At 48.8% G+C, this 68,918-nt stretch overlaps 3 protein-coding genes across 4 annotated transcripts; all 3 read left to right on the top strand.

Moving 5' to 3' along the window:
* The first annotated feature begins 16,597 nt into the window (after positions 1-16,597).
* Positions 16,598-20,948, top strand: Tmed4 (transmembrane p24 trafficking protein 4). Of its 2 annotated transcripts, none has more exons than XM_028870572.2 (5): positions 16,598-16,797; positions 16,973-17,073; positions 17,244-17,369; positions 17,590-17,736; positions 19,424-20,948. In XM_028870572.2, the coding sequence occupies exons 1-5, from the start codon at positions 16,638-16,640 to the stop codon at positions 19,571-19,573; spliced, it is 684 nt and encodes a 227-aa protein (XP_028726405.1). In that variant the 5' UTR covers positions 16,598-16,637; the 3' UTR covers positions 19,574-20,948. The 2 variants fall into 2 exon arrangements, with proteins under 2 accessions (XP_028726405.1, XP_028726406.1); XM_028870573.2 differs by having other exon boundaries at positions 16,620-16,673.
* Positions 20,949-23,911: 2,963 nt separating this feature from the next.
* Positions 23,912-31,435, top strand: Ddx56 (DEAD-box helicase 56). The gene is made up of 14 exons (XM_028870574.2): positions 23,912-24,021; positions 24,102-24,263; positions 24,893-25,053; positions 25,196-25,366; positions 25,474-25,564; positions 26,119-26,363; positions 27,281-27,400; positions 27,841-27,954; positions 28,051-28,145; positions 28,690-28,763; positions 28,874-28,963; positions 29,684-29,789; positions 30,350-30,423; positions 30,718-31,435. The coding sequence occupies exons 1-14, from the start codon at positions 23,962-23,964 to the stop codon at positions 30,793-30,795; spliced, it is 1,641 nt and encodes a 546-aa protein (XP_028726407.1). The 5' UTR covers positions 23,912-23,961; the 3' UTR covers positions 30,796-31,435.
* Positions 31,436-48,472: 17,037 nt separating this feature from the next.
* Npc1l1 (NPC1 like intracellular cholesterol transporter 1) lies at positions 48,473-66,651 on the top strand. The gene is made up of 19 exons (XM_028870863.2): positions 48,473-48,702; positions 49,417-50,945; positions 52,880-52,980; positions 53,480-53,652; positions 53,892-54,020; positions 54,502-54,684; positions 55,209-55,323; positions 55,476-55,603; positions 56,011-56,148; positions 56,362-56,451; positions 59,158-59,348; positions 59,513-59,640; positions 60,081-60,207; positions 60,365-60,420; positions 62,428-62,578; positions 62,829-63,060; positions 63,234-63,347; positions 63,445-63,607; positions 66,082-66,651. The coding sequence occupies exons 1-19, from the start codon at positions 48,652-48,654 to the stop codon at positions 66,264-66,266; spliced, it is 3,984 nt and encodes a 1,327-aa protein (XP_028726696.1). The 5' UTR covers positions 48,473-48,651; the 3' UTR covers positions 66,267-66,651.
* The last annotated feature ends 2,267 nt before the right edge of the window (positions 66,652-68,918 follow it).

Genomic DNA, 68,918 nt, shown 5'->3' on the forward strand with positions numbered 1-68,918 from the left:
TACTGGAGCCAGGCGGTGGTGGTGCACACCTTTAATCCCAACACTCGGGTGGCAGAGGCAGGTGGATCTTTGTGAGTTTGAGCCCAGCCTGGTCTACAGAGTGAGATCCAGGAAAGGCGCAAAGCTATACAGAGAAACCCTGTCTCGAAAAAACAAAACAAAGCAAACAAACAAGCAAACAAAAGAAATACTGGTACTGCACTGCCCAAAAACTCTGGGTTTTTTTTTTTTTTTCAGCTCAAAATGCTATTTTTTCCCACAAGCTTTGTTAGTTTGCCTCTCAAGAACTAGAAACAGGTGAACAGCTTGCCTGTCAGGAGGCAATTAAAATGCTAATACCATTTGTAAACAAGCCACTTTGAAACACTCATGATAATCTTAAAAAGAAGCTTTAAAAAATTAAGAAAAGAGAATTTTACCCTCAGTCAAGCTTAGAGCCACTGATGAATTAGGCTCTGGCTTCAAATTATCAAGAAAACTTTCAGAATGGTATCAAAGCTGACTATGAACTCCGGACTTTAGAAATGATTTGCATATTTCCTGTCTTGGTGAAAGAAAATATAATAATAGTTCAGTTAAGAAATCTCTTCTAGTTGTTTGTTAAAGTTTGTAAAATAGTCCTATAGAATTTGCTTTTAGGGGGCTGGAGAGATGGCTCAGAGGTTAAGAGCACTGGCTGTTCTTCCAGAGGTCCTGAGTTCAGTTCCCAGCAACCACATGGTGGCTCACAACCATCTGTAATGAGATCTGGTGTCCTCTTCTGACCTGAAGGGATACACACAAGCAGAACACTGTATACGTAAGTAAATAAATCTTTAAAAAAAATCTATTAAAAAAAAAGAATTTGCTTTTAAATGTAAGTTTATTCTGTAAAGAGATTCTTCTAGATATTTGCTAAAATTTGAAAAATACTTCTATAGCATTTCCTTTTGAATGTAAGTTTGTAAAAAGTGTAAATATGTATAGTGATATTCATGCTGCTTGCAATTATGTAAAAAGTGTAAACAGAGTTTCCTTTTGAATATAAGTTTGTAAAAAGTATAAAAATTGAATGTAAAAATGTAAATATTGAATGTAAAAAGTGTAAATGTTGAATGTAAGTTTTTAAAAAGTGTATAGTGATATTCATACTAAAATTGTTTTTATTACTCTTTTACCTTCAGATACTTAAGTGAAGGTGTCATAATTAGGGGAACTTTTCTGTCTTCTTCCTAAAAGTTTCTGTTTAGAAATGGGTAGGCCTTGCACAATTAAATTAGTTTGTATAGATGAACTACTTAACAGCTAAAAGTGTCTTTATAATTAGCATGGGTTTTGTTTACTTGAGTGAATATTTTAAAGTGTTTGAAATGACTGTTTCTGCTGGGAATCAAAATAGTCTCTTGAATATTTTATTGAAAATCTGTTAGGAGAGAGTTTTGAAAAGGACTTAGGGCAGCTAAGATTGCTATAGTCACCTTAGACCCATTCCAAAAAAGATATGCCATCTTTATTATCCTCTAGTCCTTTACTGAGAGGTGTGGCAGCTATGGAGATCACTGTGGATGTTTGCAAGCTCTTAGTAGGGACTTGGACCAGAGCTGAGTTAAGTTCTGTACCCCCCAAATGGGCAATTTTCTTCTTGATAATTTCCTGAATGTATGTATGTAAGATTAATCAAGAAGAATGATTTAAGACAGGTACAGTCTATCTGAGGGGCCAGAGGGGCCCTTTATTATATTAAGAAGGCAGAGTTGTGGAGGCCTACAAATGTTTCCTAGTGAGATCTGTGCTTGCTTCATCCAGCAGGATTGCTTGACCATGTGCATGGTCACAAAGTGATTGGAAGGGTCTACACTTGGCTGTGCTAGGGGAGGTCTTTTGCTCCACCCCTTGGTATTCCTATAAATAGCACTTTAGAAGAGACAGAAAGGGCCAGTGGATAATGATCCAGGCCCTCCTGAGGCTATCCTGTGTTTCTATCTGTTTCTCTCCACTCTATTCTTCTATCTAATATCTCTATTCCTCTCTCCTTAAGAGTACCTTGTCGTAAAATGTGGGAGCCAGTCACCCAGCTGGGCTCCCACACTTGCCCTCCACCCATACCTTCTGTTGTCTTCTGCTGCTTTATATAATTTCTTTGTGCCAGTGTTTGGGCTTTACTGAGTTCAGGCAAGAAGCAACTATGCAGTCCAGGCTTCCCTAGGCCACTAAGCTATACAGGTAGCCTACCTTTAGAAGCCATCTTCTTGGAAGAAATGACATGGACCCTGAGTTGACTTTTGCTATAATTACGCTTTCCTGTGCACCAGGGATTGTATTACACTAGGACGCTTTCCCCCAAAATTGTACTGTGTTTAAATTTGTTGGTAATAAACAGCCTGGCATCAGACTCCCCAAAGTTTGATCCACATTGGCAAATCAATCTGAACTGAGTTTTCATTCTCACCTCCTCTCCGGTTGCTTCCCTGCCTGCCATGACCACCTCCAGGACCCCCTCAGTGTCCTTTCATCCCAATGTGAAGAATTTAAGAAATATTGATAGTTTCTTTGATAAATGTTTGGTGGAAGTCACTGGGGAAGTTGCTGTGCATGGATGTGGTTTGTCTTCCAGTGTTTTGTGTCTTGGAAGTTTGATCCTCTATGTGTCCTCCATGCATCCATCCTAATATGCAGCTATGTTAGCAAGTGGGACTTTAAGTATAAGTTTTTCTGGGTGTGGCAGGACATGCCTGTGATTCCAGCATTTGGGAGGCGGAGTCAGAAAGATAATCAGTTCAAGGTCATCCTCCTACATGTAGTCAGTTCCAGACTAGCCTGAACAATATGAGATCCTGTCTCAAACAAAACAAAGCAAAATAGTTAGAGTTTAGTGGGAGATTCATAAACCAATTAAGAGTGTAGGCAATCCCCAGTTCCTCTTTCTGCTTTGAGATATAATCTTTCTTTTTTTGTTGTTTTGTTTTGTTTTGAGACAGGGTTTTTCTGTGTAGCCCTGGATGTCCTGGAACCAGCTCTGTAGACCAGGCTGGCCTCAAACTCAGAGATCCCCCTGCTTCTGACTGTGGATTAAAGTGTGTGGGATTAAAGGTGTGCGCCACGACTGCCTGTTGAGTACCAAGTTCTCTTAACCACTATGCCATCTCTCCAGCCCCTCTTTTGCCCTTTTAAATCTAGACATTTGCTAAGTGTCTCGAGTCTATAATCCAAGCATCTTAGAGGCTGTGGTGCAAGGATTGATGTGAATTTGTTTTATGTATATAAGTGTTTTGATTGCATGTGGAGGCCAGTAGAAGGCATCAGATCCCATGCACTCAGTGTTATATATGGTTGTGAGCCACCATACATGGAAGAGCAGACTGTACTGTTAAATGGGCCCTCTCTTCCGTGGGCCCCTCCCCCACATTGCATTTCTTTTGACAGAATCTCACTGTGCAGGCGAATATATATATATAAATTTTAAAAAAGTAATAGTAATATTTGGGCAGGGGGGATGGATCATCTTGGCATTTGACTATAAGCCTGATGGCCTGAGTTTTGTTCCTGGATCCCACAGGACAGGCAAGAACTGATTCTCAAAAGTTGTCATCTGACCTCTGTGTACACAAGTGTATATGAGTGCGCGCGCGTGCGCGCGCGCACACACACACACACACACACACACACACACACTGGAAATAATGTTTGAGGGACTCATACGTGGGTGTATATTCTGTTAGTCACTATATAATATAATGTACTCTGTTTCCTTCCCTGTGCCTTATTTTGTTTCTTGACAGTTATCTGCTATATATTTACTTATTTTTCTTATATATCAGCAGATAAGAATTGAGATAAAGGCATAGGCAGGGGATATTTGTGTCTTGGTCACCATTGTTTTCCTTTAACAGTTAAAGACTACACGTGGCTTTTCCCTTCAATTTGGCTGGATGAGGAAAGGAAAGGGCCAGCCGAGACAAAGAACCTTGATAAACATTGACCAAAATTGCTCTAGTCTTTGAAGAAAAAAATAATTAGAAATCTGGGTGGTGGTGGCTCACACCTTTAATCCCAGCACTTGGGAGACAGAGGCAAGCAGATCTCTGTGACTTTGAGGCCAACCTGGTCCACAGAGTGAGTTCCAGGACAGGCTCCAAAACTACACAGAGAAACCCTGTCTCAACCCCCCCCCCAAATAATAATTAGATTGCCTAAGGTAAAATTTCCTATTTGTGTGTATGAGTATATATCTATGTACATGTGTGTGCATGTGCACGTGTGCACACATATGTGGAAGTCAAATACCAAATGCTGTTCCTTAGGACTAGTATCCACTTTGTTTCACCTTTTAATTTTGTTTTTGCTTTTGCTCTTTCAAGACAGGGTTTCTTTTTGTTGCCCTGTCTTGGAGCTCTCTCTGTAGATCAGGCTGACCTTGAACTCAGAGATCCAACTGCCTCTGCCTCCTAAGTGCTGAGGTTAAAGATGTGTGCCAGCAATGCCCAGCTTTTTTCATCTTTTTTTTTTTTCAAGACAGGGTTTCTCTGTGTAGTTTTGGTGCCTGTCTTGGATCTCACTTTGTAGATAAGGCTAGCCTTGAACTCACAGAGATCCACCTGGCTCTGCCTCCCAAGTGCTGGGATTAAAGACGTGCATCACCACAGCCCAGCTAATTTTTAAATTATATTTTATCTATTTAGTATTTGTGTGTGTGTGTGTGTGTGTGTGTGTGTGTGTGTGTGTGTGTGTGTACTCACTCAAAAGCTTGTAGCTAGAGTTTTCCTGCCTTGCCCACAGTCACGACAAATCTTTGTCACCCACCAGTCCCACAGCGGCTCAGACCCAACCAAGTAAACACAGAGACTTATATTGCTTACAAACTGTATGGCCGTGGCAGGCTTCTTGCTAACTGTTCTTATAGCTTAAATTAATCCATTTCCATAAATCTATACCCTGCCACGCGGCTCGTGGCTTACTGGCATCTTCACATGCTGCTTGTCCTGGCAGTGGCTGGCAGTGACTCCTTCTGCCTTCCTGTTCTTTTATTTCTCCTCTCTATTAGTCCCACTTATACTTCCTGCCTCGCCACGGCCAATCAGGTTTTATTTATTGACCAATCAGAGCAACTTGACATACAGACCATCCCCCAGCACAGCCAAGTGCAGACCATCTCAGACACCTGTACTCAGGCCCGTGGTCCTAATCATCCTCTATGCAGACCTGCTGGGTAAAGCCACGAGGAACCTGAGAACGGGCTCCCACAGGACATACAGAACATCCCACAGCAAAAGCTCATGTGTGATATGGATTCAAAACATGCCCCCATGGTTGGACATGGTTGCTCATGCCTGGCGGAACCTAGTCACCTCCGCCTACTTATTTCCAGGGTCAAAACATCTAGCATGACCAGGACCCCATGACTTTGCGTGGTTGTGTAAAGCATGCAGTACAACCATATGATCTACGTGCATGCGTGGAATAGCCACATGGGCCTGTGTGCGCAGGCGTGGCCCAGCCTTTATAAGCCAGTACCATGATTCCCGGCTCCATCATTACTCATGTGTCCTTTCCACAGGTCTGTGCACATCTGTCTCTCTCCCTTATCTTAATAAAACTCTTTTTTTTTTAAGATTTATTTATTTATTATGTATACAGCATATGTGACTGCAGGCCAGAAGAGGGCACCAGATCTCATCACAGATGGCTGTGAACCACCATGTGGTCGCTGGGAATTGAACTCAGGATCTCTGGAAGAGCAGCCGGTGCTCTCAACCTCTGAGCCATCTCTCCAGCCCCTTATTTTATCTTTTTTTTTTTTTTTTTTTTTTTTTTTTTTAGTTTTTCAAGACAGGGTTTCTCTGTGTAGCTTTGTGCCTTTTCCTGGAACTCACTCTGTAGACCAAGCTGGCCTCGTACTCACAGAGATCCAACTGCCTCTGCCTCCTGAGTGCTGGGATTAAAGGCGTGCGCCACCACTGCCCAGCTCTAAGAAAACTCTTGTTAGTGGATTCTGTCATGTTTCATGATGTTTCCTCGCAAGGTTAGAGCACCACAAATAACCAACAATGTGTATCTATGTATGTGCCATGGCTCATAAGTTCCAGAACAATACTCAGGAGTTGGCTCCCTCCTCTTATCCTATGGGTACTGGAGCCTGAACCCAGAGCCTCTGGCTTGGCAACAGGTGCATTAACCTGCTGACCTCCTGACAGTCTCTACCTTCTTTCTGAGAAGGGATCTCTGAGGTCTAGGCTTGCAAATTAGTCTAGACTGTCGGGTTGGAGCCCCAGAGATCTTCCTGTTCCTGCTTCCACAGAAATAGGATTACAGTCACATGCCACCACACTTAACTGCCTCTTAAGTGAGGGTAGTGAAGGCATACACCAGCATGTATAACTTTACTTAAAATTTTTTTGAGATTTGTTTTTATTTTGGTATATAGGTGTTTTAGCTGCATGTATGTTTGTGCACCACATACACGTGGCACTTGAGGAGGGCAGAAGAAAACGTCAGATCCTCTTGGAACTGTTCTCTACTGGAGTTTGACAGAGATCACAGGTGGTGTACCTGATTGCTTTATTTTATTTAAATTTTATTTATTATTATCATGATCATCATCATCATCATTGCTACTATCATTTATTGCCGGAGTATGTGCACATGGCATGGGTACCACAGGATACATGAGGAGGTCAGAAGACAACTCTTTTTTTTTTTTTTTTTTTCTGAGACAGGGTTTCTCTGTAGCTTTGGAGCCTGTCCTGGACTAGCTCTGTATACCAAGCTTGTCTCGAACTCACAGAGATCCACCTGCCTCTACCTCCTGAGTGCTGGGATTACAGGCGTGCGCCACCAACGCCCGGCAGAAGACAACTTTTTGAGGTTAACAGAATTTTCCCTTGGGCCAGCCCTGAGAAAATTCCTCCCAGAGTCCTGGGAAGATGCTACATCTGGTGTGGGATTATCTAAGGGAAAAGAATCTATGTACACCATGCTCTTTGTCTGTTTACTTTATTCCTCTATGACAAAAATTCTATCTACACAGCTTCAGTTCCATCCTGACATTCAGATCCTCTCTGTACCTACTTTTCCTGTCCTCTCATTGTCCTAACTAAGCTCTTATGCTTTTGACCTTGTCTTTGTCCTCTGGTTCTTTGTCCTCCATCTCTCCTTCCTAGCTCCTTACTCCTGGCTCTGAGAAAACTCTATAAGAGATCTGCCTTACCCTCTACAGAATCTCTGTCTTCTTTTCTCTCTGGTCATCTGTTTCTGTCTTGCCAGGAATCCTGTCCCATCTTTCACTCCACCTGGATATGCAGAAACCTCCTTTGTTCTGAGTTAATTGCTCTAGAAAGCCACTGGGCCTGAAGGCAAGGGATGGCCTGAGCTTCACTTGCCCAAGAAACAAAGCTATGCATCTCCTGCCTGCCTGTCTCCTAGGCCTTGTAGGGGTGTTAGCACCCAGTGGATCAGCTTCTGAGAAGCTTAGCTGTTTGCCAAAATGGTCTAGTCGTATGTGGGCCCACAAGAATTTCATAGCAGAAGACAGCTGAAATATTAAAAGCTAAATAACACCAAGTATTCCATGATAAATGGCTTCCTCTAGAAAAATGCCTTGAAATTTCTAGGTATAGCTGTAAGGATTCAGTCCTTAATTATGTCATCAACCTTCCACGGCATCCCAGCCTAAAAAGCGGATGGGTCCTCTGTGTGCCCTTCCTCTTCCCTCTTCCCTTTCCGCTCCTTCCTTCCGCACGGTCTCTCTCTCTTCTTCTCTCCCTCTCTCCCCACTCCCAATAAAGCTCTAAAAAGGTAACCATGGCCTGTGATTCCTCCTCCAGCACTCTCCTCCATCAGCATGGCCGCCGTGGGCGGCAGCCAGCCACGAGGAGCAGCAGCGCCAATTTAACCAACATTGGTGCGGAAACCCGGGATAGACCCACCGAAGACCTGCTGACTGCTGCCACTTGCCACCTCTTTCTCCATCCAGTGAGACCACAAGAGTGCGCGTCCCTCTCCTCCACTGGACCCCCACACAGCTGCCACTACTGCTATCGCCATGATTCTTCACAGTGAGTGAGTCCGCCGTTCTCGCGGCTGTCGTCTGAGCTATATTCTTTGCGACGGACACCCCGGGGGTTGTCCTCGGGCTGTACTGGCAACAGGAGGCACATTTTCGCTCCTGACGAGGTGGTCAATGCTGTCTAGGGTCCAACAGTGGACCAACTGCAGTGCAGCGGCAGCCCTCCCCATCCCTTGAGGAAGAGGATGGCGAACTTGAGCTGATTCTTAGATCTCTCTTCACTCCTCGGGGACGCCTGAGATTGGAATCTGATCCCGGTTTGTTATTTTAATTTTTTATTTTAATCTCGGCTACAGCCATGAGACAAAGGGGCAGATACGATACATTTACCACTTACATTGGCAGATAGGGGCGGGCACCGGTAAACCTGGCCACATAACAGTGTCAACCTGGCCGCATAACAGTGTCGCGGGAACTTCTGCTAGCGAACGGGCAAATAAGAGTTACTTTATCTCCAAGCTTTCTGCTAAAGTTCTAAACCCTTCTCCCTCCCCACTTCTGCATCTGCTACATGCAACCTTTTCTGTCTGACTTCCGCCAGCAGTGGGCCGGCTCAAATGGGCGGGCTTGGGCGGTTTCTACCACTTGCCCTAACTCACCTTAACTCCACCCACTCATTACAAGCTTTTCTCTTCCCAGTTCCCTGTTCTAACTCACTGTTCAGCTAATGGTACAGGACCACCACAGAACCGGAGTCCAGAGATCATCAACATCTTGTCAAACAGAAAGTTCCCAGCCACAGCCAAGAGGGATACATGTCTCCAGAGCAAACGGACAGCAGATAGTTTCCCACAACGCCTGTCTACCTCGGAAAACTCCCCTTCTCCATTCCCCCCCAGAGCCAACCAACATCCAAAAGTCAGCTGGAAGCAGTTTTTGAGAGGAACGACGCCCCTAGTCCCATCTACCTGCTTTTTTATAATAAGGGAAAGTCTGGGATGTAAGGATTCAGTCCTTAATTACGTTATCAGCCTTCAAAGGCGTCCCAGCCTGAAAAGCAGGTGGGCCCTCTGTATGCCCTTCCTCTTCCCTCTTTCCTTTCCGCTCCTTCCTTCTGTGAGGTCTCTCTCTCTCCCTCTCCCCTCTCTCCTTCTCTCTCTCCCTCTCTCCCTTTCTCCTCCCCTCTCTCCCAATAAAGCTCTAAAAAGGTAACCATGGCCTGTGATTCCTCCCCCAGCACTCTCCTCCGTCAGCATGGCCGCCGTGGGTGGCAGCCAGCCAGGAGGAGCAGCAGCAGTGCCGATTTAACCAGCAATAGCTTTAATATACAGCTGAATCTCTATTATATTGCAGCCTGCCAGAGGAGGTTGGGTCTCTCTCTTCACCGTAGATTCTGGGGAGGTAGACAGGGTGTATGTTGTCCTGGAACTGCTTATGTAGATCAGGCTGACCTCAAAATCACAGAAGTCTGCCTGCTTCTGCCCCACAAGTACTAGAATTGACTATATATGCCACCATACCCAGCCTACCAGATTGCTTTTTATGTTGGCTACATTGTTTTTTTATTGTTCAGTCCAGCAGACAAGGGTTGAGTTAGATACTTAGATCTAAAATTCAAAGGATTTTAAGCCCAAGTCCAAATTGCCAGTTGCTTTCCCCCCTCTTTTTCTTTTTCTTTTTTTTTAAACATAACTTTTTAAATTGAATTTTTGAATATTTCATATCATGTATCCCAATCCCATTCATTTCCTGGTCCTTCAATATCTGCCCTCCACCCTTTTAGCCTCCCCCTCAAAAGTTAAAAAACAAAACAAATCTCATTGACCGCTCTGGTCAACAATTTGCTGCTCTATCAACTGCAGTACTCGGTGCACGTACCATTCCATTCCTCTGTCTTCCCCACATCTCCATCATATATTCGTTTGTTGTAGTGGCATTGGAAGTTTTGGTGTGTCATGCAGTATACCCTTTTGCCCAGTCAGTCCAAACAGCTTTACTTGTGAATGTTCATTGTAACGAGTCCTTAGGGTAGTTCAAGGCCTCTGGCTTCTGCTACAACATCAATACTGGACCCTCATACAGACTCTTAGATATCCTGCTCTTTTCCTGAATGTGTGTATGTGGTGGAGGGGGTTGGGCAGATCCTGTAGTTATGGAGCCCCAGGGCCAACCCCTTCACACCGTCCAGCTAGTCCTAGATTGGGAAGATGTTAGGGTGGACAATTCGAAGGCCTGGATCAGGGCCTGGGTGGTGGTTGAGTTGGTCAGTCTACCAGCTTTCCTGCACCCAGGCCACCATAGCTGGTTACCCCTAGGGCCAGGTGAGAGGTAGGGCCAGCTACCCCACTCTCCCATGTCCACACCTCTGGGGCCAGCTCTCCCGCACCACCTGGGCAAGGGAAAGGGCCATGCCGTCATGTCTGGCTCTTCTGCACTCATGCCTCCAGGGCCAGCTTTCCTACTAGGCCCAGGCGAGGGGCGGGGCCACTCTCCCAAGTGTGTCAGCAGGCAAGGGGCCGGGCTGGTTCTCCCAAGTCCACTTCACCACTGGTGCCATGTGGTGGCTGGTGAGGTAGGGGGAGTGGAGCCAGCTCAGGGGGCCCTTCAGACATCTATATGGCTTCTGGTTGCAGTTCAGACCCTAGACATCCTCATAGTCTTCAGTGATAGTACAGGCTACTGACATCAACACAGACCCCAGCTTCACCAGGACAAACCAGACATGGCCCTCAACTGCAGCAGGGGCCCAGACATCACCAGGTCTCGGGTGCCTGTGTCGAGATCTCACATCAGGGTGTTTCTCACTGCTGAAGTACTTCCAGTTCCACCCTCTCTTCATAGTGCTGAGGAGCAGCAGGTGGTAACTGATTTCAGGGGATCTGCCCACCAGCATGCAAGGCACCGATGACAGGCAAAGCCCTGAGGGCTCCAGCCCCAGAATGTCCCTTGCTACTGCTGTGTCTTCACATGTTTGCCGCTGCCCTTTTTCTCTGGTATCTGGCATGGTGTGAATGGGTGTGGGGAGATCCCTACGGCCCGCAATGTAGTGCGATGAGCTCATGGAAATATCCTGTTCTACTGGGCATTTTTACCCGTGGTTTATTATGAAGATTATATCCTCCTAAGCTGTACTGTTTAACGGAAGCAATGATTTTATACAATAATAGTGTTAGTTTAAATAGGATTTTGATGATCGAGGGTCTTTAATAAACATAGTAATTGATTATGGTAGACGTTAGCTTAGTAGAAAAACTAATATAGGTCAAAGCAAGATACGCTGTTGCTCCCGCCCCTGATAAAGCAGGGCCTGCAGAGGACAGAAAATAAGAACAAGGAAATGTCACACAGCTAGTTTCTCTTGAGGAGCCATATAGACTGTGGTTTAGGTTAATGATTAAGAAAAACAGCTGAGTCCCAGAAGCCCAGCTAGTTCAAGTTCTTTTAATCTTAATATTGAGAGGTATGTTCACAGGTTTCAGTGTGCATCATAGCTGAAACAAAGCTTTAAAAAAATAACTTAAGGTTAGATTAAGACGTTTTTGTGAATAGCTTTGAGGTGAAAAACCCGAGGAAACCATCCAAAGTTTAGAAAGGCTGAGTGAGGAACTCGGTGAGGTCAAGGAACAAGAACAAAGCAACCCAACTATTATTAGCTGACGTGCCTTTCTTGATAGGATTGGTTGGTGATCAAAGATGATGATTAATTCCTTGTACCCATTTCTGTCCTCAGCTTCCTGATATAAAAAAACTGTTGACGAATGGGTATGCACCCCGAGGGTTTGAAGTATAGGTGACTGATTGTTTTTCATACATAAAAGTTTAGGTGTGTGAATCTTCTAAGATTCCTTATAAGATTACCTTTTGAGATAAGTTATAAAGTGATTGATCCTTTCTTTGTAACAAAAAAAAAAAAAAAAAAAAATGCAGCCTGCCAGTAAAAGAACTGGCTGTGAAAAAATACCTTGCTTGCGTATACTCTGTTAATCTATAACAAGTTGCTTGGGTATGAATATATGTGGGTTCTTGGGATGATTTGTTTTTCATCTATAGTATGTGGGATGTTCAATTATGTAAGGGAAATGGGAAACATGTTTTTTTAGCTGTATTTATTATAATCACTCACTTAAAATAGAATACAATCACATATTTTTTATAGTGCTTGAAAGATTTGCTGGGATATATAAGGTGTAAGAAAAAAAATAGTTAGCTAGAAGGATGATACCAAGAGAGAAAGAAGGGAAACACCAAGGTAGAAGAACAGAAAAGAAGTGGAGTAGAACAAGCAACAGTAAGGGTGATAAAATGAAGAACCAAGCCTTGGCCCTCAGAAAAGTCCTCATGTGTCTGTTTGTCTGTCCAGTTGGTCGCCTGCTTTGCATCTCCTCTTCAGTTTCTCTGACCTGCTGAAGGCTTGCCATTCATCAACACCCTAGGTGAGATCCTGACATGTTGAAGATGTGTGTGTGTGCACACACACACACACACACACAGGGGCTATCTATTATTCAGGGTCAGAGAATCTGAGCTTGCTTTTCCCAGCAGGGCTGCATAATGGATGATTTGGCCACAGGCATGTTTACCAGGTGTTTGGAAAGATCTACACTTGGCTGTATGGTGTGCTTTGACCTTGCAAGGGGGAGGTCTTTTGCCTCTCCCCTTGGCATACCATAAAAAAACCCTTTTCTTTTTCTTTCTTTCTTCCTTTCTTCCTTCCTTCCTTCCTTCCTTTCTTTCTTTCTTTCTTTCCTTCTTTCTTTCTTTTTTGTGTGTGTATGGGGGAGTGTTTTCGAGATAGGGTTTCTCTGGATAGTTTTGGTGCCTGTCCTGGATCTTGCGCTGTAGACCAGGCTGGCCTTGAACTCACAGAGATCCACCTGGGTCTGTCTCCCGAGTGCTGGGATTATAAGGTGTGCCCCACTACCGCCTGGCTAAAAAACCCTTTTCAACAAAGGACGAAGCTGTTGGATGTTGACCCAGGCCCTCCCGAAGCTATCCTGTGTTTCTTTCTTCTCCTTGGCTAGGTCTCTCTTTCTATCTATCTATCATTTCTTAATTCCTCACTCTTCTACCTAAGAACCCTTCAAAAGGTGGGAGCAGGCTCCCACGGTGTGTACGTGTGTGTTTCCCTTTTTCGCTGGCCCCAGAGAATTAAGTTTTACTCCCTCAGATAGAAAAGTCAAGTTGAGCTGGTCAGTGGTGGTGCATGCCTTTAATCCCAGCACTCAGGTGGCAGAGCCAGGTGGATCTCTGTGAGTTTGAGGCCAGCCTGGGCTACCAAGTGAGTTCCAGGAAAGGCGCAAAGCTACACAAAGAAACCCTGTCTCGAAAAAACCAAAAAGAAAAAAAAGAAAGAAAAGTCAAGTTGAATGAGTAGTTCCCGGACTCCATGGAGTCCCCTCAATCCAGAGCTGCTGGAGGCTGGTCCTCACAGCAGCAACCCTCTTTCTTCCCCATCTCTCCATGACATTATTTCCTTGCTTCTTTCTCTGCCATCTCTCCCCCTCATACTTGCTCGCTTCCTTCCACCGTGCCCAGCCTAGCTGGTGTCTTGTTTTGTTTTAAATATTTTATTATTTATTATGTATACAGTGTTCTGCCTGCATCTCTGCAGGCCAGCAGATCTCATTACAGATGGTTGTAAACCATTATGTCGTTGCTGGGAACTGAACTCAGGACCTCTGGAAGAACAGCCAGTACTCTTAACCTCTGAGCCATCTCTCCAGCCCCTGTTTCTGAGACAGGATCTTTCTATATAGACCTGATTGTCCTGGAGCCCAATATGTGGACCAGGCTGGCTTCAACTCACAGAGATCCTCCTGCTTCTGCCTTGAGAGTTCTGAGATTGAAGGTGTGTGCTACCACATCTGGCTCTAATTGCTAGTTTCCTTCCTTCCTTCCTTCCTTCTTTCTTTCTTTCTTTCTTTCTTTCTTTCTTTCTTTCTTTCTTTCTTTCTTTCTTTCTTTCTTTCTTTCTTTCTTTCTTTCTTTTTCTTTCTTTCCTTTCTCGCTGTCTCTCTCTCTTTCTTTTCTTTCACAGTGTTCTGCCTGCATGTATGTCTGCTCACCAGAAGAGGGCACCAGATCTCATAGATGGTTGTGAGGTACCATGTCATTGCTGGGAATTGAACTCAGGTCCTCTGGAAGAGCTGCCAGTGCTCTTAACCTCTGAGCCATCTCTCCAGCCTTCAGATTGCTAGTTTCTTATGAAGGGATCCTAAACTGGAGCTATCTTGGACCTTAGAGAGATTTTGGAGGCACTAACAGAGCAGACTGTGCCCTGCTCTAAGTTACTCCATATTGAGTAAAACTGTGGATTCTGGACTGTAACTTGCCCCAAGACACCCCATTTTACAGATGTTTGGCCCTGTCTTGAATGTAACTGCAGAAATAATAATGACTCTGTACCTCACTGTGCACGTAAACACCACCACCTGCCTAGTGCTACCCATGAAACAGACCAATAAACACTTATAAAGTACTATCTATAAACATCCCAAAGTAGATTGGGATCATATGAATGTACTGGTGTGTTAAGACAGTATCAGAAAACAAGGCCTAAGAACTTACCAAATATATCAGACTGAGCCAGGGTCCAATATCCTCGACTGAACCCCATAAAGAGGAACACTCCTGGCCTGCCATCTTGTTATAGAAGTGTAGTTCAAGGGATTGCAGTCAAGGGGCTTCTCAGTGTTCCCCAGGGTTCAGCTCAACTAGGTCTCTGCCAATAGTTCATTTTCTTGGTCCATCTGGACCTGGTCCTGAACTTTGTCTCTATGGTCCTGTGATCCCACATTTCACTTTTGCCTGGCTCAACTCTATGACTCCCAGCTCTAAAGAGCTCCAACAGCTCTGTGCCTGGTTCAGTTAACCTAACAGAACCACTCAGTAGCTCTGTATTGGTGTGGGCTCCATGCTTCTGCCTTCCACTAAGAAGACCTCTTTGAACTCCTTGGCTTCTGATGCATCCTTTTTTACTTTTTCTTCTTCTTCCTCCTCCTCCTCTTTCTCCTCCTCCCCCTTTTTTTTTTTTTTTTTTTTTTTTTTTTTCATTTTTTGAGACAGGGTTTCTTTGTGTAACAGCTTTAGCTGTCCTGGGACTTGCTCTGTAGACCAGGCTGGCCTCAAACTCACAGAGATCCACCTGCTTCTGCCTCCTGTGTGCTAAGATTAAAGGTGTGTGCCACCACGCTCAGCTTATAGCCCTTCTTTAACACACACACACACACACACACACACACACACACACACACACACACACACTGTTCTAATTTGCTTTCTGTTGCTGTGGTAAACACCATGACCCAAAGCAACTTGGGAGGAAAGGGTTTATTTGGTTTATGGGTTACGGTCCATCACCAAGGGAGCGTAGGGCAAGTGTCTAAGGCAGAAACTTGGAAGCAGAAACTGAGGCAGAAACCATGGAAAAGTGCTGCTTTCTGGCTTTATTCCTCTGGCTTGATCAGCTGCCTTCCTGATACAACCCAGGACCACCTGCCCAGGGATGCTACCACCTACAGTGGGCCAGGCTCTCCTTCACCAACTAACTGATAACCAAGAAAATGCCCCATAGACAGACCCATAAGCCAGTTCAATCCTCAGTTGATGTTCCCTTTCCCAGATGTGTCAAGTTGACAACTGATGTTATGACATATACATAGACATAATCACTGTTATGATGTATATATAATGTGTGACCTGAGAGATAGAATTAGTAATTAAGATTGGACTAAAAGAAACTGTTTGTGTTGGGGGCACCTGGGGGGGGGGGGTAGCATGCAGGAAGTTCATCTTCAGCTGCTTAGCTGCACCAGGTGTGGTGACGCGCTGCTCAGAAGGTGGCGGCAGGAGGATCACAGCTTCTAAGCTAAGTAGCCAAGTCTAGGCCAACCTCAGATACTTGGGACCCTGTTCAAACAAAAAACTCAAGCGCTTGCCAAATTGATACTAAGGGAATTGTAGTCAATGAAGGTGACTAACTTGTGAATTTATTGTCACTCAACAAGTCCTGCAATTGTGAGACGACCCAAATGTGTTTCTTCTGTAGGATCCTCAGGAGAATGGTTTACTTTGCTTCCGGCACTGAGGACAAGAAGAACTCAGGCTGTTCAGGCCTCGGCTAGGGGATAACCATCTCACTACTGGCGAGTCTAAATTCACAAGGTCGCCTAGCACCCTACATGGAAACAGCTCGTATGCCTTCTTGCACGGTGCGCAGGTGCAGAGCGGTGCACAGCATGGGCACTTAGCTCAACGACGAGGGACCGTAGCCTTGGGCAGCAAACACGCGCAGGCGCTTTACCTCTGTGTCCAAATTCACAAGGTCGCCTAGCACCCTACTTGGAAACAGCTCTTACGCCCCCGTGTACGGTGCGCAGGCGCAGAGCGGTGCATAGCAAGGGCACTTAGCTCACCGACTAGGGACCGTAGCCTTGGGCAGCATCCACGCACTGGCATTTTACTTCTGGGTGGTTACACTAGGAGGTGCGCAGGCGCAGAGCTCTGCAAAACTGGGGTTTGGCATTGCGCGGGATAGACAGAGCCGGGTAAGGGAGCGGAGGACTCGCAACCCCGCGCAGGCGCACTTCCCCCTTTCGTACCGGCGCGCAAGCGTTGAGCAGTACGCAGACCTGCGCATGCGCGGAGTTGAGGCGCGATGGCAGGTGTCGGGGTCGAGCGTCTACAGGCGATGGTGCGATTTGCGCTGCTGGTGCTTACTGTGTGTGCCGCGGGTGCCCATGGGCTCTATTTCCACATCGGCGAGACTGAGAAACGTTGCTTCATCGAGGAAATACCCGACGAGACCATGGTCATCGGTCAGGGGGCTGAGGGTGGAGAGGCCCTTTGTTTTCGCCTGGCCCTCGGAAGCGCCCCTGCTCCCCTGTCAGCTCGCCCCCAGGCTGAGGGTGCCTTGAGGGCGCCAGGTCCCCAGTCCAGCGCCCCGGGGCCGCTTGTTGGGGGCCCGGTCGTGACTGTGTATCTGCCCCGCAGGCAACTATCGAACCCAGATGTGGGACAAGCAGAAGGAGGTCTTCCTGCCCTCCACCCCTGGCTTGGGCATGCATGTCGAAGTGAAGGACCCGGACAGCAAGGTAAGTCCCCCCGCCCCCGCCCCCGGAAGGCTCTAGCGGGTGTCAGCTGCCCATTCACGTCCTCATGGGATGTAAAGTACCTCCTGGGTCCTGAGAAAAGGTCCCTAGGTATGATCAGGTCTTGCGTTTTGAGAGGTCGTTGTAAAGTTGGGACCTGATGCGCGTTGCAGGTGGTACTGTCCCGGCAATATGGCTCCGAGGGCCGCTTCACATTCACTTCCCACACACCCGGTGACCATCAGATCTGTTTGCACTCCAACTCCACCAGGATGGCTCTCTTCGCTGGAGGCAAACTGGTAAGAGACTCAGGCTTAGGTGTTTTCACTTTATTCCAAAGTTGATGTATTGCCAACTTTCTTTTTCTTTTAATTTTGCCCTTTTGGCGGAGTGGGTGGGCACAGTCACAACTGGGGAAAACCAGGCTTGCCCTGCTGCCTCAGCCAGAGCCAAGAACGGACTCCATAACAGTACCAGACGGTGGGCGGCACCCAGTCGTTCATTCCTCTTTCCTTGTAGCGTGTCCACCTGGACATCCAGGTTGGGGAGCATGCCAACAACTACCCTGAGATTGCTGCTAAGGATAAGCTGACAGAGCTGCAGCTTCGAGCTCGCCAGTTGCTTGATCAGGTGGAACAGATCCAGAAGGAGCAGGATTATCAGAGGGTAAGGGCGTGGATCTCTTTGCACTTGGAGGTTGCGATTGACCTTTGAACCCACCGTTTAGTGTTTCTGCTTGGGGCCTTCCCTACCTGCGAGTTAAGCTTCGCAGAGAATGAATTGGGAGGTATCAGGCAACGAAGGTGAGGTTTGGTTTCTGTTTTTGTGGTTTTTGGCACTTTATGGGTATGTCTGCAGTGCCGAGGGTTGAACCCAGGGCCTCACCTGAATGCTAGTCAAGATCTCTACCACTGAGCCACACTTTCACTCTATCATACGTTTATATGTGTGTGCGTGTGCACATATATATATATACATATATATATATATATATACACACAATGTATTATGTATTGATCATACACACACACACACACACACACACTTCACCATCCAGAATTTTCCATCCAGGCCTGGCCCTGCTTAGCTTCTGAGATCAGATCTCAAGGGTTCAGGGTAATGTGGCTGTGGACCCTTTAGTTCTGTTTTTGTTTTTTATTGTTATGAAATACATATAAAACTTAGCACATAATACTGTGGCATTAAGTAGATTCATATTGTGTTGCAACCATATCTACCTTCTATCTGCCTAACTTTCGCCTTCCCAGAGACCCTGACCCCGTCAAGCACTCCACTTCCCTAGTTGCAGTTTGGTGTTTTGTCTGTGATCCTGATTGGTGTTAAACACTGACTCCCCACTTTCTTCCCATGCTGCTGCTCTACTTTCTTGCCTATGGTCTTGACCACTGTAACTCAACTAAGTGGAATCCTTTTGCAACTGTCTTAGTTCATTTATCACAGTGTGTCCAGGGTTCATCTGTCTCGTGGTGTGTCAGAATTCTGTTTTTCACATTTATTTATTTTTGCAGTGATAGAAATTGAATATCATATAGGCTAGATAAGGGCTCTGAACTCTATCATGCCCCCCACTTAAAGATTTGTTTTCTTATCAATTGTGTGTGTGTGTGTGTGTGTGTGTGTGTGTGTATGGTTTATGTATGTGTAGTACAGGTGTCCCCTGAGTTCAGAAGAGGGTATCAGATCCTCTGGAGCTAGAGCTACAGGTGGTTGTGACCAAGCTGAGATGGGTCCTCTACAAGAAGAGCATGAGCAGTGTGAGCTCTTAACCACCGGTCATCTCTCTAGCCTATAGAGCTATCCGAGCACCCCTGCCCCTCTTTAAGACAGGGTTTCTCTGTGTAGTCCTGGCTGTTCTGGATCTCGCTCTATAGACCAGGCTGGCCTCGAACTCAGATCCGCCTGCCTCTGCCTCCCGAGTGATGAGATTAAAGTTGTGCACCACCACATCCAGCTGCAGAGCTCTCCTTTTAGGGTTGAATAATAGTCTGTTGTATATAGAGACCCCATCTTGCTTTGGATAGTTATTTCTAAATTGTATGAACTGATCTAGAGAGGACAGTGTACAATCTAATAATTCCAATTGCTTGCTTGTTTTCCACTGGCTCTTATTGTAGAAGCATTATTTTAGTCCTAGCAGAGATGGTTGTAGAGGGACATCACTCTCCTTAGGGGCAGTCTCAGTGGTGGGGGACTAGCCACCTAATGGACTAATTCCAGGTGGTATTCCGAGACATTTGGTCTGGGAGTCTGCAGTCATACACATAGAGGGACCTTGTAATAGCAGACTGTGTTTTCCTGTCCATTCTAATCCCTTGTTCACTGTCCCATGCAGTATCGTGAAGAACGCTTCCGTCTGACCAGTGAGAGCACCAACCAGAGGGTCCTGTGGTGGTCGATCGCCCAGACTGTCATCCTTATCCTCACCGGAATCTGGCAGATGCGTCACCTCAAGAGCTTTTTTGAGGCCAAGAAGCTGGTGTAGGGCTCTTGCCGTATAACCTTTCCCTTTTACCTCAATTATTTGATAATCTCCCCATCTAGTCCCTGTCCACCTGGCTTTTGAGGAGGAAAAATGAAAAAACAATGTGTCACATTGGTCTCGTGGCAGTAAGCCATTGAGATCAGCTACCTTTTGACCCTCCAAGAAACAGGCATTGGCCCGAGCTTTCCAAATCTGCCTTAGGGTTTGGGAGATGTTGGAATTAACCCAAGATCAAGTCATTTCTTTTGCCTCTGGTGTTCTTCTGTTTTTGAAGACAAAATGTCCAAATGCTCTTCTGTTTGTCTGCTTGTGTAGTAGGCAACTGGCATGCCCCGTGGAGGAGACCCTGCCTCAGTGTTCCTGGGTCAGTCCTGAGTTCTCTCAAATCTTTGTGAATGTAAATAAGGGGCAGTTCTTGGCCCTGAAGGATTGAGATGTTTTTCTATATTTTAGAACTATTTTTGGATAAATTATATATTTTCCTTTCTGGTTGAATCATCGCTGCCTGTAACAAGCCAAAAACACTAATCCAGACCTTACGCGTTGTACTTATTCACACATTTTGAATAACCTCCCTGCAGTGCTCAGACTTTCAGCAGTCTGGGGCCAGAAAGCAGATACGGTAGTTACTCTCAAGTCCGTCTTAGAAGGCCAAGAAGAGCTCTCTTGAGCGCGTGTGAGTCCAATCCCACAGGGTCACAGAGTCGGGAAAGAGAGTGACAGTGACCCGCAGCAGACACTCTCAGTCAGCTTTCAAGGAAGCAATGGAAAGGGTTTCGTGGGCTCTTTTTTTGTTTTTGAGACAGTCTCGCTCTGTTGCTCTGGCTGGCCTGGAACTCCTTATGTGGACTAGACTAGCCTCAGATCCACCCATGTCTGCCTACCAACTGCTGTGATTAAAAAGGCATGTGCCACCACACCTGACATAAATATTTTCTTCAAGGGAACCAGATTTTGGTTCTGGATACAGATTTTTTTTTTCCAATGAAATAAAACATAGTATATATAAAATAATAGGTTGTGGGCAGAGGTGAAGCAAAAAAAAAAAAAAAAAGTAAGGTTACTGGCCTAGACTGCTTGCCTTTATAGAAGAGATGGGGTAGACTTCAGTGGGCCCTCAGGCTGCGGCTTGGCCTGGGAGCGGATGGGTTGATGGCTTACCCATTCTGAAAGGTCACCCTAGTAGAGAAGAGGGCATCGTGGAACTGACAGCAAAGACATTGGCTTCTTAGCCCCTGAATCATAAACAGCACTTTCCCTACCCGCTTCCGTAGAAACCTCATGCCAGTGCTGCCCGTTCTTGATATTTTACTTCACAGTTTTATTATATATTTATTTGGAATATTTATTAAATTCCTTTTTCTGACTTATAGAACCAAACTCTCCCCTTATTTCTGTGTACTCTACTATATATGAACCTGTTCCCCTCCCCCCCAGACGGGTTTCTCTGTGTAGTTTTGGAGCCTTTCTGGAACTCACTCTGTAGACCAACCTGGCCTCGAACTCACAGAGATCTGCCTCCCGAGTGCTGGGATTAAAGGCGTGTGCCACCACTGCCCGGCTTATGAACCTGTTTTACACTTAGAATATATGCATTTTTTTTTTTTAGTTTGCAAAGAGGAAGGCAAAAAAAAAAAAAAGGAAAAGTTCTACATATCCCTTCTATTTCCTATTTCTAATTCTGGATGACCACTTAACCACCAGAAAAATTCCTCTGGTACTCAAAATAGTTTTGCAGTTTTCTTCAGTTTAGGATCAGTATGAGAAGCCGGGTGGTGGTGGCGCACGCCTTTGATCCCAGCACTTGGGAGGCAGAGGCAGGTGGATCTCTGAGTTCAGACCTGGTCTACAGAGTGAGTTCCAAGACAGCCAAGGCTACACAGAGAAACCCTATCTTGAAAAACAAAATTAGTATGAGAAATTAGATATTAAGAGAGTTGTTTAGTTTTAGAGACAGAGTATATGTAGCCTTGGTATACACCAGAGTGGCCTTGAACTCACAGAAATCCACCTGCTTCTGCCACTGGAGTGCTGGGATTAAAGGCCTGTGCCACCATGCACAGAAAGAGAATGCCTTCATTTGTTTTTGGGACAGCCTTGAGGTAGCACTTGTGTTGGTCTTTAAGTCAAGATCCTCTTGGCCCTGCCTTCCAACTGTTGGGATTGTAAGTGTGTGTCAACATGCCCAGAAATAAGATGTCTTTTAAATGACTTAGATGTTTGGACTCGTAGTGTGAGGCTCTTGAGAAGAGATAGGTATCTGCTGTGTTGATGTCTCAAGAATTGTAGCCAGCAGAGCAGACACTGGACCTGAGAGAGTAAGAGGCTAGAAAAGGCCAGGCGTTGGTGGGCTTGTCCAACAGTGAACACACTAGAGCACGCACACACACACACACCCATGCACAAGCAGGGTTTCTCCTGCTGATTCATTTCAACTCCACCTTGGAGACTTAACAGATTTCTGGCAGCACTCAAGTACTGCCAGATGCAGGCTTGTATATGAGAAGTATGGTGGGCAGGAGAATGACTGCCCCCAAATCTCTATTCTAATCCCTGAAAGGCATGAATGCCATCCTCGATCCCTTTACGGGTGTAGCCTAAGACCATCAGAAAAAGATATATACATTACAGGGCTGGAGAGATGGCTCAGAGGTTAAGAGCACTGACTGCTCTTCCAGAGGTCCTGAGTTCAATTCCCAGCAACCACATGGTGGCTCACAAACATCTGTAATGAGATCTGGTGCCCTCTTCTGGCCTGTAATCATACATGCTGTATACAAAATAAATAAATAAATAAATCTTAAAAAAAAAAAAAAAGATGTACATTACAATTTGTAAGAGAAGCAGAATTACAGTTATGACATAGCAACGAAAATAATTTCATGGTTGGGGTCATCACTACATGAGTATTAAAGGGTCCAGCATTAGGAAGGGTGAGAACCACTGGTGTAGTTCATCAGGATGAGCCCACTGTAATCACAGGTGCCAGAGACGAGCTTTGCAGTTAGGCTTCTAGACCTATCTGAAGTGTCCCTTCGGCTTAGCCTTCCACTTTTCCTCTCCTTTGCTGCTGGTTGAGAACTGAACTTAAGGCACCATGCATTCTAGGGAGGAGTTCTACACTGAGCCGGTTTCCCGCTTTTTAAAGACCCTCCGTTGGTCTTCCCTTCAGCTCAGCCCACTCCTGTTAGGAGGAGTGCTTTTTCTTTCTTAATAGACAGTCACTATACTAAAACACCAACAATCTCTTCTATTATTGCCCTAACGATAATTACCAGATGGCTTAAAACAATAAACTGTTAGGTTTGAGACCAGACTAGGTGACCTCCGGGCAAGCAGTTTATTACAGAGCCAGACAGTGGCAGGGTGAAGGAACGGCTTTTAATCCGCTGGGGAGGGAGCAGAGTTCTCTTAAGTTCCCTTGTGATGGAAGTGGTAGCAGGGGAGGTGCTCAGACCTGGGCTGACATCACCCAACTAGACTTGGAGACGCAGTTTATTGTATTTTCGGCTTTAGAAAGTGTTTAAGAGGTTCCAATGGTGTCGGGCGTGGCGGTGCAGCTTTAATCCCACCCAGCCTGGTCTACCTGCCAAATTCCAGGCCAGCCACAGCTAAACAGTGAGAACCTGTGTCAGAAAAACAGAATAAAAAAGTCCCAAGAACATCCCAGGGAAAGGGATTCTGGAAGAATGGGCCTAGCTGGCATGTGGTAACACCTGACTGCAGCCCAGAAGGTTTTGGTTTTCTGGGAAAGTCGGGTCCCAGGAAGGGGTCGGGTCAACTTAGCACTTCAGCGAGCTGCAAAAGACAGCAGGACGTGTGGCAGGGTCCGCCAGAGTCTTCATAGCAGCTGGTTTTGGTTTTTTGAGAGTTTTTCTGTGTAGCTCTGCCTGTCCTGGCACTCTGTAGACCAAGGCTGGCTTCGAACTCAGCGATGCGCCTGCCTCTGCCTCCCAACTGCTGGATTAAAAGGCGTGCTGGCTGGGCGTAACATTTATCTTAATAGGTGAACACTGTGTGTCGTGATTTCAGCCGGGTCAGAGTCTCTCACACTGGTTACCCACAGACCTATAACTCCCCTGCGCATATGCCGATGTGGCGGCCTTGCTCCTCCTCCTCCTCAGCCCCAAAGCGGTCGGATCCTAACCATAATTTAGCAGGCCAAGTCCTGCCCCGCCACTCTGCCACTCTGTGCGTCAGGGAAGGTTGGGGCGCCAGGGGACACCTACCCAAGGCTCTCAGAGACCGCCTCTGAGCCTGCGCACGGTTTGCTACAACCCCGATTCCCACACGGAAAAACTTCCCGGAAGTGACGGCTCCCCCGGAACTGATTAGTTGTTAGTTTGTCCCGCCCTTACGCGTGCGCACTGTCAGCACGGGAGCACGCCATGGAGGACCAAGAAGCGCTGGGTTTTGAACACATGGGGCTGGATCCCCGGCTCCTGCAGGTAGGGGGACGGTTGTGTTGCTGGGACCCGGCGTGCCGCCGCACTCGGCGCCGCCTGAGCCGCGTCCTTTCCCTTCTTAGGCTGTCGCCGACTTGGGCTGGTCGCGACCGACGCTGATCCAGGAGAAGGCCATACCTCTGGCCCTGGAGGGGAAGGACCTCCTGGCCCGCGCCCGCACGGGCTCCGGGAAGACGGCAGCTTATGCGCTTCCGATGCTGCAGTTGCTTCTGCACAAGAAGGCGGTAGGTAGCGAGAGGGGCGGTGGGCACGAGGAAGGAAGCCCCAGAAGACCGGGGAGGGAAGGGTCCCTGTGTGCAAAGGTTTCTCTTGCTCCCTTGCTCGTGTTTGGCGGGCTAGAGAGAACCTGGTCCATTTGCCGCATAAGCTCAGAGCTCGAGTTCAGGTTACCTGGCTCTCTACCCAGGCCTTGCTGCCACTACCACTAGCCGTGTGGTAATCTTGAGTAAACCGTTTTTTATCTAGAGAATACACATCAGCTCCATACCTTGTCTGTGTTAGTTTCCGACACGCACCAAGTTATTTTCCAATTTCAGTGCTCGTGAAAGCTCTCCCTTCAGTGTTCTGAGGTGGGCAGAATTAAGAGTTTATCAGAACACAGCTAAGTCATTGTATTGTTCGGTCCCCACAGTTTGGAAGAGGTGGAGAAAGGCAAAAGGGGGACCCAGTACTTTTTTTGGGGGAGGGGGTTCGGGACAGGGTTTCTCTGTGTAGTTTTGGTGCCTGTCCTGGATCTCGCTCTGTAGCCCAGGCTGGCCTCGAACTCACAAAGATCCGCCTTTCTAAAGGCGTGCACCACCGCCGCCCGGCAGGACCCAGTACTTTTAACAGTCTTTAACTCATGCTTTTACAGACAGGTCCTGTAACGGAACAGGCCGTGAGAGGCCTTGTCCTTGTCCCTACTAAGGAGCTGGCCCGGCAGGCCCAGTCCATGATCCAGCAGCTGGCTGCCTACTGTGCCCGGGATGTGCGAGTGGCTAATGTCTCCGCTGCTGAAGACACAGCTTCTCAGAGGTAGGTGAAGCCCGCTGGGCTCTAAAGGAACAGAGCTATGCAAAGACGTGGCTTTGGTTTTGTGAACAGCAAGAGAAGGCAGGTCTGCCAGAGTGAGGTTCTGGCGGCTAAATTCGTGCTCCCTGTAACTTGCCCCCTGCAGAGCTATGTTGATGGAGAAGCCAGATGTGGTGGTGGGGACTCCGTCCCGAATATTAAACCACTTGCAGCAGGACAGCTTGAAGCTCCGTGACTCCCTGGAGCTGCTGGTGGTAGACGAAGCTGACCTCCTTTTTTCCTTTGGCTTTGAAGACGAGCTCAAGAGTCTGCTCTGGTAAGGAAGAGACGGAAGTGGCGCCTGGTGGGACCCTCCGTGAGCCCAGACTTGGAGTGGGATGGGCGCGGGACTCGAGCCTGACCACGTCCTGGTTTTTCCTTCAGTCACTTGCCCCGGATTTACCAAGCCTTCCTCATGTCGGCCACTTTCAATGAGGACGTCCAAGCTCTGAAGGAGCTGGTGCTGCATAACCCGGTAAGGAGTGCCGAGGGAGCATTGGGGCTGGAGCCGGGGACACTCGGAGGAAACGTTTGGCGTTTGGGGTGGGACTGTTGTTGGATGTGTCCTTCCTGGTTCTTAGTCACCTCAAATGATTGTATGTTTCTAGGTGTCCCCAGTCCAGACTGTGCTTTGCCCAGAAGGCTTACCTGGGGTCACTGTGTCCTCAAGGGGAGCTAAAATTCTAAGATCAGAGTTCTCTTGTATATATTGCAGTCTTCAGAACCATCGTGTAGGCCTTCCGTGCTGCATGCTGTCTCCTGTCTGTTTCTCTTTGTTGTGTGCACTGATGCTGTATGTATTGTGTATGTATGTATAGTATACATGTATAGTTTCTGTGTACCACAAAGTTAGGGTGCTTTGAGTTCTTAGGTACGACCCTGGGGGTAGGATGTGTGTGTAGTGGGGAGGTGGGGTGATGGCTCACTGTCTGCTCTGCACTGATGTGGGTGCTTTGGTTGGTGAGGCCGTGGCCATAGCGTAGCGCCTCTTCCTGTTCTTTCCTGATCACAGGTGTATCTTCTTCCTAGGTTACCCTCAAGTTGCAGGAGTCGCAGCTGCCGGGGCCAGACCAGCTGCAGCAGTTTCAGGTGGTCTGTGAGACTGAAGAAGACAAATTCTTGCTGCTCTATGCCCTGCTCAAGCTGTCACTGATTCGGGGCAAAGCCTTGCTCTTTGTCAACACTCTAGAGAGGGGTTACCGGCTCCGTCTTTTCCTGGAACAGTTCAGCATCCCCTCCTGCGTGCTCAATGGAGAACTCCCGCTGCGCTCCAGGTTTGTTCGGGTCTGTGTCTTGGTGAAGATAAGCGGAGAAGAAACATGGAAGGAGAACCCAGTTCATTCTTTTCTTTTTGTAAGAGTTTGTGCTGATTTGTAGTCCAGGCCGGCCTTGAACTTCAGTCCTCCTGCCTCAGTTTTCCAAGTGCTGGAATTAAAGGGATGGGCCAGCTCACACAGCTTCTCCCCTCCCCTCCCTTTGCAGTGCCAGGGAGTGAACCCAGAGCCTGTTCATGCTGGACAAGCGCTCAGCCGCCGAGTGCTACACCCAGCCCCGTGTTCTTGTTTCTCTCTCGCGCTTTTTTTTCTTGAGACAGGGTTTCTCTATGTAATCTTGGTTGTCCTGGAACTTGCTCTGTAGATCAGGCTGGTCCCAAACTCACAGAGATCCACCTGCCTCTGTCTCCCAAGTGCTAGGATTAAAGGCGTGCGCCGCCACTGCCTGGCTTTGTTCCTGTTTTTAAGCACTTGCTGGGGCTCAGACTCTCAACATACGTGATGAGTATTTCTCACGACCCTGAAATACTTACTAGTGCTCCATTTAGGGGAAGAAATTATTTATTTTTATTTTTTATATGCATGGGTGTTTTGCTTGCGTTTATTTATGTATTTATTTATGCCTGACGCCTGTGGATGCCAGAAGAGGGTGTTGGAGCTCTTAAAATTGGAGTTACAGACAACTTATTAGCCACCATATTGGTACTGGGAATAGAGCGTGGATCCTCTGGGAGAGCAGCCAGTGAATTTAACCACTGAGCCCATTACTCATTTCCAACTGAGGAAGTTGAGGCACAGCCCTGAAGATGATAAAGGAGGTTAAGGAGGACAAAGTAGGAAAGGATGGTGGGTAGGATGATGCTAGGACTGGGAGGAGCCTCTTGTGCTGTGGGCTGACCATTCCTCTCGGACTGCAGGTGCCACATCATCTCACAGTTCAACCAAGGCTTCTATGACTGTGTCATAGCGACAGATGCGGAAATCCTGGGACCCCCAGTCAAAGGCAAGCGGCGAGGCCGCGGGTCCAAAGGAGACAAGTGAGTCCACAGTTCTCTTTTATCAGCGTTCCCTCAAGAGGCCCGTTTCTGCATTTGTCAGGCTAAAGCCAAAGTGCATAGAGCAGACACTCTGGACGGTTATACCAGGCAGCCCTATGGGCCTTGCTTAGCTCCCTGGACAGACTTGGAGAAGCAGAGAAGGTGGTCAGACTCTGCCTGCACGCACAGCACAGTGTCAGGCCGGGCAAGGGGTGATGTGAGCTGACTTACAGGGGAGATGGTCCGGTCAGCCCCGGGCATGTGACTGTATTGTGCTCTTGCCCAGCACTGAGGTCAGGGCCAGAGTTTGGCCCTGAGGTAATTCTAATGTCCGAAAGTTTGGTGGTCTTTCAGCTTTGCTTACAAGGTAGTTTGGAGACTGAACTTGAGAATGCCTTTCCGAGGGCAAGGATCTGGCTGACATTGGGCTCTTTCCCCAGGGCCTCTGATCCGGAGTCAGGTGTGGCCCGGGGCATAGACTTCCACCACGTATCTGCCGTACTCAACTTCGACCTTCCTCCCACTCCAGAAGCCTATGTTCATCGAGCTGGCAGGTAGGAGGACGGCACTGTGGTGAGCCAGGGCATGCTGAAGGAGTTGGGGTGATGTGGACAGGCCAGTGATGCGTGCTTGATCCCCTCCCACTCTAGGACAGCTCGAGCCAACAACCCAGGCATAGTTCTGACCTTTGTGCTGCCCACGGAACAGTCTTCCTTGGCAAAGATTGAGGCGCTTCTCAGTGGAGGTAAGAGCCCTGGCTCCGTGCTCTTGGGTCTCTAGGAGCCAGGCTTCTCCCATCGCACCTTGAAACCTACCACAGTACCTAGTCATTGATGCACCCCTGTCATTGAAGAGCACGGGAGTGAGCAGGATGATTGACACTTGGAGGCTAGCCTGGGGTACATAGCAAGACCCTTTTGTTGTTGCTACTTTTAAATCAAGGACTGGATCAGTGGTTAAGGGCCCTTGCTGCTCCTTCAGAGGACTCAGGTTCGGTCCCTAGCATCCCCTTGGTCGTTCATAGCTGTCTGTAGCTCCAGGACCCTCTTGGCATCTGCAGGCATCAGACATGTACATGGTGGGTTGTGAGGCTGAGGCTATGATGGCACATGGGGCTCAAGGACGCACCCTTGACCAAAGCATCTTGGGAACTGCTCTCAGACCCAAGTGTAGTGAGGCTGAGTCGTCTCGGGGGATAGCCTCCTTCAGAGAAGAGGAGCAGCAGGCTGCTAAGGGAAGAAGGCCTTCCATGGCCCTGCCCTCAGCCCTCACTGCTGCCTTCTCCCCAGAGGGCGAGGCTCCCATCCTGCTTCCCTACCAGTTCCAGATGGAGGAGATCGAAAGCTTTCGCTATCGCTGCAGGGTAAGCTCAACACTGGGGTGGGCAGGGGGGGTGGTTGAGGAATGGGCTGTGACCCAGGGATTGTGCCCCATTGCTCAGGTATAAGGCTCTGACCCCTGGTCTGCCCACAGGATGCCATGCGCTCAGTGACCAAACAGGCCATTCGAGAGGCGAGATTGAAGGAGATCAAGGAGGAGCTTCTGCACTCAGAGAAGCTCAAGGTGAGGGCAAGCTTGGGAAGGCTGGTCAAGTTTTGAAGGCTGGCCAAGCTCTGGGGAGTGAGAAGCAGAGAGCTGGGCAATGTGCTGGCCTTTGGCAGGGAAACAGGAAGCCAGCTGAAAGACAGCTGGTTTGCTGGGGAGAACAGGGGGCACATTTCATGGTGGGCACTTGGCATTAGACACAAGTGAGCGTACGTGGGGTGGGGGGGTGGGGATGTGGGTGTGTGTGCATTCATGCACATTCATTGCAACACTATTAGGGAGCCAAAGATGGAAGCCCCGTCGTAGGGTCCACATCAGGGGCCTTAGAGTGTACAGGCCATACCTGGATGTCACACAGACTCTGGAAAGAGTGAAGAGGCTCTTGGTGTGATGAGGAATCTCATCTGTGATTCAGAGTGCTGTTGTTCGTGGCATAGAGAAGAATGTCTTGTGCAGGGCATGTCCTTGTACCGTGGTTGGGACTCAGAAGAACTAGAATCTAGCTGCGAACCCTCCAGAGTTGACAGATTTCCAGGAGGTGGTGATACTTGCCTTGCTGCAGCATTCAGTGCCTTACTTGGCCAGCAGAGGTCAGCTGTGCAAACCATGAGAAGCCAGTCCTGATCCGTGCTAGGCCTGCTCCGTGGCTGTCAAGGAGGGTGAAGAACAGAGTGGTAGGCAAACTTGATGAGGTCACTTTTTGTGCCTCTAAAACTCTGAGCTCTCTCTGCCTGTCAGACATACTTTGAAGACAATCCCAGGGACCTCCAGCTGCTGCGCCATGATCTGCCCTTGCACCCTGCGGTGGTAAAACCTCATCTGGGCAATGTCCCTGACTACTTGGGTGAGTGTTGCTGAGGATGAGGAGACTGGAGGAAATGGCCTACCTTTCCTTGGCCATCTTCCACCAGCCCCTGTGCTTGGTGTTGGGAAAGCTTCTTGCACGTGAGAGGATCTAGAGACCCAGGCAGCACAGCCTGTGTGAACATGAATAACTGTGCTGCCATGTACTACTAGCTCATGTAGACTTCACTCCCTCCCCTCCCCTCCCCTCCCCTCCCCTCCCCTCCCCTCCCCTCCCCTCCCTCTTTCTTCTCTCTGGATTGTTAAGACTCCCTGTGTAGCCCTGGCTGTCCTGGAACTCACTCTGTAGCCCAGGCTGGCCTTGAACTCAAAGATCCACCTGACTCTGCCTCCTGAGTGCTAGGATTAAAGATGTGCGCCACCACCGCCCACTGGAACTGTTTCTTGGGTCAGGATTGGAGACTGTGCTGCAGGTGTATAGGGTAGCACTGAGAAGGGGATGGGACAGTGCTGGAGGCCAGGTCTCTTGGGGTAGAGGGGACTGTAGCTGGAGTTTAGAAGCAGGGGTGAGGCTATGCTAAGGCCCAGCATCTCTTCCAGTTCCTGCTGCTCTTCGTGGCCTTGTGCATCCTCGTAAGAAACGGAGAAAGCTGCCCCCCTATAGGAAGGCTAAGGTATGTCTCCTGGGAGTCTTGGGACAATGGCAGGGTTACCTCCCTCCTTGCCTTCATCTTCAGCAGCTGCCTTGCCTGAGGGAGGGATAGGACTCGCAGGGATAGGGTGGGCTTGTGGTTTCACACAGCTGCCCAGAGGCTGTTTCTGACCGTAGCTGACCTCGCTCACATTGTCTGCAGCAGCTAATAGTCTCTGGCTTGTGGCACAGGGGTCTTGCCGGGTGCCAGCACCTCCCACTCCGTTGGGAGCATCTGACTGTTTCTCACAACTAACTTGTGACTCTGCCCCCGTAGAAGGTGAAGACCCAGAACCCACTGCGTGACTTCCGGCACAGGGGAAAGAAACCCAAACCCACAGCAAAGCCCTCCTGAGGTGGCCTGGGCCTGAGGACACTGAATTGGCATCCTGACCTGGATGGAGTGAGGGGGCTTCCACTCTGTGGGCACACTTTGATGCTCACTGTCTGGACAGACCGTACTTTGAAGCAGCAGCCTTGGGCACCCCATCTCCTTGGTACTGCTGGACTGCCATCCTGCGGCTTAACAGAATAAAGATTCTGGCTGCCCAGGCTGTGAGCCTCTGGCCTTTCGAAGAGACTGCTTTCCCGAGTCTCCAGAGTTGACAAACTTTCCAAAGGTGATATTGTCTGGCTTTGCTGCTGCATGTAGTACCTGGATTGGCCAGCAGAGGTCAGCTGTGGAAGCCATGAGAAGCCTGTCCTGATGCTGCTGGTCCAGTGCTGGGCCGTGGCTGACCCAGAGCCCTGTATCTGGTTCCTGTAGCTCCATTGATCTAGGTCAGCTGATAGATGGGCTTGTGTTCCCAGGACAGGGCATTCCTGACCACAAGCCCCTGGATCTCACCAGCACATTCATGTTTACATTCAAAGGGAAAAGTCACTGAGCCCTGGGAGCCAAGGCAGCTGGCTTCCCCTTCCTGGATGAAAGATGTGTGATAATTCTTGTCTGTTTCAGATACATGAGTAGTAGTATAATGAATGCACACCCATGACACCTGTTTTAGGGTTTCTATTATTGTGAAGAGACACCATGACCACAGCAACTCTTATAAAGGAAAACATTTATTTGGGGTGGTTTTCAGTTGCATAAGTTTAGTCCATTGTCATCATGGTAGGACATGGCTGCAAGCAGGCAGACATAGTGCTGGAGAAGGAGCTGAGAATTATGCACATTGGTCCACAGACAACCAGAAGTGAACTTTGACACTGGACGTAGCTTGAGCATAGGAGACCTCAAAGCCCACCCCCACAGGGACTCACTTCGTCCAACAAGGCCACACCTCCTAATAGTGCCACCCCCATGGGAGCCACTTTCTTTCATACCACCACAACCGCCCTTCCTCCGTGTCCTAACAGCACTGGCTACAGGAGCATTCAGAGGAGGTGATTCTCAGCTCGCCCAGCATCCTGTGTGCCCCCTGTACTACACTGTCACTCTATGGCTGTCCGCTTGTCACTTGCCTATCGGGCATCATTAGGTTAGACTGGTGGGAGGGGACAGTGGGAGAGGAGACAGTGTCAAATCAAAAGTGAGCTTTGCGGGGTTGGGGATTTAGCTCAGTGGTAGAGCGCTTGCCTAGCAAGCACAAGGCCCTGGGTTCGATCCTCAGCTCTGGAAAAAATAAAAATAAAAAAATAAAAGTGAGCTTTGGTTATAGTTAGGGTGTGTGGTGTCAGTGACAGGATCTGAGTTGTGGTTTCTACAGAGCAACAGGAATTGTCGATGGGTAGATATATTCCAGGGCCTCGATGCCCAGTGTTTGTACAGTCACGCCCAGTTGAATTGAGAAAAAGTCCTTAGAGCTGGAGACAAAGAACAACTCTGGGGGCTGGAAAGGTGATTTCCTGGATAGCATGCTTGCTGTGCAAGTAGTGAGGGCCCGAGTTTGCGCCCTAGCATCCGTGTAAAAGCTGGGTGTGGCGGTTTGCATCTGCAACTCCGCTGTGGGCCTCGTAGGCCGGGAAGGCAAATGATTCTTGGAGCTTCTGGCTAACAGTAGCTAAAACAGCAAGCTCTGAGTTCAGTGAAAGGCCTGATCTCAATAAGCTGGAGAGCAATAGAGGAAGACTCTGGAAGAACACAAGAGCCTCAACTTGTGGCCTCTGCATGCATAATAGCACGCAGAAAAAGAGCAACTCTTGGCCTTTCCCATCCTGCCTTGTTGACAACCCTGGACAGTTGAGTGCACTAAGTTGATTGTTGCATCCATGCCTGCTCTTAACAGGAAACGTTTTCCTATGGCTTCTGTCTATGATCCTGTCACTTTAGTTACCATGGTGAGGACATATGCACCAGAACCAAATAATGGAAAGATTTCCCCGTGAGATTTTTCTGGGGAGATGAAGCTGGTACTCTGCTGTGTGACGTCATCAAGGAGTGGGACCAGAGCTGTGGTGGAGAGCATGCCAGCTGTTACATGTATGCTTTCCTGCTTAGCAACCCTTGAGGAGGCTTAAAAGTGACTCAGTGGGATTGGCAAAATGGCCCAGCAGGTAAAGGTGCTTCCAACAAGGTGTGTGAACCAAATTCAATCTCGAACCCACATGGTGGAGGGAGAGCTGACTCCCACATACGTACCCCCTTCATACAAATAAGTTGAAAAACTGAAGCAACCTGGTCAAGATGAGGTCATGCAGATGTGGGACTAGGTAGGGTTTGGAGGCTGGCCAGGTCAGCGGTACAGGACCACATGGCTTAGTTGTCTGCCGCAGTAGCTGTTCTTGGGACTTTTGCTACTACTCCATCCTGTCCCACGAAGGTGATGTAAGGTGTAATCTGTTGCGGTTGCAACAGGCCCATCCCTTTGGGGGATGAAATGACAGGCTGTGGAGAGAACGTTCCCTGTGTTTTCTGAATCTATTTGGGAGAGTATGTAGAGCTCACTGTTTTCAGGTTACTATTGTGATGAAACACCATAATCCAAGTAACTGGAGGAGGAGAGAGTTTAGCTTACAGTTCCATATAACAGTTTATCAGCAAAAGTAGTGAGGGCGGGAACCTGGAGGCAGGAGTTGATGCAGAGGCCATGGAGGGGTACACTTAATGACTTAGCCTGCTTTCTAATAGAACTCAGGACTACCAGCCCTAGGATGGCACAACTCACAATGGACTGTGCCCTCCCCATCAATCACTAAGAAAATGCCCTACAGTCATGCCTACAGCCTGCTCATAAGGAGGCATTTTCTTAAGTGAAGTTCCCTCTCGAATGACTTCAGCTTGTGTCAAGTTGACATAAAACTGTCTAGCACACTCATTCTATGCCCAAATGGCCTTGTCATGTGTGAAGATTCAGGTGCTTGGGGTTAGCAGGGTTGTCTCTTGGACTCAATTTGGGAATGAAGTCTGTTACTAACCTTACAACAGCTTATCTAAACTAGGATAGGATGAGCCTGTGACTAGGTAGACTCAGAGTAGAGTCAAGAATGGGCTTACCTGGGACTAGGAGGCACTTGGCCAGGTAAACCTGGAAAGGAAGAACGTGGCAGCGCTTGCTGGAAGCTTGAGGCTTCGCCAAGCAGTAGAGAACAAAAAACAAAACCCAGACAGTTCTCCAGTCTGGGGATGCCCTACAGTCGGACATTCTCTTTTCTTTCCTTTTTTTTTTCTTTTTCTTTCTTTCTGCTCCCCTCTCCCCCGACGGTTTCTCTGTGTAGCTTTGGAGCCTATTCTGGAACTCACAGAGATCTGCCTCTGCCTCCCAAGTGCTGGGATTAAAGGCGTGTGCCACCACCGCCCGCCTCAGTCTGACATTTTCATTTTCACCTGGGCAAGCTGCTGTTCCTTGGCCATGACCTTATTTATAATCAGGAACAAGACAGTCTGCCTGCAAGAACATTTATGGGAACCAAGAATTGGACCCCTAGCTAGGCAGTGGTGCCACACATCTAGAGGCAGGTGGATCTGAGTTCAAGGCCAGCCTGGTCTACAGAGTGAGTTCCAGGATAGCCAGGACTGCACAGAGAAACCCCGTCTGGGGAGGATTTGGACCCCTAAGCTACAGTTGACTTCACAAGTTAGGACTTGTACCATCTGTTTCTGCCTGTAGGAGGAAAAGCATTGTGTATTCCTCAAGGCTTACATTCCAGGGTAGAGGGTTGACATTTGGGTAGTTCCCAAACCGGGAGAGAGTCAGATGGGGAAGCCAGGCTGCTGGAGGTTTGAGTTGGTCGGAGGGACTGCTGAGGCAGGAAGGGCAGGAGGGAATGGCAGTCCTGCAGGGGACCTACTTGTGCAAATTCCCTGGGAATGAAGGTGCATTTGAAGATGAAAACACCAGTGTGGTTGTCACCAAAGATTGTGACAGATTGAATTCATCCAGTTTGAACTTGGGAATCGGAAGGTCTCCTGTAAAAGGTGAAGGGAGTTCTGGGTTCTTAGAGGATAGCATCCTGACCAGATAGTCATACTATGTTGATAATGGGACAGGGTGTGTCCAGAACCTCTGGACCTAGAGCATGGAAGGTTCCATGCTCCGTACTAATTCTCTGCTTCTATCTGCCAAGGATTAATGACTCAGCTTTTGAGGAACCCATCGTGGGACTTTGGCCTTTACAATTGATGTCCCTGGGAGGAAATAGTGATAAGGTAGAACTTGAGCAGGGAGACGCCTCAGTTCATGTTATCCTCCTTTCCCAGGAAAGTGACTATGAGAGGCTCACCTTACAGAAGGGCCTGCAAGTTGCTACTTTTCCATTTACAACAAGCTACTTCTTCCATCCTTCCTCTCTACCTCCTCCCCCCCCCCTCTTTTTTGTTTTTTTGAGACAGGGTTTCTCTGTATAACAAACCCTAGCTTTCCTGGAACTTGCTTTGTGGACCAGGCTGGCCTAAAACTCATAGAGATCTGCCTGCCTCTGCCTCCTGAGTTCTGTAATTAAAGGTGTGTGCCACCATGACTGGATCATCTCCTTTTCTAATTTTGTTATGTTTATTTTTATTTTGTTTATTTTATGTGTCTGGGTGATTTGTGAAACCCTCTCTTTTTTTTTTTATTTTTTTATTTTTTTTGAGACAGGGTTTCTCTGTAGCTTTGCGCCTTTCCTGGGACTCACTTGGTAGTCCAGGCTGACCTCGAACTCACAGAGATCCGCCTGCTTCTGCCTCCCGAGTGCTGGGATTAAAGGCGTGCGCCACCACCGCCGCCCGGCAAACCCTCTCTTTTTAACAAGGATAAAGGAAGGACAAAGTTGGTTCACTGAAGAGGGCTGAGTAGACCTGCTGTGTGCTGGGCATACACACTCATTACTTATTCTTCCTGAGACGCCTCCAGAACTGGACAGCTTTCCAGTTCAGCCACTTGACTGCCTACACATGTACCAACAAACCGCAGGGATTTGCATTGAGTGCGATAAAGGTGTCTGTGGCCATGACAGTTACAGAGCACGGCACATCAAGAGGGTCCTTTGTGACAGAGCAGCACATCTTCATGTACCCAGCATGGCATGGTTGCAGAGGCTGGGCCTGCCCATCACAGCCACTTACTGGCCATATGGCTTCATAAGGAGAGACACTGCCTTTTTGAATCCCCTGTAAGAGGTGACGACATGCTATCTGGAGGGCTCCTCTGAAGGCTAAAGCAGTACAAAGGTGAAGTGCTGGTGTGACGTAGTGTGGCCCTCCTCTGGGCTGACACCTGGTGCCTCTCAAATGTTCATACGATGCTCTCCCCCAACCCCCATGTGCACCTGGTTACAAAGCGATCCTCACAGAATGCAGAGGTGTGGGGCTGAGATAGGCCCAGAGGTGTTGGCCTAACGTACCGAAGACCTCAGGTTCTGGTTCCAGGTACATCAACCGACGGCTGTTCTGCAGATCTAGGGCAGGGCTTGGGATTCTGTGTTCCTGACGGCTCTCTTCCAAGCTGAGGCCCATTCTCTGCTGCCTAGACCGCCATTTGAGGTTTACCACTCATCTGTCTTGCAGATGGATAAGCAGAGATGCCAAGGGAGAGTCCTGTCCAAATATCTCCAGCCTGCCAAGTTCAGACCTGTGGTGAGGCTGCTCCATCAATCAGCCAGGGGCAGGACATTCATCTACTTCAAATTTTCAGGAAGGTGAAGAAGGTTACTACCTAACCATATTCCATTCAGTATTTGGAATGTAATTGCATTTCTTAAAAAAAGTAGCGAGGGGGCATTGTTTTCTGTGGAATTCAAGTTTAGCTGTGTCCTGTGTATATGTTATATTTGGCAGGCCGAGGGCATTAATCCTTTCTCACCCAGCATGCCTTCCTCCAGGAAGCAGTCCTGAACCCAGTCTGTGCTTCTGATAACTGTCTCAACTCATGAAACTTCAGTTTCTAGCAGCTTGCCTACCCTGTGAGCATGCTCTGAAGGCAGACACATGGTAAGTTGTTTGTGTGTTCCTCAGTGCAGCCGCTCACTATTAAAAGCTTTGCCCTAAGAGTATCAATACCTTTCTTTTCCCTGGCCCAAGGATCTTGAAGAAAATGTCCAACTAAATGGGGAAGGAAAGATCTCATATGGAAAGAACTCACTTGGCAGGGGTGGACTCTGCACCCAGCACAGCCGGCATGACCCAGAAGGCTTTCACGTCATCTCCATGACTCAGATGGGAGGCCCCAGCTACACTCCTCCCGAGGGCAGAGATGTGCCAGAGGCCCCATGTTCGACAAGACTGGGTAACAGATGTGGACGCCCATATCCCCTAAACACCAGCTCTGTAGGCAGAGACTGTCCATCTGAGAGGTCTTGCTGCAGGCCCCTTTCAAGCTCTTTGTGGGTCATCACAGTCCACAGTGCAAGTGGTTGGCTTAAGGTTAGAAACTGCAGTGCTGTGTTACAGACGATGACCACAAAGTCAATAGTTCTTGGACAAAGGCTACCAACCAGCTCTGGTGAGGCTTTGAGGATTAGATGCCTCATAGATCCTAAGCATGAATGGCCAGCCTCTCTGGCCTCATCCCAGCTCAAACTGGACACAGGACACATGGTCTCTATCTTCCCCTGTTCTGCAGGCTGGGTTTACCTTCCCTTCTTCTGTGGTCTATGTTCAGTGTTCTTGATCCTGCCTAGGTTGAGACTCACTGTTAGAACCTATCTATAACAGAGGGAGAAGGTGCTGGGGGTCGCTGGTCAACGCAGATGGACTGAACTGCCCACTCTCTCCTCCAAGCAGCTAGCAAGGAAGTACTATACTAGACATCTCTTCATTCAGAAGCCACCATTGACGAGAGAACTGACTCCTGAAAGTTGTCTTCTGACCCATATGTACACATGTGCCCTGCACAATGATCACTTGAACACTAATGCAGGAGAACACAATAATGCAAAAAAAAAAAAGAAAAAGAAAAGAAAAAGAAAGAAAGAAAGAAAAAGAAAAAAAGAAAAGAAAAAAATCCAACAAATTATGTAGTTTTCCTTTTCTTGTCTGTGCTTTTGATGGGCAAGAAATCCCTGTGATGTTTTTATCTCAGTGCTGTTTAGCCTTCGATCCTCTATTTTCTTTTTCTTTCTTTCTTTCTTTCTTTCTTTCTTTCTTTCTTTCTTTCTTTCTTTCTTTCTTTCTTTCTTTCTTTCTCTCTCTCTCTCTCTCTCTCTCTCTCTCTCTCTCTCTCTCTTTCTTTCTTTCTTTCTTTCTTTCTTTCTTTCTTTCGTTTTGTTTTTCCAAGACAGGGTTTCTCTGTGTAACAGCCCTGGCTGTCCTGGAACTCGCTTTGTAGACCAGGCTAGCCTTGAACTCACAGAGATCTGCCTGCCTTTGCCACAACCATGCCTGGCTTACTTTTTGGTTATTGTTGTTGGTCTTTTTCTTTTGAGATTGGGTCTCTCTATTACGTAGCTCTCTAGGTGGTCCTGGAATTTGCTGCGCAGACCAGGCTGGCCTTGAATTAGGAAATCCATCTGCCTTTGCATCCTGAATTCTGAGATTAAGGGTATGTACCACCATGCCCAAACTTTCCTTTTTATTTTGACCTGAGGATTCACTAAGTTTCCCAGGCTGTCCTGCCTTAAACTTGCAGTTTTCCCCAGCCTCCTGAGTAGGTGGGATTACAGGCCTATACCCAAAGGCCTGCTTTAGTATGGATTTCTCAATTTCTTCTTTGGATTGTTCACTTTTAGTTAATTAATTAATGGTCTTTCAAGACAGGGTTTCTCTGTGTAGCCCTGGTTGTACTGGAACTCACTCTGTAGACTAGGCTGGCCTCAAATTCAGACATCCTTCTGCTTCTGCCTCCCAAGTGCTGGATTAAAGGTGTGCACCACCACAGCCCAGCAATAATACAGTTTTGAAAAGATTTATTTTTATTCTACATGTCTAAGTGTTTTGCCTGCATCTATGTACAAGTACCACATGCATGCCTAATGCCCATGGAAGCTGAAAAAGAGCATGGATACCCTGGGACTGGAGTTTCAGATGGTTGTGAACCACTATGTTGGAACCTGGGTCCTCTGAAAATGCAGAGTATGTTCTTACCTGCTGAGCTATCTCTCCAGCCTCAACATATGATTTTTCTATTAATAAATAGTGTATACTAATTGGCAAACTGAATCCAAGAACACATCAAAAAAAATTATCCACCATGACCAAGTAGGTTTCATCCCAGGGATGCAAGGATGGTTCAACATACAAAAAAAATCTGTCAATGTAATACACCATATAAACAAACTGAAAGAAAAAAACCCACATGATTATCTCATTAGATGCTGAAAAAGTATTTGACAAAATCCAGCACCCCTTCATGATAAAGGTCTTGGAGAGATCAGGAATACAAGGAACATTCCTAAACATAATAAAGGCGATTTACAGCAAGCCAACAGCAAACATTAAATTAAATGGAGAGAAACTCAAAGCGATACCACTAAATTCAGGAACAAGACAAGGCTGTCCACTCTCCCCATATTTATTCAATATAGTACTTGAAGGTCTAGCTAGAGCAATAAGATAACAAAAGGAGATCAAAGAATTACAATTTGGAAAGGAAGAAGTCAAACCTTCACTATTTGCAGATGGTATGATAGTATACATAAGTGACCCCAAAAACTCTACCAGGGAACTCCTACAGCTGATAAACTCCTTCAGTAAAGTGGCAGGATACAAGATCAACTCAAAAAAATCAGTAGCCCTCCTATACATAAATGATAAAAGGGCTGAGAAAGAAGTCAGAGAAACATCACCCTTTACAATAGCCACAAATAATATAAAATACCTTAGAATAACTCTAACTAAACAAGTGAAGGACCTTTTTGATAAGAACTTTAAGTCTCTAAAGAAAGAAATTGAAGAATAAATCCTACTTGGCATTATGTGTAACCCCTTTTTTGTTGTTGTTTTGGCTTTTCGAGACAGGGTTTCTCTGTGTAGCTTTGGAGTCTGTCCTGGAACTCGCTCTGTAGACCAGGTTGGCCTCAAACTCACAGAGATCCACCTGCTTCTACCTGCCAAGTGCTGGGATTAAAAGGCGTACGCCACCACTGCCCAGCCTGTGTAACCCTTTTAATATGCTCTTGAATTTGGTTTGTTTGGGGGGCATTTTTAAGGAATTGTGACCTATAATTCTCTTCTTTTTAGGTTTTTTGTTTTTGTTTTTGCTGTAACCCACACTTGAACTCATGAGCCTCCTGCTTCAGTCTCCCAAGTACTTGGTTTAGAGATGTGCCCAGTCACACCTGATTTATAGTTTTCTTTTCTTGTAATGTCAGAATATCATAAGAGCAGGATGCGATGAGGGTGGCCTCACAGAAATTACATATTAGTTTTTCATTACAACAATAAAATACCCGAGGCTGAGAAACTTGATAACAAAAAGGCATTTAGAGGCTGGAAAGGCGGCTCAGCAGTTACAAGCACATACTGCTCTTGCAGAGGATCCAACTTGGTTTCCAGAGTTGACTCACAACGCCTGTAACTCCAGCTCCAGGGAGACCCTACACCTGTAGTCTTTAAGGGCATCCGTATTCACATGCATGAATGCTACCACCCATTAAAAAAAAAAATCTTAAAAGAAAAGATGGCCAGGTGGTGTTGGCGCACGCCTTTTTTGTTTTTGTTTTGTTTTTTTTGAGACGGGGTTTCTCCGTGTAGTTTTGGTACCTGTCCTGAATCTTGTTCTGTAGACCAGGCTGGCCTTGAACTCACAGAGATCCGCCTGGCTCTGCCTCCCGAGTGCTGGGATTAAAGGTGTGTGCCACCAGCACCCGGCGCCCTGCCACTCTATTACCACTCTGAGAAACAAGCTTCCAACTCACTCAAAAACCATCCTCAAATCTCAGCAAATGAATCCGGAGATGCTATTTCCTCTTCAACAGTTTGGAAGAGTTTCAAAAAGCTCAGTGTTGATTCGTAGGTAAATGTTTGGCGGAATTCACCAGTGAAGCCACCTGGTCCTCAGCTTTTCTTTTGGGAGAGTTTTTAAACTACTGGGCTCAGTTTCCTCATTCTGTATGGGTCTATCCAGACTTTCTACCTACGAGTCAGTTTTGGTAGTTAAAGATTAAGAACTTTACTCACTTCTTCTATGTTATCCGGTCTGTTGGCATTCAAAGTGTTGCATTAGCCAGATGTGGTGGTGCGGCTTTAATCTAAGCACGTGGGAGGCAGAGGCAGGTGGATCCCTGTGAGTTTGAGGCTGACCTAGTCTACAGAGTGAGTTAAAGGACAGCTAGGAACATGTAGAGAGACCCTGCCTCAACAAACAAACAAACAAACATTGTATTCCTACAACACTGTAAAGTTTCCACCTTCAGTTTTTGATTTTTTTTTTTTTTTTTGAGCTGAGGATTGAACCCAGGGCCTTGGGCTTGCTAGGCAAGCGCTCTACCACTGAGCTAAATCCTCTCTACCACTGAGCTAAATGCCCAAGCCCAGATTTTGAAGTTAAAATATAATTACATTCCTCCTCCCCCTTTCTTCCCTCCAACCTCCCATATACATCTCCCCCCTTGCTCTCCCTCAGATTCACAGCCTCTTTTTCTTTAATTGATACACATATATATTACATATTAGGAATATATAAATATTTATTCTTAAATCTGTAGACACAACCTATTTAGTCTGTATAATGTTACTTGGGTCTCCACTTCGTTAACCTTTGGAGTTCTAATTCTAGATAATCCAAACGTGCCAAGAGGCCTGAGAGAAACAACAGAGAGTTAGTTTATATGACTGGGAATACACTTCAATGAATGTTAAAATAACAAACTGGCCGTGCACTAAGAGGGTTGAAAAGGCTGGGTGTGGTGGCTCACACCTGCAATCCCAACATCAGGAAGCTGCGACAGGAGGGTCGCTGTGAATTCAGAGTCATCTCTGGGCTGTGTAGTGAGTTCCAGGCTAAGTTCTTCAACAACAGACTTTGTCAAAGGGGAAAAAAAGAGCTGGATGATGGCAGCGCCTTTAATCCCAGCACTTGGAAGACAGAGGCAGGCGGATTTCTGAGTTCCAGGCCAGTCTGGTCTATAGAGCGAGTTCCAGGACGGTCAGGGCTACACAGAGAAATTCTGTCTCAAAACACCTATTTGGAAAAAAAAAAAAAAAAAAAAAGGATGAATGGAGGGAAGGAAGGACAGACTACATTTTTTCCCTATTTTTCTTTATTAAGAAATTTTCTACTCACTCCACATGCTATCCACAGAACCCCCCCTCCTCCTCCCACCTCCCACCCCCCAGCCCTCTTTCCCAAGCCACATCCTCACATCCCCAAAATCAAGGTCTCCCATGGGGAGTCAGCAGAGCCCAGCTCACTGAGCCAAGGCAGGTCCAAGCCCCTTCCCACTGCACCAAGGCTGTGCAAGGTGTCACACCACAGGCACCGGGTTCCAGAAGCCTGCCCATGCACCAGGGACAGATCCTGATCCCCCTGCCTGGGTGCTCCCCAAACAGTTCGAGCCAAACAACCATCTTTCATATCCAGAGGGCCCAGTCCAGTCCCATGGGGGCTCCACAGCCACCAGTCCACAGTTCATGGGCTTCCACTAGTGTGGCTGGTCATCTCTGCACATCCTCCCATCATGGTCTCGACGTCCCTCGCCTGTAGTATCTCTCCTCTCTCTCATCAATTGGATTCCTGGAGCCCAGCCTGGTGCCTGGCCGTGGATCTCTGTATCTGCCTCCATCTGTCACTGGACAAAGGCTCTATGATGACAGCTAGGTTATTTGCTAGGCTGGTCACCAGAGTAGACTGGTCCAGGCACCCTCTGGACCACTGCCAGCAGACCAAGGTGGGGTCCACCTTGTGGATTCCTGAGAGCCTCCCCAGCACCCTGCCTCTTCCTATTCCCATGATGTCCTCATCTATCATGGTATCTTCCTCCCTGCCCTCCCACTCTGTCCCTGTTCCAGCTTGACCCTCCCATTTCTCTATGTTCTTATCCCCCACTCCTCGCCTTCTGCCACCACCACCCCAGTCCACTCATGTAGATCTCATCATTCTCCTTCACAGGGCCATCCATGTGTCCCTCCTAGGGTCTTTCTCTGTTAGCTAGCCTTTCTGGAGTTGTTGGTTGCAGGACAGACTACATTTTATTAGTGGGATTAGGAATCCAGATGTTTTGTGACTGCTGGGCAAAATGTCATTGGTGTAGCCTAGATGAATGGATTTTATCATCTTTTCTCTCAGAACATGAAATAGCTGTTTTTGAATGTCCTGCTTCCCCCAGCTTCTTTGGGCTAGATGGTCCTTTGTAGGTCTCTACCTATAAACTCTACCCCAGGCACGGTTTTGAGTATCGACCTACCTTTAAGCATAACCACATCAGTGTTGGGATCATCCCTGCCCAGAGGGAGCAATTCTCTGTGTTGTAACAACTGCTGCTGTCCCTTTAAGGCAGACACAGCTGCCACCCTGGAGAAGGGGAGGAGCAAGGGTGAGTAAGGGGAGGGGTAAAGGTGAGTAACGGGCGGGGCAAGGGTGAGTAAGGGGCGGGGCAAGGGTGAGTAAGCACCATAAAACTGTCCTAGAATTTCAGGGCAACTTTTTTTTTTTTTTAATTTATTGTTTGCTTGGTTGCTATAGACCTTTATCTATTTTTATTTTTGAGCACCTACGAAGTTGTTTCTGACATATCTGCTTGTTTTATCAATGTTTCTATGTATAGAGACTATCTTAGAGTTTCCTTGTTTACTACCTTTCTGATATCACTCCTAATGGCCTATTTTTTTTTTTTTTGAGATTATATGTATACTTTAATGAATGTGGTAACTTCTGGGCCTAACAGACCTAGTTTTCCAATAGGACCTGGGTGAGATGGTTCCATGGGTGGATTAGGAGGAATGGAGTCCCATCACATGAATACTGAATGATCTGGTTTTTGGTTTTGGTTTTGGTTTTTTCGAGACAGGGTTTCTCTGTGTAGTTTTGGTGCCTGCCCTGGATCTCACTCTGTAGCCCAGGCTGGCCTCGAACTCACAGAGATCTGCCTGGCTCTGTCTCCCAAGTGCTGGGATTAAAGGACCGCCCGGCCAAATGACCTTTTTTTTTTTTTTTTTTTTTTTTTTTTTTTAACCATCACCTTGGCTTTTATTTATTTATTTTTTGAACATAAAAACAGGTTAAGGGCGGTGGTGGTGCACGCCTTTAATCCCAGCACTCGGGAGGCAGAGCCAGGCGGATCGCTGTGAGTTCGAGGCCAGCCTGGGCTACCAAGTGAGCTCCAGGAAAGGCACAAAGCTACGCAGAGAAACCCTGTCTCGAAAAACCAAAAAAAAAAAAAAAAAGAAACTGCAGGCCTGTATTTTGCCGGGCATTGGTGGCGCACGCCTTTAATCCCAGCACTCGGAAGGCAGAGGCAGGCGGATCTCTGTGAGTTCGAGGCCAGCCTGGGCTACCAAGTGAGCTCCAGGAAAGGCGCAAAGCTACATGAGAAACCCTGTCTTGAAAAAACCAAAAAAAAAAAAGAAAAAAGAAAAACAGGTTAAAAGTCCAGGGTTATTTTAAACAGCAAAATATTTTCTCTGTAGAAAATAGTATAAATGATAACATTTCCCAATAAGCCCTTTTAAGCCAAATGATAGCTGAATTATACATATAAATATTGATTAGATTCTGGGATACAGAAGAGACCTATCTTCATCTGTTCAGAGAGCTATGTTTTACTTAAGTTGTGTAAGTGAGCTTCCTATTCATCTTCCCCTTCACTGTTTGATTTATGGCAGACATTTTTTATAGGCTAATCCATAATCTAAAAAGATGTTAGCCTCTCCTCCTGAAAGTACAGCCAGCATTTTCTTTCATCAGCTTGATACAGTACAAATTCTTATTCTTTTTTTTTTTTTTTTTTTTTTTTGGTTTTTCGAGACAGGGTTTCTCTGTGTAGCTTTGCGCCTTTCCTGGAGTTCACTTGATAGCCCAGGCTGGCCTCGAACTCACAGAGATCCGCCTGCCTCTGCCTCCCGAGTGCTGGGATTAAAGGCGTGCGCCACCAACGCCCGGCAAAATTCTTATTCTAATAGTGAAATGTTTCACTAAAGCATGCCCAGTGATTGGGTGAAACCAAAACTTACTATAAGCCACAGTCATCCTAGGGTCCCCCCTGCTAGGTAGCCTCCCTGATTTAAAAATCATTACTTATTGTTACTTCAGTACCACAAGATGCTTGCTACAACGCCAGATATCCGGGTTCTGTCTAGAGTATGAAAAGTGGGGAAGGCTTGAGTACCCCACCATTATGCAAGTCACATTTAATGCTTAAGTCTAGAAGTAGATCACATGCACTGTCTGTGGCAAAGGGGGCTTAGAGTACAGGGGCAGCACCCTCTTCTGAGCCGCAGGCACAGCCCTGCACCAAATACGATCTTGGTTCTGAAGACATATGCCAATGGGAGGCTGGTTACCCGCAAAGAGCCACAAGTATGACCACTCACATTCATGATGGTCAGCAAAGATAACACGGGTGACTAGCTTGACAGTGTCACCTCCCCTGCCTTTCCACATGGACTCCCAATCTCTGCCTGCTGCTGGAGTACAGAGAAGCCAGATAGTGAGCCTTCTTCACATCTTCGGGCCCTGCCTACATAAGCTTTCCTATAGACTACAAAGCAAACACCCAGACCTGGCCCCAGAAGACTGCCTGCCCCCAACCCCAAGCCGCCCCCTGGCATAGTGTGAGACGCGGCTCTCGGCTGCTGAGCAACTACATCGTAGCCATAGGTGATTGTATGTATAATGAGTTAAAGCGAGATCTCGTGGCTGGCTGTGTAGTTCAGTGGTGTAGCACACGCTTACCATGTGCAAGTCATAGGTTCAAGTCTCAGTACTAAGCTCTACCTCCAAAACCCGAGGTATCTTTTTATCATGCTACAGTTACTATGGTAGTGGAGCCTGACAAATATAATGCACGATTAGATGAGAGTGTGATGAGACACTATGCTTGCTGGCGTCACTGAGTGTCTGTTGTGTAAGGGTTGGGACTGACCCTTAGCTGGATACCAGTAACAGAATCTGATAATCTTCTGATAATCCTCATTTAGCCTGAGGAATGAAATAGTGAACTCTGCACTTCAGAGTCATAAACACGCATAAAATCATAAATCTCAGCTCTGGGAACACATTTTAAGGAGATACACCCCCCACCCCCCTAAAAAAAAAGAAAGAAGAGGAAGAAGACAACAACACATCTTAGACACAAAGGGGTCGAGTGGATTCTTATTTATAATAATGAAATCTTGGCAACCAGCCCAGCCTGCAGTGTTGGGAAGAGAGAACCTATGCTGCTCTGTGGACCACAATTCCAAATACACTTGCTAATCAGAGACCAAAGGCAAAGGAGTGTTAAAACCCAGGGAGACCAGAAGGTGTGCATGCCTGTGTCACGTGCTCATGAATGACCATGTGCCAGGGCAAGGCCTAGAAGGACCCACATACAGGTAATGGAGGTGATTCTGGGTGATAGTCTTTCTCAGTGTCCTCAGTGTGATTGTGTGGTTCTCATGCCTTTTTTTTTTTTTTTTTTTTTTTTTTTTTTCTCGAGACAGGGTTTCTCTGCATAGCTTTGTGCCTTTCCTGGAACTCACTCTGTAGCCCATGCTGGCCTTGTGCCTCTGCCTCCCAAGTGCTGGGATTAAAGGCATGCGCCACAACCACCTGGCTTCTCATGCCTTTTTTGGGCTTCAGAAAAGAACTCAGGCCAGGCGGTGGTGACGCACGCCTTTAATCCCAGCACTCGGGAGGCAGAGGCAGATGGATCTATGAGTTCGAGGCCGGCCTGGTCTACAAAACGAGTTCCAGGAAAGTTTCCAGGTGCAAAGCTACACAGAGAAACCCTGTCTCGAAAAACAAAAACAAAAACAAAAAAAAAAGAACTCAGACCACAGATCTGGACCCTGTCTGGTGCTGGGCTGGGCACAGCTGGGCAACCCTCATGAGAACTGACATATAGAAGGCAGGGCTTCCGTAAGTCTCGTTTAGGCAATTGGGGTTTTCATGTGACTAGTAATTTATTTTATTTTATTTTATTTTATTGAGACAGGGTCTTACTCTGTAGCCCTGGCTGATCTGAAACTCACTCTGTAGACCAGGCTGGCCTTGAACTCACAGAGATCCACATGCCTCTGCTTCCAGAGAGCTTAGATTAAAGGCCTACACTACCATGTCCCTACCAGTAGTAACTCCTTGTTTTGAGGGTTTGTGATGTGGAAAAACAGTGGCTACATGTCCCGAGGTTCAGGCTTCGAGGAGTGTTCTCAATCAATGACTTGCTGGTGTGGACAGTGCCACACCCTTATCCACTGGGGGGCAGGCTGGGGGAACCGGTCGAGGAGGGGTCTTCTAGGGGTGGTTCCCTCTATGTCCTGGAGGTCTCAGGGACAGGAGCTGGTCTTTTATTATTATTATTATTATTATTATTATTATTATTATTATTAATTATGTATACAGTGTTCTGTCTGCATGTCTGCAGGCCAGAAGAGGGCACCAGATCTCATTACAGATGGTTGTGAGCCACCATGTGGTTGCTGGGAATTGAACTCAGGACCTCTGGAAGAGCAGCCAGTGCCCTTAACCGCTGAGCCATCTCTCCAGCCCCCCAGGAGCTGGTCTGGAATGCATCTTCATCGGTTTCTTCATAGCCCATGGTCCTTTGCCTGCTCACCCCGCTGTTGTAACCTGAAGTCACCTTCCAAGTCAAGCGCTTGTCCTAGGGTCCTTGTCCCAGGGTCTGCATCTGGGGGAATCAAATGAGAACACTCAAGACAAAATCAGAAGTGAGCAGATACCATCCAGGGAGTAACAAGAGAACCTGGAGGTGTTGGGTGGGGTTATCGCTGCACAAGAGCTGGTCCTGAGTTTTCTCCTCAGCCTCTGCGGCTCCCTACCTAAGCCTGGGCAGCTCCCCTCTGAGCCCACCAGAGTCCATGGAACACTAGATGATGATGAGAAGGCCCCTCCCTGCATCTGTCTGGCAGGTAAGCCTCACCAATGGCCTTGCGGCAATTATCAGTAGCTCAGCTTTGGCAATAGGGGCCAATGTCCTGACCCATCTTGGCGATAGCAAGAGTCCAAGGAAAGACTGGAAGATTGCTACTGGAAAGAAGCAGAAGGCAAACCATGTACCTGGGCCCAGGTTGGGTGGGATTTGCCACCCAGATCGCCTAACCAGAGTTGTTCAGTGGTCTAGGCCAGGGCCAGGGCCAAGAAACAGACAGAGCAGGAGTGCGGAGGAAGGGTAGAGGATCAAAGGGATCTCTGGTCTCTGTCCCGCCAGATCCTGAAGGGACTTTTGTCACTGAAACACTTTACCCTCAGTGTCTCATTATTATCTCGGTGCTAATATCAATGATTCCGTTGCTAGGATGACAGAGGTGAGTCTGAGCTTATCCTTGATGTTGGTCTGAAGAGGCAATGGGTCAGAGTGCAGGTTGGAGGCCAAGTCCAGGATAATGTTGACGTTCTGCGGCTCCGTTTATCCCCCAAGGCCAAAACCAGGCCAGCACCCAGTCTAGTGAAAGTACAACCCCGCATCTCTTGTCCAGCTGGCTCCAGCCACGTTAGGCTTCAGGGGGACCCTAGCACCGTCACTAGGAAGTTTACCAAGAAGGGGGTACGTGGAATGGAATCATCTGATAGGAGGGGGCAGACCATGTGAATCATTAACCAGAAGTACACAGCCCTATTGGTCCCAACTTGCCAGACGAAGGTTGTCGCTAGGAGGAGGAAGCTGCCTTAATGTGTAACGTCGCGAGCCAGGCCTCAGCTTTCCCCAGCTGTCCCTGAGACCTGGACCTACTTTTCTTTAATCACTTCCTGGACCTGGGATGGCAGCTGGCCTGCAGGGATGGCTGCTCTGGGCCCTACTCCTGAATTCAGTAAGTCTGTTGCTCGTGGCTACTTCTTCGTGCCTCCCATTAAGGGCAAGGCAAGCTGGGTACCTGCTATCGACGCAGGGTCACACAGCCGTGGGAGGTTTCCCACGCCCACAGAGAAGTGCTGGTGGAGCTGTCTCCAGATGAAGGAGTTGAAGGGACGGGGGGTCAGAGAGGCAGATGCATGGGGCCTTTGCCTGTGGTTAAGTGGGGGACTGAATCAGGTGCTAGAGGTGGATCCTAGGTGAACATCACCTTACATATTCAGGCTTTGGGAGGAGGTCTTGTTACCATCCTGGCTTGTTCTCAGAGGTGGGTGATAGCATTTGGTAATGCAGGATGTGGGACAGGAGGCTCTTGGACAGACCCTTTACAGGGGACCCTGGCCTTGCTGTGGAGTACAGCCTAGAGACTCAGGCTGCCAGCAGGAGGGTCCCTCCACCTCTCCATCTCCTCTGCACGATGACCTGTGAAAGCCACACTCCATCCGATCACTTCCTTTTCTGATTAGCCCTATCACTATCCACCGGGAGAGTGTCTCTCCTCCATGGCGCCCTAAGCATAGCACACGCCCCACGAGCCTCCCCATAGCTCTCCCAGCCTCCTATTTGGTGTCCTTTCTTCCCACGCACTCTCTCTGGCCTCTCACTGCCCAGAGACTGCTCGGCTAGGTCAAGCATCCTGAGGGCTTATGGGTGCTATTGGTCTTCTCTGCAGGCCCAGGGTGAGATATACACACCCATTCACAAGGCTGGCTTCTGCACCTTTTATGACGAGTGTGGGAAGAATCCAGAGCTGTCTGGAGGCCTCACGTCACTGTCCAATGTATCTTGCCTGTCTAATACCCCGGCCCAGCATGTCACAGGTGCCCACCTGGCCCTCCTCCAGCGCATCTGTCCCCGCCTGTACAACGGCCCCGACAACACCTTCGCCTGTTGCTCTGCCAATCAGCTGGTGTCGTTAGAAAAGAGCATGTCCATCACCAAGGCCCTCCTCACCCGCTGCCCAGCCTGCGCTGACAATTTTGCTAGCTTGCACTGCCACAACACTTGCAGCCCTAACCAGAGCCTCTTCATCAATGTCACCCGTGTGGCTGAGCGGGACGACGGGCAGCCTCCGGCCGTGGTGGCCTATGAAGCCTTTTACCAGCGCAGCTTTGCAGAGAAGGCCTATGAGTCCTGTAGCCGGGTACGCATCCCTGCGGCTGCATCACTGGCCGTGGGCACCATGTGTGGGGTGTACGGCTCTGCCCTTTGCAACGCCCAGCGTTGGCTGAACTTCCAGGGAGACACAGGGAATGGCCTGGCTCCTCTGGACATCACCTTCCACCTCTTGGAGCCTGGCCAGGCCCTGCCGGATGGGATGCAGCCTCTGAATGGGGAGATCACACCCTGCAATGAGACCCAGGGTGCAGACTTGGCGGCCTGTTCCTGCCAGGACTGTGCAGCGTCGTGCCCTGTCATTCCTCAGCCCCCAGCCCTGAGACCTTCCTTCTACATGGGTAAAATGCCAGGCTGGCTGGCTCTCATCATTATCTTCACTTCGGTCTTTGCGTTGCTCACTGCCATCCTTGTGTATCTCCGAGTGGTTTCCAACAGGAACAAGGGCAAGACAACAGGTCCCCAGGAAGCCCCCAACCTCCCTCAAAAGAGCAGATTCTCACCTCATACTGTCCTTGGCCGGTTTTTCCAGAGCTGGGGCACAAGGGTGGCCTCGTGGCCACTCACCGTCTTGGCACTGTCCTTAGTGGTTGTGATAGCCTTGTCAGTCGGCCTGATGTATATAGAACTCACCACAGACCCCGTGGAACTATGGTCGGCCCCCAGAAGCCAAGCCCGGGAAGAGAAGGCTTTCCACGACGAGCATTTTGGCCCCTTCTTCCGAACCAACCAGGTTTTTGTGACAGCTCGGAACAGGTCCAGCTATAGGTACGACTCCCTGCTGCTAGGGCCCAAGAACTTCAGCGGGATCCTGTCCCTGGACCTGCTGCTGGACCTGCTGGAGCTCCAAGAGAGGCTTCGACAGCTGCAGGTGTGGTCCCCCGAGGCACAGCGAAACATCTCCCTGCAGGACATCTGCTATGCCCCCCTCAGCCCGCACAACACCAGCCTCTCTGACTGCTGTGTCAACAGCCTCCTTCAGTACTTCCAGAACAACCGCACGCTCCTGCTCCTCACGGCCAACCAGACGCTCAGTGGCCAGACTTCCCTGGTGGACTGGAGGGACCACTTCCTATACTGTGCCAAGTGAGTAGATCTGAGGGGAGCAGGTGGGAGCTGCTATGCCCCCCCCTGAGAACCAGACCAGAATGCAGCTCTATCAGAGTCAGGGAGAGCCCTACGTGTGCCCATCAGGGCCATTGTGTGCCGGAGTCTCCTTGAGTCTCTCTTCTCAGAGCTGACTCCCATCTTATCCCTGGTCTCTGCAGTACATTTGTCTTGATAGTCCCTCCAACTCCAGTCCATATGGTTTTTCTGTCCACGATGCCCCCTACTGTGGTCTTAATAATTTTTAGAATTATTTTAATTTCATATGAACAAATATTTTTTGTATGTATACGCATGGCTTATATATGTGCTCGATGCCACAGAGGCCGGAAGAAGTTGCTAGATTCACAAGAACTGGAGTTAAGGTCAGTTGTAAACCGCCAGGTGGATCCTGAGAGCCGAACTCTGGTCCTCTGCAAGAACAGCACTTAGCCACTGAGCCCTCTCTTCTGCCCTTGGTGTAGTCTTAGTTTAAATCCCCAAGTGATGGCTCAGGTAGTGTTTATGCTTGTACTATTTTGTTTTCTCGACTCTGTCAGGATCTGTAGGGCCTTTGATAGCCTAGGAATTGGCTAGAAATAAGTTCATTTGGACTTGACCAAGACTTGGCTAGTCTCTGGTCCCAGGCATCAGGCCAGGTGTTCTGGGGCAGTTTCACCCACACCTTGATGCCGTTGAGGTTCTGCTTCTGGCTTTGCCCCTGTTGGGTGGTATAAACAGGATGCCAGCAAGGCCACTGGGCCAAGGGAAGGGTGGCCAGAGGGCCAGGAGTGGTGGGGGCTCCTGGAGAAAGGAGTGGAGCCTGAAGGGCCCCAAACGGCTGTCTTCTCTCCAACCCTGCACCCAAGGGCAGGTGAGGGCTACAGCACCCCAGGGCATGAGTGCTGTTATGAAAACAGTTTTGACCTTGCAGAGCCCAGGCCTCCCATTCTTTAAGGTTCCCTAGATCAAAGGGGGAAGCCTCTGCTGTCTCTCCATGCTACTGGCTGTCTGTCCATCCTCAGCTGAGTGTCAAGGGCGGGCTGCTTCTTGGGTGTCTGTGATATCTCTCCAAGACAGCAGAACAGAGAGGGGCCATGGAGAGGCATCGGAGATCAGCCGATTTTTGTTGCTCTTGTTGATTTTGTTTGAAGATCGTGAGTCACACTGTTTGAAAGGCTGTCCTCAAATTCACGCTCTTCCCTCAGCCTCCTGAGTAATGGAGGTTGCAGCCCTATCCTATCATGCTTGGCTGGTACCGTCTTTATTTTGATGTTGGATGCTCGCAACTCTTAGTGAGCTGATTGTGCTTATTTCATACACTGGAAAACTGAGGTTCAGGGAGACTGGGTAAGCTGCTTCAGGTCACACAGCAATCTGGCTCTCTTAGATGGTGCTGTTGACGGATACACGCCTCAGAGCTGAGAATGTGTGTAAAGAGCTTTTGTGCTCTGTAGAAAGGGTTCCGTTGAAGAGGACAAGCCTGTCCGAGAGCACTGGCTGGGTAGCTGTAGACGCGTGGCTCTGAGCTGCAGGGCTCAACTCGACACGTGGAGGGTTCAGGCTCTGGGAGGGAGAAAATGAAGACCAGCAGGACCTGTGCAGGAGAAGGTCACGGCTCACATCTGGGCTTTCTCACTTAACTGGGATGCTCATTTGGAGCTGAGGTAATGACAGGTCTGGAAGGGGAAATGTGAAGCACAGAGAGACAGTACCCGTCCAAGGGAGACACCTGAGGCAGCCCCTACCTCGTTCTATGGACTGGGGGACCACAGGAGACCACCTTGTGGAAAGATGGTCATTTTGAACCCTCTGGGCCAGGCAGTCTGAAGCCTTTGCTCCTCACTCAGGGAGTTGAGGGCCCGGGGTAGGGTGGAGTCAAAGGGACCAGGCAGCGACAGGAAAGTCTCTCTCCCTTTGTGGTTCCCCTCTAGTGCCCCTCTCACGTTCAAAGATGGCACATCTCTGGGTCTGAGCTGCATCGCTGACTACGGCGCCCCTGTCTTCCCCTTCCTTGCTGTCGGGGGATACAAAGGTAAGTGAAGGGGCAACTTGGGGGCAGGAATAATAGGCAGAAGGGAGAGGCCATGGTGATGGGTGTGACGGGTGTTTCCAGTATCCGGGGGCCTGGCTTTAGGGGGCTGCAGAGGATGCTTCCCACCTCCCCTCTGCCTTTCCCCTCCTCTCTCTCTCTAAGACTTATTTATTTTTTGTATATGAGTGCTCTATCTGCAGAAGAGGGCATCAGATCCCACTATAGATGGTTGTGAGCCACCGTGTGGTTGCTGGGAATTGAACTCAGGTCCTCTGGAAAAACAGCCAGTGCTCTTAACCGCTGAGCCATCTCTCTAGCCCCTCCCCTCATCTCTTAATGCTGCCTGGGAGCCCTGGTTTTGTGCTGGGAAAGGGAATTGGGGCATTGGGTAAGGCTATTGTTGGGGTGGGGAAGCAGGAGAGGAAGAGGAATGGGGGGAGGGCACAACTTGAGGGGCAAAGGTGTTACTAGGAGGGAGGCTCAGAGTTTCTCTTCCCAGGGACGGACTACTCCGAGGCGGAGGCGCTGATCCTAACCTTCTCGCTCAATAACTACCCCGCGGATGATCCCCGCATGGCCCAGGCTAAGCTCTGGGAGGAGGCTTTTTTGAAGGAAATGCAAGCCTTTCAGAACAGCACGGCGGACAAGTTCCGAGTTGCATTCTCCGCTGAGGTAGGGACCCCCGCAGAGTTCCTGGTTCCATGTTTGCCGTCCCTAATCATCTTGGGCCAATTCCAGTCAAATGCACATCCTAGCTCTACTTGTTCCTGAACGGCCCTGGGCAGTGAAAGCCTGGGCCCACCCTGATGCAGTGCCTGTGTTAGAGGCTCCTGTAGTAGCCCAGAGCATCAGCGGGGCCACTCACCAAAGAGACCCAGTATGTGGTCAGTGACCTGTTTGTGTCCTCATAGCGCTCTCTGGAGGATGAGATCAACCGCACCACCATCCAGGACCTGCCTGTCTTCGCCATCAGCTACATTATCGTCTTCCTGTACATCTCCCTGGCCCTGGGCAGCTACTCCAAATGCAGCCGAATAGTGGTGAGTGCGGGAGGGGCAGAGCAAGCGGGACTCAGAGCCTAGGACATCTCCAGAGGGCTTTCTAAAGCGTTCGTAGAGAGGGCTCCTCAACATAGCAAGTTAGACACGTTCCAAGAAAACCCCTCAAAGGGTAGTACTTCTCGGATGTGCGCTGTGTTGAAAGGCCCAGAGTTTTCTTCCTGCCCTCTAACATAGCCCCACTTATCCACACGCTAAGCTACGGTTTTAAAAGGCCATGCAACACAATTCTAGGAAGATGCAGCCAGACACACCTGCACTTTTGGGTGCCACGGGCCTGCCTCAGGGAGGATGGTTTAGCATAGAGACTTTAACACACATATGGGTTCTTTATTGAGGTGGGAGGCCCTGAGCACCTGTGAGCACCAAGAGTACCTCAGCTCCTCCTCACCCAACCTGGGGAATAAGGAGGGTCTGGGCAGGTGCTCTGGTAGCCAACCGGCTGAACCTAGTTGCATTGCAGGTGGATTCCAAGGTGACCCTGGGCCTCGGTGGGGTGGCTGTCGTGTTGGGAGCAGTCGTGGCCTCCATGGGCTTCTACTCCTACCTGGGTGTCCCCTCCTCTCTGGTTATCATCCAAGTGGTACCTTTCCTGGTGCTGGCCGTGGGAGCGGACAACATCTTCATCTTTGTTCTTGAGTACCAGGTAAGAAGGGAGGGGCTTTTCATACCCACTGGCAACCCAACATCCTCATTAGACGAAGGCCACACAGAGTTGCTGGCATTCTTGAAGACTCTTCTCTGCAGCCTTCTACGTGTAGGAAGTAGTGTGGGTTGACACAAATTCACTCAGACTTCTCGCGTCATCTTGAACTTGCTTCCAGCTGAACACATACACTGTCCAGTGAGCTTTCTGTATTCGTGTATTAGAGCTGCCTCCTTCCTGCCTTACACTAACGTGTGTGGTATCCCATGGCAAGCACAAACCAGAGTCCCTGTAACACCTCTTTGCTGTCAAGCGCTTGGCGACAAGGATGCTTGGTCCTTTCATAGCTACTACACACTGAGTGGTTCTTTAGGCCGCAACACAGAAGCAGAAAGTGTGGCTGGGAGTTGTTAGGAGGCTCTTCTGTCTCCAGAAGGTCTGGCAGTTCCTCCCATTTGGCCGGGACGCTAAGTCCTTCACCAACCTGCTGCTGGCCTTTAAAGTCCCTCTCTTTGCCCGCACAGAGGCTGCCTAGGAAGCCCGGGGAAGAGCGAGAGGCTCACATCGGCCGGACGCTGGGCAGTGTGGCTCCCAGCATGCTGCTGTGCAGCCTCTCCGAGGCCATCTGCTTCTTTCTCGGTGAGCGAGGGCTGTCCTTCCCCACGCAGGAGCTTAGTCTATGTGGGGGCGAGGTTCTCAGAAGGCAGTGGGCGTTTCCTGCTTTAAACTGTCTGTGCTGACATCTGGCCCGCGATGCCAGGATGATCTGACAGACTCTGTGCCCTCAACAGGGGCCCTGACCCCCATGCCAGCTGTGAGGACCTTTGCCCTGACCGCTGGCTTAGCGATTATCCTCGACTTCCTGCTCCAGATGACTGCCTTTGTGGCCCTGCTCTCCCTGGATAGCAAGAGGCAAGAGGTAACGCCAACTAGAGCAGGACCAAGGGATTTACCCTGCCTGGGTCCCCACATTCACTGGAAGATGTGGCATTACTACCACAGAGATAGCCAGGAGAGCTGGGTAGGGGGCAGAAGCATTATTCTGACAGAGGATGTTTTGGCTCTGTGTTCTGTAATTTCCCACAGAAAGAGAATTTTTTTTGGGAGTATAATCAAACCTCCTAAAAGTATATAGGTTTACAAAATAAGTTATAACATTAACAGAAGTCAAGCTGGTGGTTTTTTTAATGATGTAAAATTCAGTATTTGATTAAGGCAGGAAATAAAAGCAACAGAAATGGCAGTGGCCATCTCTGGGGCTTCCCTGGGTGGGATGGTTCCTGGGGTCTGCCTTGGACCCGGTCTTGAGAGGTTGTCATTCTCTAGGCCTCTCGCCCCGACTTCTTATGCTGCTTTTCGAAGCAGAAACTACCCCAACCTGAACAAAAAGAGGGGCTCTTACTCCGCTTCTTCCGGAAGATATACGCTCCCTTCCTGCTGCACGGCTTCACCCGTCCTGTTGTGGTACGTGGGCTGAGGGGGCTGTGCCACTTTGGGAGAAAGACCGGGAGGAGCGTGGTGGGGTGGCTGCCCAGGTCCAGGGCAGATACTTGCGGCTAGAGCTTGAGTCTGTCCAGCTCCAGGGTGTTTCCCAGAATCCCCAACAAAGCCATTCGAGTTTGGGGGACGATGGAGGCTGTTTGGGGAGAGGTTCTCATGGGCCAGTTTCTCCCTTAGCTGCTGCTGTTTCTGACCCTGTTTGGAGCAAATCTCTACCTCATGTGCCACATCAGTGTGGGGCTGGACCAGGAACTGGCTCTGCCCGAGGTGAGCTTCCTCTTCTCAGCCCTTGGTCCTGAGACCTGGGAGGGGCAGCAGTGCCAGAGGGTGGTTTTGTTTTGGGAGGACACATGAGACAAGGCTTGGCACCACGCGGAAACTACATCCATGTTTATTAAGTCCAAGGGCTGAGTGCTGGCTCAGGCCATAATAGACGTCCTGTATCGGAGGTCTCTCTGTGTGGCTATCTACACAGGGACTGCTATTTCCTTCTATGTGAATTCCTCACTGATGCTTGTTTGGGGATTTATTATTTTTACGTGTATGAGTGTTTTGCTGGCATGTATGTTTATGTGTCATGTGGGTGCTGGGTGCTTGCAGAAATCAAAAAGACGGGTGTCAGATGCCCTGGGACTGAGGTTACAGATGGTTGTGAGTCGTCCTGTGGGTGCTGGGAATTGAACCCCGGGTCCTCTCGAAGAGCAACAAGTGCTCTTAACTGCTGAGCCAACTCAACTCACCAGCCCCACAACTTGTTATTTGTCTGTGTTTTTTTTTTTTTCAGTGTTGGGATCAAATCTGGGATCTCCCACTTTGTTGGGAAAGTGCTTTATAGTAAGCTATAAAGTCCTTTTTGTTTGTTTGTCTGTTTTGAAACAGTTTTTCTCTGTGTAACAGCTCTGTTTGGCTGTCCTGGAACTTGCTTTGTTTTAGTCTTCTTTCTTCTTCCTCCTCTTCTTCCCTCTTCCCTCTCCCTCCTCCTCCTCCTCCTCCCTCCTCCTCCTACTTCTTTTCCTTCTCCTTCTCTTTGTTCTTCTCCTCCTCCTTCTTCCTTCCTTCCTTCCTTCCTTCCTTCCTTCCTTCCTTCCGCCTGCCCTCTTTCCTTCCTTCCTTCCTTCCTTCCTTCCTTCCTTCCTTCCTTCCTTCCTTCCTTCCTTCCTTCCTTTCTTCCTTCCTTTCTCTCTCTGTCTCTGTCTCTCCAGTCATAGTACAGGGTACAAGTAGTATCTGTAGTGGTGGATTCTTTTGTCTTGCTGAGGCCAGGTCTCCCTCTGTAGCCCAGGCTGGGCTGAAATGCCCCTGTCCTCTTGCTTTGGTCTCTCGAGACTCCCAGCGGCACTGCTGCCTGCTTTACAGTTGTTTCAGTTTGCTTTTTTTTTTTTTTTTTTTTTTTTTTCCGAGACAGGGTTTCTCTGTGTAGCTTTGTGCCTTTCCTGGAACTCGCTCTGTAGACCAGGCTGGCCTCGAACTCACAGAGATCCACCTGCCTCTGCCTTCCGAGTGCTGAAATTAAAGGCGTGCGCCACCACCGCCCGGCTAGGAGTCAAACTCCTTTTTCTTTTTTTCTTTTTTTCTTTCTGAGACAGGGTTTCTCTGTGTAGTCCTAACTCTCCCGGAACTCGCTCTGTAGACCAGGCTGGCCTCCAGCTCACAGCGATCCACCTGCCTCTGCCTCCTGAGTGCTGGGATTAAAGTCATGGGTCACCACCACGCATATTAGTAAAATTTCAAACCAGAAAGTGTGAGTCTCTCAAATTTGTTCCTTGTCAAGACTTCTTGGGCTGTTTGAGTTCTCTAGAGATTATATTTGAATTTAGCTTGAAATTTTTAGATTTCTTCAAAAACTGTCATTGGTATTTATGCACGGGGATTGCACTGAATCGTTAGATGGCTTTGCTTTGGTAGTATTGATGCTGGAACAATATTTGTCATCCAGAACATCCATGAACACGGGATGTGCTTCTGCTTACTTATGTTTTAGTTTCTTCTAAGAACCACATCCTCCTACACTTCTAGTTTGAGACAGGGTCTCCCTATGGAGCCCTGCCTCGCTACGTACTCACTACATAGACCAGGCTGCCCTTGAACTCACAGAGATCGCCTGGCTCAGCCTCTCAAGTCACGGGACTAGAGGTGTGCGCCACCATGCTAGGCCTAAGCCACTGACTCCCTGCATGCCAGGCATGCACGCTCACCCCGAGCGTCATCCCTAGCCCTCCTCTCTGAAGGACAGTTTTGCTGGAAGTGAGATTCTTTTTTCCCTTTAGTACTTTGAATGTATAAATCCACCTTCTTCAAGGTTGAGGATGAGAAATGTGGAAGCCAATGCGTCGTATCCCTCCCTTGTGACGAGCCATTTCTCTTGGGTTGTCTCCAGTGCCCTTTGATGCTGGCTTTTGACAGGGCATAACCAGGTGCTTTGGCTAGATTTGTTTGAGTTTGTTCTATTAGACCTTGCTGAATTCCTCTAATGTTTGTATTATGTCTTTCATCAATTTGGGGGAGTCTGGGCTATTATTTCTTCAAATAATCTATCTGTTCCTTTAATTTTTCTTCTCTTTCCAAAATTCTTACAATGCATATATCGGTCTACTTGCTGTCTCCTGGGACCTCTCTGTGTGTATCTTGGTGTGTACTTCTTGTGTGTATCAGGGCCCGTTCCTCTAAGTACACAGTTCTGTGTATACCTCCGTCTGTATCTTGTATGTATGTGTGCATGCCCTCTGTATACTTCTGAGTAAGTTCCTTTACATGTGCCTCTGAGCACGCGTATCTGAGCGTGTATCTGTGTGCTTACGTCTGAGCGTCTGCCTTGTGTGTGTACCTCTGAATGTGTTCCTCTGTTTACCTCTCCATTTACCCCAGCAGGTGCCTTTGCACAGACTTCTCAGCATGTACCTCTGTATGAAGTGGGGCAAGGCCGTTATGGGTGCATACGGTCTCCTGAGACTCACAGATTCTCCTCTTTCCCAGGACTCTTACTTGATAGACTACTTCCTCTATCTGAACCGGTACTTTGAAGTGGGGCCTCCGGTGTACTTTGTCACCACCTCGGGCTACAACTTCTCCAGCGAGGCAGGCATGAACGCCATTTGCTCCAGTGCGGGCTGCGACAGCTTCTCCCTAACCCAGAAGATCCAGTATGCCACCGAATTCCCTGAACAGTAAGTGGTTGGTCTCCCCAACACCCCGACTTGCTCCCTCTCTGCTTCCTCTCCTGTTTTCTCTTCCTGTGGCTAACAAAGCCAGAGGTGGCTCAGGGCAGGGGTCAGGAAGGAGTCACCATCGGGTTCCCTGGCTCTCCCCACTTCCCATTGTCTGGCTGCAGGTCTTACCTGGCAATTGCTGCGTCCTCCTGGGTAGACGACTTCATCGACTGGCTAACCCCATCATCCTCCTGCTGCCGCCTTTATATCTTCGGCCCCAATCAGGGTGATTTCTGTCCTTCAACCGATAGTGAGTGTGGGGCTGCAGGGGGCTCATGGTCCATTACAGCTTAGGGAAACTGAGGCAAGAGAAAAGAAAGAACCCACCAAATAGGGGTTCAGGCAGGTTAGGCCTTGGCATTCATCCCTGTGCAGCTCCTGGAGGATGATGCCTTTGCCTGTAGCACATGCTGGTTGTGGGCAGTGGGCAGTGGAGTTGGAGTGGAGCTATAACCCCGCATGTGGGGGTGCTGGGTATACAACAAGAAATGAGACAACCCATTTCTTGACCTAACTTCCCTTTCCTGCCAGCCTGCAGGGACCAAGAGGGGCACATCTCCCCCAACAGGGGGTGGCAGGTGTGAACCCCTCAGAACGGGGGACTTTGGATTGGGGCACCGAGTGGGAGTCAGGACAGGGGTCGCCTTGTCCGGTGTGTCACTGCCCAGAGTCTCCCCTCCCTCCCTGCAGCTTCCTTGAACTGTTTAAAAAACTGCATGGACTTCACTCTGGGCCCCGTGAGGCCCACGGCGGAACAGTTTCACAAGTACCTGCCCTGGTTCCTGAACGACCCACCCAACATCAGATGTCCCAAAGGGTAGGTTCGGAGAGTGACTCCTGCTGGAGATGGGGTAGACTTGTGGGTTCTGGAGATGGAGACAGAGGGGTGCAAGGCCTCCTTGGGGTACGGTGGGCAGGTCGACAGGACAAGGTCTCATTCCCACTAAGCCTTGACTCTGGCCTCCTCTTGGCAGGGGTCTAGCAGCGTATAGAACCTCCGTGAATTTGAGCGCAGATGGCCAGGTTATAGGTAAGTGTGGCCTAGTTTGGGGAAGAGGTCTCAAGTCAGCTAGCTGCTGTAGAGTCCCCCAAGGGAGCGCCGGTGTATGTGTCTGATTGGTGTCTGGTGTGTGTGTGTGTGTGTGTGTGTGTGTGTGTGTGTGTGTGTGTGTGTAACTGTCCTGGGTCTGCCAGCGGGGAACCTACTTCCCAGCTCCACGAGCTAGGACTTCACCCATTCTTTGACCCGAAGTCAATGGCCACTGTGAGTGGGTGGGAGCCTTTCTAACAGCTCATGTCATACTTGGGAGCTACTCACCTTGACACATAGTCACTCGCGTGTATCTCACGTGGGGATGTCGGCAGCAGCGGCTGGCTAAATGAGGTAGGAGGCCTCTGTGTAGTGGAATGAGGTGGGGGTGGCGGGGAGAAGGATCCAGCGTGCTGGCAGCATAACACGGCAGGTAGCAGAACCAGACAGCCCTCTGCAGGGAGGCAGCCAGCTGTAGTTACATCTGTACACGCCAGTGTTGAGTACCCTGGTGGAGCCGTCGTGGGAGATGGGGGAGCTTTGATTGATTTCCTTTTTTACTGAAACAACTCAAGAGTTGAAATTACTGGCTACAAACTGTAGCACGCTCATTCCTTCCTCCCAGCTAACTGCTCTATAACGTCCCTATCTTCCAAGAGGGCAGGCAGCCCACCTTACCCTGGTCTGCTTCTCTAGGCAGCAAAGGCGTACAGAACCCATGTGGACAAAAGGAAGTGGGTGTCAAGGACAGAGGTGTGGGTTGTTTCTTGGAGGGAACCCCCCCAACACACACACACCAGAATCATCATCATCAGGGAATGGTTAGATATGTCCAAGCCCTGCCTGAGACTTGCTAGACCATGTCTCTGGATGGGGATGACTGTCCCTCTGGCTGTGAGCTACCTGCAGGTGCTCAGGTCTGACACCAGGCTTCACAGGCGCCTAGTACACTAAGACTGTGTCTCATCTGTCTGTGTTTTCCCTGTGTGTGCATGGCCTCACTTCCTATGCTGACACAATACCTACTGAACACAATTAGCAAATGTTGTTTCTTGTACTTATTGGCAGGATCCCTAAGCCACTGCTCTAATAATTCACTCATTTTTGTTTGCCTGTCTGCCTTTCTAGTCTGTTTCTATAGGAATAGGCAAACTGAAAAATTAATTTTTTTTGAGACAGGGTCTCATGTAGCCCACATTAGTCTATAACTTTCTATGTAAAATCTAGTGCATGTTTTGAAAGCATACAAAGGATTTGGTTTCTCACTCTCTAGCCCCCACCGGCCTCAAACTTGCAGTAATTTTCCTACCTCAGCCAGGGGTACTGGGATTATAGGTTAGATATGCAGGGGTGATTTCTTTAAAAAATATTTATTTATGATGTACACATGTACGCAGTGTTCTGCCTGCAGGCCAGAAGAGGGCACCAGATCTCATTATAGATGGTTGTGAGCCACCATGTGGTTGCTGGGGATTGAACTCAGGACCCCCTGGAAGAGCAGCCAGTCCCCAAGGATGATCTTTTAGGCTTCATCTGTCAAGGTCAGTCTTGGTCTCAAAGAGTGGCAGGAGCAGCTAGGTGTGTGTGTGTGTGTGTGTGTGTGTGTGTGTGTGTGTGTGTGTGTGTGTGTGTGGTGGGGCTGGAGAGATGGCTCAGAGGTTCGGAGCACTGGCTGCTCTTCCAGAGGGCCTGAGTCTGACTCCCAGCACCCACATGGCAGCTCACAACTGCCTTTAACTCCAGTTACAGGGGATCCTGTGCCCTTTTCTGGCCTCCATGGGCACCAGGAGTTCATGTGGTGCCCAGACACACATGCAGTCAAAACACTCGTACACATTAAAAATAACCAAGAAAATGCAGGTATCTTGTAGAAAATCAATTAGGACTTTCAGGCAGCACTGGCAGAACCCTGAACCCAGTCTGATCACGCCAATGTCACCGTCTCTGGGATAAGGGAGTAGGGGGGGACCTTTGACTCTCCTTCTCTCATGTGCCGGGGTCATTCAGCCTCCCAGTTCATGGCCTACCACAAGCCCCTGAGGAACTCACAGGACTTCACAGAAGCTCTCCGGACGTCCCGGTTGCTAGCAGCCAATATCACAGCTGAACTCCGGAAAGTGCCTGGGACAGACCCAAATTTTGAGGTCTTCCCCTACACGTGAGAACTGGGGGTGGGGGGGGGCTGGGTCAGGGATGTGGGAGGTGTTGGGGGCTGCAGGCTTTTGAGTGATCTTGAGGGATGAGGACCGCCGTTGTCTCTGGTGTCCCCTGGGGTGGCTCGGGGTCCGCCCGTTTCTCACCCGGGTCAGCATCCAGCTCAAACCTCTAAGTCTAATGTTTCCCTTCTGCGGTGGGATGTCCTTCCCACCTGATGGCTGGCGCTCTGACCATGCCCTGCTCTCTGGCAGGATCTCCAATGTGTTCTATCAGCAGTACCTGACTGTTCTCCCCGAGGGAATCTTCACACTAGCTCTCTGCTTTGTGCCCACCTTTGTGGTCTGCTACCTCCTTCTGGGCCTGGACATGCGCTCGGGCATCCTCAACCTGCTCTCCATCATCATGATCCTCGTGGACACCATCGGCCTCATGGCCGTGTGGGGTATCAGCTACAACGCTGTGTCCCTCATCAACCTTGTCACGGTAACCTGCAGGTTGGGTCACAGGTGGCCTTTGGCAGTTGGGGATTTGAACCCATAAGCTACCCACCCCCCCCACCCCCCACCCCCCCTGGTTCTGTGCAGGCTCTAGATACCTGCCTGGCTCTCTTCCCTGTCTTTTACCTTGTCAGCTGAAGTTCCCCTCTCCACCTATAGGCAGTGGGCATGTCTGTGGAGTTCGTGTCCCACATCACCCGGTCCTTTGCTATAAGCACCAAGCCTACCCGGCTGGAGAGGGCCAAGGATGCTACTGCTTCCATGGGCAGTGCGGTGAGTGGAGAGGGGTGGGTCATCCTGTGCTCCACCTGACCCTTTCGTCCTGCCGGACTCCTGGCTAAGACTCCCCCCCACCCCCGACTCCACCCAGGTGTTTGCTGGAGTGGCTATGACCAACTTCCCAGGCATCCTCATCTTGGGCTTTGCCCATGCCCAGCTCATCCAGATCTTCTTCTTCCGCCTCAACCTCCTGATCACCTTGCTGGGCCTGCTGCATGGTCTGGTCTTCCTGCCGGTTGCCCTCAGCTATCTGGGTGAGTACCCGTGCCCACCTCTGTCAGGATGTCACAGTTATGAGTACTGACCAGAACGGTGCCTGCTCCCTTAGAAAACTCCTGGAGTCCAGGTCGGGACTGTGACCTTTTGTCGTACTTCGGAAGCTTTTGTTTTTCATTTAATATGCTTGCAAGCACCTTTCTTTGGGAACTGTCTGTGTCCTCAGCACTGTTTGTGTGGCCTGTCACACTTCTCTGTTGGACTTTTAAACATGGCCTTTGCACACACACACACTTTCCCGGTGCTTCTGGGGATGGAACCCAGAATATTGTACGAGCTAGGCAAGTGCTGTACCACGGAGTCACACCTAAGCACAGAAAAATATATTTTACACTGAGAAATGATGTGTGTGGGCACACAAACAAACATATGTAACTAGGACAAGTATCTCACAAAATAGTACTTTCTCTTAATACACGAAGCATTCTGCTATTTTTGGTTCTTTCCTATCACTGCTTTGAAAACTCTGGTGTTGACCTACAAGTTTCATTTAATGATTCCTTAGTGGGTAAAAACTCATAGTTTGAAAACACTGCCCCATTGTATGCTCTATCTTTCCCCCTCCTTCACCTGGGTAGGAATCATGGGCAGCAGGCAAAGGGGAGCTCTTCAGCGTTCAGCAGGGGAGCAGCCGTGCGAGAAGGCAGCTGGAAGCAACAGCCGTGGTACCTTTAGTACTAGAGCCCGGATGGAGGTCCTCGGGTGTGAGGACCCTGATTCCTGTGGCCTCCGGAGTTACTGCCCTCAGCCCAGGCTGTTGACACCTTTGGCCCTGGGGACTTGACTCCGCGGGCAATCTGAGCAGACAGCTTTTCTTCTGCAGTTCCTCAGAGTCTAGTTCTCTGCCCTTCCCTGCCATCTCTTTCCACCTGTCACCCTTCTTCCTGCCGTGGCTGCTCCAAAGCTGCACCGTGGCTCCAAGCAGCCTGCTGCCCCGCTGCTGTCTCTGCTTGTGTGGCTACCGGAGCCACCGGCACAGTGTTCTGCCCACGCTACTTCCTTTGTCCCTTTGTTACCAGCTCAGCCACACTTCTAAAAGGACGAAAAGGTCACCCAAGAGGGTGGGCACTCCAAAGGCCTGAAGTTGCAACACCAGGGGGCAGCCCGTGAGACTGCCTGAGTAGACTCTAAGCAGCTTGCTTATATGTGTGTTTGGGTCAATCACAGTTTATATGTTTGGAATCACAGACTTGCTTCTTAAAATCAATTGTCATCACTGAGTCTCTGTTTTGGGCCAATGGCAGCTTTCCCTCTTAGCATCAATGACATCACTTGGCTTGTGCTTTGGGCCTGTTAGCATCAGTTACAACAGTTCTCCGGCAACACCACCAGGGGGCGTGTTCATCTTATGGCAGGTGCAGCTATAAGGGTTGTCTGGCTGATCCTTCTCAAGGCAGCCAGAATAGCAAGGAAGAAACCCATAGCTGCTGCTTAGGAAGGCGGATTGCCCCATCCTGCAGCATCTTTGCTTATTTACAGGGACACAAACGGCAGAAGGAGTGCTTACAACATAGTCTAAAGAACTTATTAGAACTAATAATGATTTTAGTAGATTTGAAATGGCGCTTCACAGTGCTTAACTCCCAAGCACTCCAGGGAGAAGTGTGTTTCCCTCATCTGTCTCACATCCTCCACCGCTTACTCACGTCCTCCACCGCTTATTCAGGTAGCTTGCAAGGGTTGGTCGTTAGATTATTTCTGACTCTATGCTAATCTTGCCAGCACTGCAGTGACTGACCTCGTGGCTGAAACTCTGACCTTGTCATCCAATATTTTCTTAGAGAAAACCTGGGAATGTTGGCTACCGATGCCAGTTGTTAACACTTGCCACAACGTCAGTTTATTTTTTGGTGACACTTGAGTCACCTCTAGGATCTCACTGGCCACCTTTGGGGAGGAGAGTGTATGTGTTAGGGACAGTAAGTACCAGTCCTAGGAGATGCTCCAGCCATGGCCTGGAAGTTTCTAGACTGACAGAGGCTGGGGAGCACCAAGGACCTTGCAAGCCTCCCATCATCCTCAATGCTGTACTGTAGCCGGGAATACCCTGAAACGGGGGGGGGGGGGGTACGTAGGCAGAGACCAGAATGGCACATGGTAAGTACAGAGCCCTGGTTGCCCTGTGCCTTGGGTTTGTGGTACAGAGTAAGGAACGGTGCTTTCTAGAGAAGGGTTGCTTGTGGTGTCAGTACCAGACGGCCCCAGGAAGGCAGGGAGAGAGAGCCTGGCTGTCAGGGATGCCCTTGAGAGAGCAGGCCTGCTGAGGCCGACTATCGAGGGTGGTGGGAATGCTGGCTGAAATGGCTGTTGGCAGGCTGAGGCGGGAGCAAAGGGGTGCAGGTGAAGTCGGAGCCCAGCTCCCACTTTCTGGATTTGCATCCCTGGCGGGGACGCCTGTGCCATCCGCATGCCTCTCTGACCGTGGGTGCATGTCCTTCTTTCTCTTCTGCAGGACCTGATGTTAACCCAGCTCTGGTACTGGAGGAGAAACTAGCCACCGAGGCAGCAACAGCCCAAGACCCCTCCTGCCTGAGGAACCCCTTCCCTGCTAGTGACTATGTCAATCACAGCTTTGAAGAATGTACCCCTGGAGCTAGTGCTGCTGGCCCTGTGCCCAAAAGTGGCCAAAAATTTTAATGGAGTAGGAGCTCATCCGGGCTCCGTGGCTCTTGCTGATGAGAGGACATGAAGGTCTTCCCTCTGGTGGTCCTCAAGGCTCCGGGGAAGTTGTTCCGGAAAAATGGCTGGCATTGTGGCTATGAAGCAGCCATCAGCATTGGCGGTGGCTCCCCTGCTCCCACACCAGGTCCCCGAGGCCTCGGTCTGCGTGAGATTGCCTCCTCCTTCTGGTCCAGCGTTCTGGAGCTGCTGAGGATGTTTGTCTCGGGCTCAGTCAGGGTATATATTTCTCACCCAGCTTTTCCTTCCCTTATCAAAAATATCTCCAGGGGCTGGAGCAATGGCTCAGTGGTTAAGGAGCACTTGTTGCTCTTACAGAGGACCCAGGTTCAGTTCCCAGCACCCACAGAGTGGTTCGCAACCATCTACAACTCAGTTCCAGGGGATGTGACACCTCCTTCTGACCTTCACAGGCACCAGGCATGTGCACATATTTATGTACAGGTGGAACACTCATACACACAAAACAAATAAATCTAAGAAAGATTTTTAAAAAAATCTCTAGGACCAGTGAGATGGCTCAGTGGGTAAAGGTGATTTCCAGGAAGCTTGATGACCTGAGTTTGATCCCTGGAACTCACATGATGGAAGGAGAGAACCAATTCTCCCCCGTGCTCCTCTGACGGCCACATTGCCTGCAGTGGCATACCCACCCCCACACAATAAATAAATAAAATATAATACAAAATTTAAAAGATCCCCATTCCAGGATGGGGTCGTAGCTTAGTGGTAGAGCAGCAGCAGCATGCTAGCCTTGTGCCCATGAGGTGCTACGTTCTGTCCTCAGCGCTGCAGAGGGGAGTGAGCGAAAGAGAGCTCCAAGCTTGTCCCTAGCATGTTACCACTTTCAGTAACATTAACTAACTGCCTTTGTTTATCAGCACCCCTGCGAACATTAAAAAACAAATCTCCATTCCATGACAGCAAGTCTTTTAACCTTCGCATCCCGAGAACAGAGAGTGACCCCACCTTGGGCTGTGACATTGTAGGAGACCAGGAAAGACAAAGAGTACCCACTGTTCTTTCTGGCCTGAGGAGGAGGTTCTCACAGCACTCTGGTAGTGGTTGATCTCATGTGGAATATGGCATTCAGTTTGGCCTGTAGGTTCAGCAACTGTTAAGCCTGTTAGAGGCAGCTGCGCGTCTGTCTGAAGGCTCCAGCCTGGGTCTTGTGCCTGGAGCACAGGCCCATTGGCTTCACACTGGCTTCAGTCTGCCCAACCTGGCAGAGACAGAGAAGATGCCTTGTTCTTTGAGAAGCACAGACTGCTTAATAAATGTTTGGTGAAGAAAAGTGGTGTTTCCATCACATGTCCTGCTCTGGCTCCCTCGGGGTTAAGGATAATTTTTGCACATGATACAATGAATGATACATGTATCGGGGACTGATTTATGGAAATATTATGTTTTGTTGTATTTTTCCTTTCTATTTTCAAGAAAATAGAGAGCCTGTGATGGGTGGGAGGACTGTCCATCACTGTGAGGTGTAGGGTTATAACATGGGGCTTTTCCCTCACCTGGTGGAGCCTGTGAGGTAGGCACATTTGGAGAACCTGCTGGAGAATCCCAGGGTGCGTTCAAGATTGAGGGACCCATTCAGTAAACTACCAGCTCTGAAAAGGTGCTCTGCCAGGGTGAGATTGCCAAGGAACAGTCCAGATGAATGTTTTGAGCTTTTTCATTCCCTGTGTCCAGCTCCTATTTAGCTGAGGAGCAGCTGTGGTAGATGGAAAGGAGCCAGCACCTCTGGAACCTACTCTCTACTTTCCAGTCTGCCAGCTCCCTGTGTATATCACTTTACTAGTTGATCTTGAAGAGGGTCACTGGCAGGCCAGGAAGGATGGAAAATCTGGTTAAAGGAGATCAGCTACAGAATGGAGGTTGAATCTCACAAGTCACAATGTTATAGGTCTACAGCTGCAGGATAAACAAATGGGTTTGAAGAACAAAATAGATTCTGCTAACATTGACATTTCAAATCAGGGAAGAACAGACCGTTCAAGTATATGGCATGAGAGCAGCTATTGGGTCATTTGGATCAAAATAAAGTATCTGCATGTCACATCACACTAGCAATAAAAATGGACAAATCAACTGTCCTATGCATTGCTACTGGGGAAGAAAATCCCACTCTGTCTTATATCCAGATGTGACCCTAGCCAGCTATAAATGGCCTAGCAAGGTACGTCCACAGGTGCAATAGTGACATGAAATTTGTGGGACTAACCAACCAATTTCTAATTTTTAAAAATGAACCTTTCCATTTATTTATTGATTGACTGATTGATTGATTGATGTATATGCACGTTTAACTTAAAGTCAGCTCTGCAAGGTAGAACACATACATGCCTGGTACCATAAACTGGGCTAAAAACTTATAGCTGACTAGACCATAGGCCATAAGGGAGAACCTAGTAGTATTATTCTGTTAAATGGACAGTTACAGACTTCCCTCCAAGTCCTTATTGTTATACTCATAGATCAGTGCATCTCTCAACTTTCATCAGAGAAGCTTCTTTTTGAAGTTGGTGGTGATGAATACAGCCAACAACAACTGGTCAACAGGCGGAGAATAAGAGATTTTCGGGAAGCTCAACTCTAAGTGGGACA

This window comes from Peromyscus leucopus, chromosome 7 (genome assembly GCF_004664715.2).
Source record: "Peromyscus leucopus breed LL Stock chromosome 7, UCI_PerLeu_2.1, whole genome shotgun sequence".
NCBI classification, from domain to species: domain Eukaryota; kingdom Metazoa; phylum Chordata; class Mammalia; order Rodentia; family Cricetidae; genus Peromyscus; species Peromyscus leucopus.

What these genes read in the sequence shown, in the direction of transcription:
- Tmed4 (XM_028870572.2), top strand. Translation starts at nt 16,638, where the DNA reads ATGGCAGGTGTCGGGGTCGAGCGTCTACAGGCGATGGTGCGATTTGCG. An exon ending in CGACGAGACCATGGTCATCG is followed by an intron (nt 16,798 to 16,972) that starts GTCAGGGGGCTG and finishes TCTGCCCCGCAG; the next exon opens with GCAACTATCGAACCCAGATG. An exon ending in AGGAGCAGGATTATCAGAGG is followed by an intron (nt 17,737 to 19,423) that starts GTAAGGGCGTGG and finishes TGTCCCATGCAG; the next exon opens with TATCGTGAAGAACGCTTCCG.
- Ddx56 (XM_028870574.2), top strand. Translation starts at nt 23,962, where the DNA reads ATGGAGGACCAAGAAGCGCTGGGTTTTGAACACATGGGGCTGGATCCC. An exon ending in AGCTGGTGCTGCATAACCCG is followed by an intron (nt 25,565 to 26,118) that starts GTAAGGAGTGCC and finishes TCTTCTTCCTAG; the next exon opens with GTTACCCTCAAGTTGCAGGA. An exon ending in TGAGGCGCTTCTCAGTGGAG is followed by an intron (nt 28,146 to 28,689) that starts GTAAGAGCCCTG and finishes CCTTCTCCCCAG; the next exon opens with AGGGCGAGGCTCCCATCCTG.
- Npc1l1 (XM_028870863.2), top strand. Translation starts at nt 48,652, where the DNA reads ATGGCAGCTGGCCTGCAGGGATGGCTGCTCTGGGCCCTACTCCTGAAT. An exon ending in CACTTCCTATACTGTGCCAA is followed by an intron (nt 50,946 to 52,879) that starts GTGAGTAGATCT and finishes GTTCCCCTCTAG; the next exon opens with TGCCCCTCTCACGTTCAAAG. An exon ending in GCCACCGAATTCCCTGAACA is followed by an intron (nt 59,349 to 59,512) that starts GTAAGTGGTTGG and finishes GTCTGGCTGCAG; the next exon opens with GTCTTACCTGGCAATTGCTG.